At 40.5% G+C, this 72,089-nt stretch overlaps 2 protein-coding genes across 2 annotated transcripts; both read left to right on the top strand.

Moving 5' to 3' along the window:
• Positions 1–24,862: 24,862 nt before the first annotated feature.
• Positions 24,863–25,660, top strand: LOC134944033 (cyclin-dependent kinase 5 activator 1-like). Its single transcript, XM_063932573.1, has one exon. It carries the CDS (start codon positions 24,863–24,865, stop codon positions 25,658–25,660), a length of 798 nt encoding a protein of 265 aa, XP_063788643.1.
• Positions 25,661–54,551: 28,891 nt separating this feature from the next.
• On the top strand, positions 54,552–55,349 carry LOC134944032 (cyclin-dependent kinase 5 activator 1-like). Its single transcript, XM_063932572.1, has one exon. The coding sequence runs from the start codon at positions 54,552–54,554 to the stop codon at positions 55,347–55,349; it is 798 nt and encodes a 265-aa protein (XP_063788642.1).
• Positions 55,350–72,089: the final 16,740 nt, after the last annotated feature.

Raw genomic sequence — 72,089 nt, 5'->3', positions numbered from 1 at the left:
ATAAAGTAGCTCAAATTCAGGCTTGGGAACCTAAGGCAAAAGAAACCCCATTTCAGGCTTGGGAACCTAAGGCAAAAGAAACCCAATTTTAGGCTTGGGAACCTAAGGCAAAGAAACCCAATTTCAGGCTTGGTAACCTAAGGCAAAGAAACCCACCCGTGGCTGTTATTGCATGGCTATCGGGCGTGGCCCCTTGGCGATGGGGTTACCAGTTCTTTAAGAATTGGTAGTGGCACAGCCACCATGGACCAACGCAATATTCATTTTTTGTTAAGTTAGAACAGTCTAAATGCGCAGTCAGACTTGCCATGACAGGCATTTTTGACAACTTTCAGTTTAATTTGCAAAAAGAGGATTTTTGGTCACTTACCATTGAATCATTTTCTCTGAAGCAGGCTGTGGGACGCTGGACCATGGGATTGCAAGATGAGCTGGAGTTTGGCACTCAAACTACTGTCATTGTAATTCTAAGCTCCTCCCCCTGCAACCCCACAATACTAGCACTTCTTTTAAAAGAGTACGGTAAGGATTAGCAGTAACCCGGTGAAACTGTTACAACAAACCATTAGGGAAATGAGTCAAGAACCTGCGCGTGAGGGAGGGAACACATTGTCCCACAGCCAGGGAAGAAATTAGATAGTTTTTCTGTCTGTAAATAGCAGAGGGAAGAAGAACTGGTGAATTATGGAAAGTGTACAAAAGTTTAGGGAGTAGCACCATCTTAGATACATATAAATTATTGGCAGATAAGAAGATATTGGCCCATCTAATCTGCCCTTAGATAGATATGAAATAAAGAGATAAATACATAAATATCAGAAATACTGTATGTGAGATAGCAGAGGTGTAGCTAGGCGCCAAGGTGGCCGGAGCAAGGGCATGTTTTGGTGCCACCCTCCCCTATACTGAATTGGAGGCCTAGCCAACACGTGGTGGCATGTTACATTTGAAAAGAAACACTATTTAAAAATCCTAAATAGGTGACATGGGTGGTTGTAGACCTTGTGGAGCTCATGGTAATCTGATAATCTCCAAATATCTCAATTAAAATAATGCCCCAAATGTGACCCCCCCACAGACCCAAACCCTCCCTAAACTCTCACTGAAAATACTGCATCAAAATTGCCCCACCCCCACCCCCACATACACTATTCCATAGTCCCCAATGCCTTAACCCTAGAACTGATATCCAGACCTGATAATCCCACTATGCTTCAATGAAAATAATGTCCCAGAATTTCCTGAGAGGCAGAGAGAGGTGCTGCAAGTGCAACATCAATGTAGAGAGAAGTGCTGCAGCAGCCGGGGCAGAGAGATGGCACAGCAGCCTGGGCAGGACAGAAGTAACCCTGCTGCACAGCTACAAGCAGACAGTGAGACATATAAAGAGGGTGGGCAGAGCTCCGGCATGTGCCGGCTGTCAGTGTCTCCTGCTGTCGCCTCTGGCCTGCCCTGTTCCCTACCTAGTCTCCGAGTCAGTGTGTGCCCCCTGCTTCTCCTGTTCTGTGGCTGCCAGTACAGTGGCCCGTGGGAAGGGTGTGTGGGTGGGTGACAGCGCGCCCTCTAACTATTCCGTGCCCAGAGCTCGCGCTCCGCTGGAGACACCCTCGGTACACCCCTGCTTGCGAGCAGGGCCTTCCTGCCTCTATGACTGTTATTACCCAGTTTTGTTTTATCTCTGTTGTTTCCAAATATAAAGCGCAACAGAATTTGCTGCGCTATCGAAGAAACTGTTACTAAAAGAATAATAAATTGGAGATAGGGGATGTAGAGATGAGCGGGTTCGGTTTCTCTGAATCCGAACCCGCCAGAACTTCATGGTTTTTTTCACGGGTCCGAGCAGACTCGGATCTTCCCGCCTTGCTCGGTTAACCCGAGCGCGCCCGAACGTCATCATGACGCTGTCGGATTCTCGCGAGACTCGGATTCTATATAAGGAGCCGCGCGTCGCCGCCATTTTCACACGTGCATTGAGATTGATAGGGAGAGGACGTGGCTGGCGTCCTCTCCATTTAGATTATAAGAGACTGAGAGAGATTTACTGGAGCTGACTAGGAGGAGTACTGTTACTGTAGAAGTGTAGAGACTGAGTGGAGAGAGTTTACTAGTGAGGACAGTGCAGTTTACTTTATAATCCGTTCTCTGCCTGAAAAAAGCGATACACAGCACACAGTGACTCAGTCACATACCATATCTGTGTGCACTGCTCAGGCTCAGGCCAGTGTGCTGCATCATCTATTATCTATATATAATATTATATATATCTGTCTGACTGCTCAGCTCACACAGCTTATAATTGTGGGGGAGACTGGGGAGCACTACTGCAGTGCCAGTTATAGGTTATAGCAGGAGCCAGGAGTACATAATATATTATATAGTGAGTGACCACCAGACACACAGTGCAGTTTATTTAATATATCCGTTCTCTGCCTGAAAAAAGCGATACACACAGTGACTCAGTCAGTCACATACCATATCTGTGTGCACTGCTCAGGCTCAGGCCAGTGTGCTGCATCATCTATTATCTATATATAATATTATATATATCTGTCTGACTGCTCAGCTCACACAGCTTATAATTGTGGGGGAGACTGGGGAGCACTACTGCAGTGCCAGTTATAGGTTATAGCAGGAGCCAGGAGTACATAATATATTATATAGTGAGTGACCACCAGACACACAGTGCAGTTTATTTAATATATCCGTTCTCTGCCTGAAAAAAGCGATACACACAGTGACTCAGTCAGTCACATACCATATCTGTGTGCACTGTGCAGTGCACTGCTCAGGCTCAGGCCAGTGTGCTGCATCATCTATATATATTATATATCTGTCTGACTGCTCAGCTCACACAGCTTATAATTGTGGGGGAGACTGGGGAGCACTACTGCAGTGCCAGTTATAGGTTATAGCAGGAGCCAGGAGTACATATTATATTAAAATTAAACAGTGCACACTTTTGCTGCAGGAGTGCCACTGCCAGTGTGACTGACCAGTGACCTGACCACACTGACCACCAGTATAGTTAGTAGTATACTTATATTGTGATTGCCTGAAAAAGTTAAACACTCGTCGTGTGACTTCACTTGTGTGTTTTTTTTTTTTTATTCTATAAAAATAAAACTCATTCTGCTGACAGACAGTGTCCAGCAGGTCCGTCATTATATAATATATAATATATACCTGTCCGGCTGCAGTAGTGATATATATATATTTTTTATATCATTTATCATCCAGTCGCAGCAGACACAGTACGGTAGTTCACGGCTGTGGCTACCTCTGTGTCTCTGCACTCGGCAGGCAGTCCGTCCATAATTGTAATACCACCTAACCGTGGATTTTTTTCATTCTTCTTTATACATACATAGTTACATAGACATCTTCTCTTTATCAACCAGTCTATATTAGCTGCAGACACAGTACAGTACGGTAGTTCACGGCTGTGGCTACCTCTGTGTCTGCACTCGGCAGGCAGTCCGTCCATAATTGTATACCACCTAACCGTGGTTTTTTTTCATTCTTCTTTATACATACATAGTTACATAGACATCTTCTCTTTATCAACCAGTCTATATTAGCTGCAGACACAGTACAGTACGGTAGTTCACGGCTGTGGCTACCTCTGTGTCTGCACTCGGCAGGCAGTCCGTCCATAATTGTATACCACCTAACCGTGGATTTTTTTCAGTCTTCTTTATACATACATAGTTACATAGACATCTTCTCTTTATCAACCAGTCTATATTAGCTGCAGACACAGTACAGTACGGTAGTTCACGGCTGTGGCTACCTCTGTGTCTGCAGTCGGCAGGCAGTCCATAATTGTATACTAGTATCCATCTCCATTGTTTACCTGAGGTGCCTTTTAGTTGTGCCTATTAAAATATGGAGAACAAAAATGTTGAGGTTCCAAAATTAGGGAAAGATCAAGATCCACTTCCACCTCGTGCTGAAGCTGCTGCCACTAGTCATGGCCGAGACGATGAAATGCCAGCAACGTCGTCTGCCAAGGCCGATGCCCAATGTCATAGTACAGAGCATGTCAAATCCAAAACACCAAATATCAGAAAAAAAAGGACTCCAAAACCTAAAATAAAATTGTCGGAGGAGAAGCGTAAACTTGCCAATATGCCATTTACCACACGGAGTGGCAAGGAACGGCTGAGGCCCTGGCCTATGTTCATGGCTAGTGGTTCAGCTTCACATGAGGATGGAAGCACTCAGCCTCTCGCTAGAAAAATGAAAAGACTCAAGCTGGCAAAAGCAGCACAGCAAAGAACTGTGCATTCTTCGAAATCCCAAATCCACAAGGAGAGTCCAATTGTGTCGGTTGCGATGCCTGACCTTCCCAACACTGGACGTGAAGAGCATGCGCCTTCCACCATTTGCACGCCCCCTGCAAGTGCTGGAAGGAGCACCCGCAGTCCAGTTCCTGATAGTCAGATTGAAGATGTCAGTGTTGAAGTACACCAGGATGAGGAGGATATGGGTGTTGCTGGCGCTGGGGAGGAAATTGACCAGGAGGATTCTGATGGTGAGGTGGTTTGTTTAAGTCAGGCACCCGGGGAGACACCTGTTGTCCGTGGGAGGAATATGGCCGTTGACATGCCAGGTGAAAATACCAAAAAAATCAGCTCTTCGGTGTGGAGGTATTTCACCAGAAATGCGGACAACAGGTGTCAAGCCGTGTGTTCCCTTTGTCAAGCTGTAATAAGTAGGGGTAAGGACGTTAACCACCTCGGAACATCCTCCCTTATACGTCACCTGCAGCGCATTCATAATAAGTCAGTGACAAGTTCAAAAACTTTGGGTGACAGCGGAAGCAGTCCACTGACCAGTAAATCCCTTCCTCTTGTAACCAAGCTCACGCAAACCACCCCACCAACTCCCTCAGTGTCAATTTCCTCCTTCCCCAGGAATGCCAATAGTCCTGCAGGCCATGTCACTGGCAATTCTGACGAGTCCTCTCCTGCCTGGGATTCCTCCGATGCATCCTTGCGTGTAACGCCTACTGCTGCTGGCGCTGCTGTTGTTGCCGCTGGGAGTCGATGGTCATCCCAGAGGGGAAGTCGTAAGCCCACTTGTACTACTTCCAGTAAGCAATTGACTGTTCAACAGTCCTTTGCGAGGAAGATGAAATATCACAGCAGTCATCCTACTGCAAAGCGGATAACTGAGGCCTTGACAACTATGTTGGTGTTAGACGTGCGTCCGGTATCCGCCGTTAGTTCACAGGGAACTAGACAATTTATTGAGGCAGTGTGCCCCCGTTACCAAATACCATCTAGGTTCCACTTCTCTAGGCAGGCGATACCGAGAATGTACACGGACGTCAGAAAAAGACTCACCAGTGTCCTAAAAAATGCAGTTGTACCCAATGTCCACTTAACCACGGACATGTGGACAAGTGGAGCAGGGCAGGGTCAGGACTATATGACTGTGACAGCCCACTGGGTAGATGTATGGACTCCCGCCGCAAGAACAGCAGCGGCGGCACCAGTAGCAGCATCTCGCAAACGCCAACTCTTTCCTAGGCAGGCTACGCTTTGTATCACCGCTTTCCAGAATACGCACACAGCTGAAAACCTCTTACGGCAACTGAGGAAGATCATCGCGGAATGGCTTACCCCAATTGGACTCTCCTGTGGATTTGTGGCATCGGACAACGCCAGCAATATTGTGTGTGCATTAAATATGGGCAAATTCCAGCACGTCCCATGTTTTGCACATACCTTGAATTTGGTGGTGCAGAATTTTTTAAAAAACGACAGGGGCGTGCAAGAGATGCTGTCGGTGGCCAGAAGAATTGCGGGACACTTTCGGCGTACAGGCACCACGTACAGAAGACTGGAGCACCACCAAAAACTACTGAACCTGCCCTGCCATCATCTGAAGCAAGAAGTGGTAACGAGGTGGAATTCAACCCTCTATATGCTTCAGAGGTTGGAGGAGCAGCAAAAGGCCATTCAAGCCTATACAATTGAGCACGATATAGTAGGTGGAATGCACCTGTCTCAAGCGCAGTGGAGAATGATTTCAACGTTGTGCAAGGTTCTGATGCCCTTTGAACTTGCCACACGTGAAGTCAGTTCAGACACTGCCAGCCTGAGTCAGGTCATTCCCCTCATCAGGCTTTTGCAGAAGAAGCTGGAGACATTGAAGGAGGAGCTAACACGGAGCGATTCCGCTAGGCATGTGGGACTTGTGGATGGAGCCCTTAATTCGCTTAACAAGGATTCACGGGTGGTCAATCTGTTGAAATCAGAGCACTACATTTTGGCCACCGTGCTCGATCCTAGATTTAAAGCCTACCTTGGATCTCTCTTTCCGGCAGACACAAGTCTGCTGGGGTTGAAAGACCTGCTGGTGAGAAAATTGTCAAGTCAAGCGGAACGCGACCTGTCAACATCTCCTCCTTCACATTCTCCCGCAACTGGGGGTGCGAGGAAAAGGCTCAGAATTCCGAGCCCACCCGCTGGCGGTGATGCAGGGCAGTCTGGAGCGACTGCTGATGCTGACATCTGGTCCGGACTGAAGGACCTGACAACGATTACGGACATGTCGTCTACTGTCACTGCATATGATTCTCTCAACATTGATAGAATGGTGGAGGATTATATGAGTGACCGCATCCAAGTAGGCACGTCACACAGTCCGTACTTATACTGGCAGGAAAAAGAGGCAATTTGGAGGCCCTTGCACAAACTGGCTTTATTCTACCTAAGTTGCCCTCCCACAAGTGTGTACTCCGAAAGAGTGTTTAGTGCCGCCGCTCACCTTGTCAGCAATCGGCGTACGAGGTTACATCCAGAAAATGTGGAGAAGATGATGTTCATTAAAATGAATTATAATCAATTCCTCCGCGGAGACATTGACCAGCAGCAATTGCCTCCACAAAGTACACAGGGAGCTGAGATGGTGGATTCCAGTGGGGACGAATTGATAATCTGTGAGGAGGGGGATGTACACGGTGATATATCGGAGGGTGATGATGAGGTGGACATCTTGCCTCTGTAGAGCCAGTTTGTGCAAGGAGAGATTAATTGCTTCTTTTTTGGGGGGGTCCAAACCAACCCGTCATATCAGTCACAGTCGTGTGGCAGACCCTGTCACTGAAATGATGGGTTGGTTAAAGTGTGCATGTCCTGTTTTGTTTATACAACATAAGGGTGGGTGGGAGGGCCCAAGGACAATTCCATCTTGCACCTCTTTTTTCTTTTCTTTTTCTTTGCATCATGTGCTGATTGGGGAGGGTTTTTTGGAAGGGACATCTTGCGTGACACTGCAGTGCCACTCCTAAATGGGCCCGGTGTTTGTGTCGGCCACTAGGGTCGCTAATCTTACTCACACAGTCAGCTACCTCATTGCGCCTCTTTTTTTCTTTGCGTCATGTGCTGTTTGGGGAGGGTTTTTTGGAAGGGCCATCCTGCGTGACACTGCAGTGCCACTCCTAGATGGGCCCGGTGTTTGTGTCGGCCACTAGGGTCGCTAATCTTACTCACACAGCTACCTCATTGCGCCTCTTTTTTTCTTTGCGTCATGTGCTGTTTGGGGAGGGTTTTTTGGAAGGGACATCCTGCGTGACACTGCAGTGCCACTCCTAGATGGGCCCGGTGTTTGTGTCGGCCACTAGGGTCGCTAATCTTACTCACACAGCTACCTCATTGCGCCTCTTTTTTTCTTTGCGTCATGTGCTGTTTGGGGAGGGTTTTTTGGAAGGGCCATCCTGCGTGACACTGCAGTGCCACTCCTAGATGGGCCCGGTGTTTGTGTCGGCCACTAGGGTCGCTAATCTTACTCACACAGCTACCTCATTGCGCCTCTTTTTTTCTTTGCGTCATGTGCTGTTTGGGGAGGGTTTTTTGGAAGGGACATCCTGCGTGACACTGCAGTGCCACTCCTAGATGGGCCCGGTGTTTGTGTCGGCCACTAGGGTCGCTTATCTTACTCACACAGCGACCTCGGTGCAAATTTTAGGACTAAAAATAATATTGTGAGGTGTGAGGTATTCAGAATAGACTGAAAATGAGTGTAAATTATGGTTTTTGAGGTTAATAATACTTTGGGATCAAAATGACCCCCAAATTCTATGATTTAAGCTGTTTTTTAGTGTTTTTTGAAAAAAACACCCGAATCCAAAACACACCCGAATCCGACAAAAAAAATTCGGTGAGGTTTTGCCAAAACGCGTTCGAACCCAAAACACGGCCGCGGAACCGAACCCAAAACCAAAACACAAAACCCGAAAAATTTCAGGCGCTCATCTCTAAGGGGATGTGGTCGGCGTCCCGGCGGCCTGTATTCTGGCGGCTGTGTGACAGACACCGGAACACAGACTGCCGGAATGTCGAAGGTGAGTATCAGAGTATATGCACTAAGGGGGGTTGTTAGCCGTAGCCGCCACCTCCCCACATGTTAGCCCTAGATGGCACCCCCCAAGGGTTATGGTAGGGGGCAGGAGAGGGGTAAAATACTTACCCGTGTACAGTGTCGCGATGCTGCAGTCGGTGTTGTAACTGTTGGCATGCTGACAGCCGGTATTTTATACCCAACCCGTAGATAGATATGAGATAGACAGGACATATATAGATACACGGTAGGGAGATAGATATGAGATAGATATGACCTATACAGATATAAGGTAGGGAGATAGATATGAGATAGATATGACCTATATAGATATAAGGTAGGGAGATAGATATGAGATAGATATGACCTGTACAGATATAAGGTAGGGAGATAGATATGAGATAGATATGACCTATACAGATATAAGGTAGGGAGATAGATAATAGATAGATATAACCTATATAGATATAAGGTAGAAAGATAGATATGAGATAGATATGACCTGTACAGATATAAGGTAGGGAGATAGATATGAGATAGATATGACCTATTTAGATATAAGGTAGGGAGATAGATATGAGATAGATATGACCTATATAGATATAAGATAGGGAGATAGATATGAGATAGATATGACCTATACAGATATAAGGTAGGTAGATAGATATGAGATAGATATGACCTATACAGATATAAGGTAGGGAGATAGATATGAGATAGATATGACCTATACAGATATAAGGTAGGGAGATAGATATGACCTATACAGCTATAAGGTAGAAAGATAGATATGACCTATATAGATATAAGGTAGGGAGATAGATATGAGATAGATATGACCTATATAGATATAGTGTACGGAGATAGATATGAGATAGATATGACCTATATAGATATAAGGTAGGGAGATAGATATGAGATAGATATGACCTATACAGATATAAGGTAGGGAGATAGATATGACCTATACAGCTATAAGGTAGAAAGATAGATATGACATATATAGATATAAGGTAGGGAGATAGATATGAGATAGATATGACCTATTTAGATATAAGGTAGGGAGATAGATATGAGATAGATATGACCTATATAGATATAAGGTAGGGAGATAGATATGAGATAGATATGACCTATACAGATATAACGTAGGGTGATAGATATGAGATAGATATGACCTATACAGATATAAGGTAGGGAGATAGATATGAGATAGATATGACCTATATAGATATAAGGTAGGGAGATAGATATGAGATAGGTATGACCTATACATATATAAGGTAGGGAGATAGATATGACCTATACAGATATAAGGTAGGGAGATAGATATGAGATAGATATGACCTATATAGATATAAGGTAGGGAGATAGATATGAGATAGATATGACCTATACAGATATAAGGTAGGGAGATAGATATGACCTATACAGATATAAGGTAGGGAGATAGATATGAGATAGATATGACCTATATAGATATAAGGTAGAGAGATAGATATGAGATAGATATGACCTATACAGATATAAGGTAGGGAGATAGATATGACCTATACAGATATAAAGTAGGGAGATAGATATGAGATAGATATGACCTATATAGATATAAGGTAGGGAGATAGATATGAGATAGATATGACCTATACAGATATAAGGTAGGGAGATAGATATGACCTATACAGATATAAGGTAGGGAGATAGATATGACCTATACAGATATAAGGTAGAAAGATAGATATGACCTATATAGATATAAGGTAGGGAGATAGATATGAGATAGATATGACCTATATAGATATAATGTACGGAGAAAGATATGAGATATATATGATCTATATAGATATAAGGTAGGGAGATAGATATGACCTATACAGATATAACGTAGGGAGATAGATATGAGAAAGATATGACATATACAGATATAACGTAGGGAGATAGATATGAGATAGATATGACCTATATAGATATAAGGTAGGGAGATAGATATGAGATAGATATGAGCTATACAGATATAAGGTAGGGAGATAGATATGAGATATATATGACCTATTCAGATATAAGGTAGGGAGATAGATATGACCTATATAGATATAAGGTAAGAAGATAGATATAACCTATAGAGATATAAGGTAGAGAGATAGATATGACCTATATAGATATAAGGTAGGGAGATAGATATGAGATAGATATGACCTATATAGATATAAGGTAGAGAGATAGATATGAGATAGATATGACCTATATAGATATAAGGTAGAAAGATAGATATGAGATAGATATGACCTGTACAGATATAAGGTAGGGAGATAGATATGAGATAGATATGACCTATTTAGATATAAGGTAGGGATATAGATATGAGATAGATATGACCTATATAGATATAAGGTAGGGAGATAGATATGACCTATACAGATATAAGGTAGGGAGATAGATATGACCTATACAGATATAAGGTAGGGAGATAGATATGACCTATACAGATATAAGGTAGGGAGATAGATATGACCTATATAGATATAAGGTAGGGAGATAGATATGAGATAGATATGACCTATATAGATATAATGTACGGAGATAGATATGAGATATATATGACCTATATAGATATAAGGTAGGGAGATAGATATGAGATAGATATGACCTATACAGATATAACGTAGGGAGATAGATATGAGATAGATATGACCTATACAGATATAAGGTAGGGAGATAGATATGAGAAAGATATGACCTATATAGATATAAGGTAGGGAGATAGATATGAGATAGATATGACCTATACAGATATAAGGTAGGGAGATAGATATGACCTATACAGATATAAGGTAGGGAGATAGATATGAGATAGATATGACCTATACAGATATAAGGTAGGGAGATAGATATGAGATAGATATGACCTATTTAGATATAAGGTAGGGAGATAGATATGAGATAGATATGACCTATATAGATATAAGGTAGGGAGATAGATATGAGATAGATATGACCTATAAAGATATAAGGTAGGGAGATAGATATGACCTATACAGATATAAGGTAGGGAGATAGATATGACCTATACAGATATAAGGTAGAAAGATAGATATGACCTATATAGATATAAGGTAGCGAGATAGATATGAGATAGATATGACCTATATAGATATAATGTACGGAGATAGATATGAGATATATATGATCTATATAGATATATGGTAGGAAGATAGATATGACCTATACAGATATAACGTAGGGAGATAGATATGAGATAGATATGACCTATACAGATATAAGGTAGGGAGATAGATATGACCTATATAGATATAAGGTAGGGAGATAGATATGAGATAGATATGACCTATACAGATATAAGGTAGGGAGATAGATATGACCTATACAGATATAAGGTAGGGAGATAGATATGACCTATACAGATATAAGGTAGAAAGATAGATATGACCTATATAGATATAAGGTAGGGAGATAGATATGAGATAGATATGACCTATATAGATATAATGTACGGAGAAAGATATGAGATATATATGATCTATATAGATATAAGGTAGGGAGATAGATATGACCTATACAGATATAACGTAGGGAGATAGATATGAGAAAGATATGACATATACAGATATAAGGTAGGGAGATAGATATGAGATAGATATGACCTATATAGATATAAGGTAGGGAGATAGATATGAGATAGATATGAGCTATACAGATATAAGGTAGGGAGATAGATATGAGATATATATGACCTATTCAGATATAAGGTAGGGAGATAGATATGACCTATATAGATATAAGGTAAGAAGATAGATATAACCTATAGAGATATAAGGTAGAGAGATAGATATGACCTATATAGATATAAGGTAGGGAGATAGATATGAGATAGATATGACCTATATAGATATAAGGTAGAGAGATAGATATGAGATAGATATGACCTATATAGATATAAGGTAGAAAGATAGATATGAGATAGATATGACCTGTACAGATATAAGGTAGGGAGATAGATATGAGATAGATATGACCTATTTAGATATAAGGTAGGGATATAGATATGAGATAGATATGACCTATATAGATATAAGGTAGGGAGATAGATATGACCTATACAGATATAAGGTAGGGAGATAGATATGACCTATACAGATATAAGGTAGGGAGATAGATATGACCTATACAGATATAAGGTAGGGAGATAGATATGACCTATATAGATATAAGGTAGGGAGATAGATATGAGATAGATATGACCTATATAGATATAATGTACGGAGATAGATATGAGATATATATGACCTATATAGATATAAGGTAGGGAGATAGATATGAGATAGATATGACCTATACAGATATAACGTAGGGAGATAGATATGAGATAGATATGACCTATACAGATATAAGGTAGGGAGATAGATATGAGAAAGATATGACCTATATAGATATAAGGTAGGGAGATAGATATGAGATAGATATGACCTATACAGATATAAGGTAGGGAGATAGATATGACCTATACAGATATAAGGTAGGGAGATAGATATGAGATGGATATGACCTATATAGATATAAGGTAGGGAGATAGATATGAGATAGATATGACCTATACAGATATAAGGTAGGGAGATAGATATGAGATAGATATGACCTATTTAGATATAAGGTAGGGAGATAGATATGAGATAGATATGACCTATATAGATATAAGGTAGGGAGATAGATATGAGATAGATATGACCTATAAAGATATAAGGTAGGGAGATAGATATGACCTATACAGATATAAGGTAGGGAGATAGATATGACCTATACAGATATAAGGTAGAAAGATAGATATGACCTATATAGATATAAGGTAGCGAGATAGATATGAGATAGATATGACCTATATAGATATAATGTACGGAGATAGATATGAGATATATATGATCTATATAGATATATGGTAGGAAGATAGATATGACCTATACAGATATAACGTAGGGAGATAGATATGAGATAGATATGACCTATACAGATATAAGGTAGGGAGATAGATATGACCTATATAGATATAAGGTAGGGAGATAGATATGAGATAGATATGACCTATACAGATATAAGGTAGGGAGATAGATATGACCTATACAGATATAAGGTAGGGAGATAGATATGACCTATATAGATATAAGGTAAGAAGATAGATATAACCTATACAGATATAAGGTAGAGAGATAGATATGACCTATATAGATATAAGGTAGGGAGATAGATATGAGATAGATATGACCTATATAGATATAAGGTAGAGAGATAGATATTAGATAGATATGACCTATATAGATATAAGGTAGAAAGATAGATATGAGATAGATATGACCTGTACAGATATAAGGTAGGGAGATAGATATGAGATAGATATGACCTATTTAGATATAAGGTAGGGATATAGATATGAGATAGATATGACCTATATAGATATAAGGTAGGGAGATAGATATGACCTATACAGATATAAGGTAGGGAGATAGATATGACCTATACAGATATAAGGTAGGGAGATAGATATGACCTATACAGATATAAGGTAGGGAGATAGATATGACCTATATAGATATAAGGTAGGGAGCTAGATATGAGATAGATATGACCTATATAGATATAATGTACGGAGATAGATATGAGATATATATGACCTATATAGATATAAGGTAGGGAGATAGATATGAGATAGATATGACCTATACAGACATAACGTAGGGAGATAGATATGAGATAGATATGACCTATAGAGATATAAGGTAGGGAGATAGATATGAGATAGATATGACCTATATAGATATAAGGTAGGGAGATAGATATGAGATAGATATGACCTATACAGATATAAGGTAGGGATATAGATATGACCTATACAGATATAAGGTAGGGAGATAGATATGAGATAGATATGACCTATATAGATATAAGGTAGGGAGATAGATATGAGATAGATATGACCTATACAGATATAAGGTAGGGAGATAGATATGACCTATACAGATATAAGGTAGGGAGATAGATATGAGATAGATATGACCTATAAAGATATAAGGTAGGGAGATAGATATGACCTATACAGATATAAGGTAGGGAGATAGATATGACCTATACAGATATAAGGTAGAAAGATAGATATGACCTATATAGATATAAGGTAGGGAGATAGATATGAGATAGATATGACCTATATAGATATAATGTACGGAGATAGATATGAGATATATATGATCTATATAGATATATGGTAGGGAGATAGATATGACCTATACAGATATAACGTAGGGAGATAGATATGAGATAGATATGACCTATACAGATATAAGGTAGGGAGATAGATATGACCTATATAGATATAAGGTAGGGAGATAGATATGAGATAGATATGACCTATACAGATATAAGGTAGGGAGATAGATATGACCTATACAGATATAAGGTAGGGAGATAGATATGACCTATATAGATATAAGGTAGGGAGATAGATATGAGATAGATATGACCTATATAGATATAAGGTAGGGAGATAGATATGAGATAGATATGACCTATATAGATATAAGGTAGGGAGATAGATATGAGATAGATATGACCTATATAGATATAAGGTAGGGAGATAGATATGAGATAGATATGACCTATATAGATATAAGGTACGGAGATAGATATGGGGTGACAGTGTAAGTGTGTAATGTGTCTTGCAGCCATGCTTTAGGAAACAGCAGACTGCAACATAGTCAGCCACTGTACTGTGTGTCGCATTAGAAGGATACAAGCCTGTGATCCACTGTGCACTTACCTACAGGGTCAGTTTTACCAATACTACATTATATAAGAAAATAAACTACATAACAAGGATAGGCACAAGATTATGAAGAAAATACATCAGGTGCTGATTCTAAGCATCCATCGCATGTATCCACCAAATGTCCAATATTCAGCCATACACCCTCAGTTTCTGTTACATTATTACTAGAGATGAGCGGGTTCGGTTTCTTTGAATCCGAACCCGCACGAACTTCACTTTTTTTTTCACGGGTCCGAGCGACTCGGATCTTCCCGCCTTGCTCGGTTAACCCGAGCGCGCCCGAACGTCATCATGACGCTGTCGGATTCTCGCGAGACTCGGATTCTATATAAGGAGCCGCGCGTCGCCGCCATTTTCACACGTGCATTGAGATTGATAGGGAGAGGACGTGGCTGGCGTCCTCTCCATTAGAATAGATTAGAAGAGAGAGAGAGAGAGAGAGATTGTGCAGACAGAGTTTACCACAGTGACCAGTGCAGTTGTTGTTAAGTTAACTTTTATTTAATATATCCGTTCTCTGCTATATCCGTTCTCTGCCTGAAAAAAACGATACACAGCAGTCACACAGTGTGACTCAGTCTGTGTGCACTCAGCTCAGCCCAGTGTGCTGCACATCAATGTATAAAAGCTTATAATAATTGTGGGGGAGACTGGGGAGCACTGCAGGTTGTTATAGCAGGAGCCAGGAGTACATAATATTATATTAATTTAAAATTAAACAGTGCACACTTTTGCTGCAGGAGTGCCACTGCCAGTGTGACTAGTGGTGACCAGTGCCTGACCACCAGTATAGTAGTATATTGTTGTATACTATCTCTTTATCAACCAGTCTATATTAGCAGCAGACACAGTACAGTGCGGTAGTTCACGGCTGTGGCTACCTCTGTGTCGGCAGTCGGCACTCGGCAGGCAGTCCGTCCATCCATAATTGTATAATTATATACCACCTAACCGTGGTATTTTTTTTTCTTTCTTTATACCGTCGTCATAGTCATACTAGTTGTTACGAGTATACTACTATCTCTTTATCAACCAGTGTACAGTGCGGTAGTTCACGGCTGTGGCTACCTCTGTGTCGGAACTCGGCAGGCAGTCCGTCCATCCATAATTGTATTATTATAATATATACCACCTAACCGTGGTTTTTTTTTTCATTCTTTATACCGTCATAGTGTCATACTAGTTGTTACGAGTATACTACTATCTCTTTATCAACCAGTGTACAGTGCGGTAGTTCACGGCTGTGGCTACCTCTGTGTCGGCAGTCGGCAGGCAGTCCGTCCATCCATAATTGTATTATAATATATACCACCTAACCGTGGTTTTTTTTTCATTCTTTATACCGTCATAGTCAGTCATACTAGTTGTTACGAGTATACTACTATCTCTTTATCAACCAGTGTACAGTGCGGTAGTTCACGGCTGTGGCTACCTCTGTGTCGGCACTCGGCAGGCAGTCCGTCCATCCATAATTGTATTATAATATATACCACCTAACCGTGGTTTTTTTTTCATTCTTTATACCGTCATAGTGTCATACTAGTTGTTACGAGTATACTACTATCTCTTTATCAACCAGTGTACAGTGCGGTAGTTCACGGCTGTGGCTACCTCTGTGTCGGCAGTCGGCAGGCAGTCCGTCCATCCATAATTGTATTATAATATATACCACCTAACCGTGGTTTTTTTTTCATTCTTTATACCGTCATAGTGTCATACTAGTTGTTACGAGTATACTACTATCTCTTTATCAACCAGTGTACAGTGCGGTAGTTCACGGCTGTGGCTACCTCTGTGTCGGCAGTCGGCAGGCAGTCCGTCCATCCATAATTGCATTATAATATATACCACCTAACCGTGGTTTTTTTTTCATTCTTTATACCGTCATAGTCAGTCATACTAGTTGTTACGAGTATACTACTATCTCTTTATCAACCAGTGTACAGTGCGGTAGTTCACGGCTGTGGCTACCTCTGTGTCGGAACTCGGCAGGCAGTCCGTCCATCCATAATTGTATTACAATATATACCACCTAACCGTGTTTTTTTTTTCATTCTTTATACCGTCATAGTCAGTCATACTAGTTGTTACGAGTATACTACTATCTCTTTATCAACCAGTGTACAGTGCGGTAGTTCACGGCTGTGGCTACCTCTGTGTCGGAACTCGGCAGGCAGTCCGTCCATCCATAATTGTATTATTATAATATATACCACCTAACCGTGGTTTTTTTTTCATTCTTTATACCGTCATAGTGTCATACTAGTTGTTACGAGTATACTACTATCTCTTTATCAACCAGTGTACAGTGCGGTAGTTCACGGCTGTGGCTACCTCTGTGTCGGCAGTCGGCAGGCAGTCCTTCCATCCATAATTGTATTATAATATATACCACCTAACCGTGGTTTTTTTTTCATTCTTTATACCGTCATAGTCAGTCATACTAGTTGTTACGAGTATACTACTATCTCTTTATCAACCAGTGTACAGTGCGGTAGTTCACGGCTGTGGCTACCTCTGTGTCGGCACTCGGCAGGCAGTCCGTCCATCCATAATTGTATTATAATATATACCACCTAACCGTGGTTTTTTTTTCATTCTTTATACCGTCATAGTCAGTCATACTAGTTGTTACGAGTATACTACTATCTCTTTATCAACCAGTGTACAGTGCGGTAGTTCACGGCTGTGGCTACCTCTGTGTCGGAACTCGGCAGGCAGTCCGTCCATCCATAATTGTATTACAATATATACCACCTAACCGTGGTTTTTTTTTCATTCTTTATACCGTCATAGTCAGTCATACTAGTTGTTACGAGTATACTACTATCTCTTTATCAACCAGTGTACAGTGCGGTAGTTCACGGCTGTGGCTACCTCTGTGTCGGAACTCGGCAGGCAGTCCGTCCATCCATAATTGTATTATTATAATATATACCACCTAACCGTGTTTTTTTTTTCATTCTTTATACCGTCATAGTGTCATACTAGTTGTTACGAGTATACTACTATCTCTTTATCAACCAGTGTACAGTGCGGTAGTTCACGGCTGTGGCTACCTCTGTGTCGGCAGTCGGCAGGCAGTCCGTCCATCCATAATTGTATTATAATATATACCACCTAACCGTGGTTTTTTTTTCATTCTTTATACCGTCATAGTCAGTCATACTAGTTGTTACGAGTATACTACTATCTCTTTATCAACCAGTGTACAGTGCGGTAGTTCACGGCTGTGGCTACCTCTGTGTCGGCACTCGGCAGGCAGTCCGTCCATCCATAATTGTATTATAATATATACCACCTAACCGTGGTTTTTTTTCCATTCTTTATACCGTCATAGTGTCATACTAGTTGTTACGAGTATACTACTATCTCTTTATCAACCAGTGTACAGTGCGGTAGTTCACGGCTGTGGCTACCTCTGTGTCGGCACTCGGCAGGCAGTCCGTCCATCCATAATTGTATTATAATATATACCACCTAACCGTGGTTTTTTTTTCATTCTTTATACCGTCATAGTCAGTCATACTAGTTGTTACGAGTATACTACTATCTCTTTATCAACCAGTGTACAGTGCGGTAGTTCACGGCTGTGGCTACCTCTGTGTCGGCAGTCGGCAGGCAGTCCGTCCATCCATAATTGTATTATAATATATACCACCTAACCGTGGTTTTTTTTTCATTCTTTATACCGTCATAGTCAGTCATACTAGTTGTTACGAGTATACTACTATCTCTTTATCAACCAGTGTACAGTGCGGTAGTTCACGGCTGTGGCTACCTCTGTGTCGGCACTCGGCAGGCAGTCCGTCCATCCATAATTGTATTACAATATATACCACCTAACCGTGGTTTTTTTATACCACCTAACCGTGGCAGTCCGTCCATAATTGTATACTAGTATCCAATCCATCCATCTCCATTGTTTACCTGAGGTGCCTTTTAGTTCTGCCTATAAAATATGGAGAACAAAAAAGTTGAGGTTCCAAAATTAGGGAAAGATCAAGATCCACTTCCACCTCGTGCTGAAGCTGCTGCCACTAGTCATGGCCGAGACGATGAAATGCCAGCAACGTCGTCTGCCAAGGCCGATGCCCAATGTCATAGTACAGAGCATGTCAAATCCAAAACACCAAATATCAGAAAAAAAAGGACTCCAAAACCTAAAATAAAATTGTCGGAGGAGAAGCGTAAACTTGCCAATATGCCATTTACCACACGGAGTGGCAAGGAACGGCTGAGGCCCTGGCCTATGTTCATGGCTAGTGGTTCAGCTTCACATGAGGATGGAAGCACTCAGCCTCTCGCTAGAAAAATGAAACGACTCAAGCTGGCAAAAGCACAGCAAAGAACTGTGCGTTCTTCGAAATCCCAAATCCACAAGGAGAGTCCAATTGTGTCGGTTGCGATGCCTGACCTTCCCAACACTGGATGTGAAGAGCATGCGCCTTCCACCATTTGCACGCCCCCTGCAAGTGCTGGAAGGAGCACCCGCAGTCCAGTTCCTGATAGTGAGATTGAAGATGTCAGTGTTGAAGTCCACCAGGATGCGGAGGATATGGGTGTTGCTGGCGCTGGGGAGGAAATTGACCAGGAGGATTCTGATGGTGAGGTGGTTTGTTTAAGTCAGGCACCCGGGGAGACACCTGTTGTCCGTGGGAGGAATATGGCCGTTGACATGCCAGGTGAAAATACCAAAAAAATCAGCTCTTCGGTGTGGAGGTATTTCACCAGAAATGCGGACAACAGGTGTCAAGCCGTGTGTTCCCTTTGTCAAGCTGTAATAAGTAGGGGTAAGGACGTTAACCACCTCGGAACATCCTCCCTTATACGTCACCTGCAGCGCATTCATAATAAGTCAGTGACAAGTTCAAAAACTTTGGGTGACAGCGGAAGCACTCCACTGACCAGTAAATCCCTTCCTCTTGTAACCAAGCTCACGCAAACCACCCCACCAACTCCCTCAGTGTCAATTTCCTCCTTCCCCAGGAATGCCAATAGTCCTGCAGGCCATGTCACTGGCAATTCTGACGATTCCTCTCCTGCCTGGGATTCCTCCGATGCATCCTTGCGTGTAACGCCTACTGCTGCTGGCGCTGCTGTTGTTGCTGCTGGGAGTCGATGGTCATCCCAGAGGGGAAGTCGTAAGACCACTTTTACTACTTCCACCAAGCAATTGACTGTCCAACAGTCATTTGCGAGGAAGATTAAATATCACAGCAGTCATCCTACTGCAAAGCGGATAACTGAGGCCTTGACATCCTGGGTGGTGAGAAACGTGGTTCCGGTATCCATCATTACTGCAGAGCCAACTAGAGACTTGTTGGAGGTACTGTGTCCCCGGTACCAAATACCATCTAGGTTCCATTTCTCTAGGGTTGCGATACCGAAAATGTACACAGACCTCAGAAAAAGAGTCACCAGTGTCCTAAAAAATGCAGCTGTACCCAATGTCCACTTAACCACGGACATGTGGACAAGTGGAGCAGGGCAGGGTCAGGACTATATGACTGTGACAGCCCACTGGGTAGATGTATGGACTCCCGCCGCAAGAACAGCAGCGGCGGCACCAGTAGCAGCATCTCGCAAACGCCAACTCGTTCCTAGGCAGGCTACGCTTTGTATCACCGGTTTCCAGAATACGCACACAGCCGAAAACCTCTTACGGCAACTGAGGAAGATCATTGCGGAATGGCTTACCCCAATTGGACTCTCCTGTGGATTTGTGGCATCGGACAACGCCAGCAATATTGTGCGTGCATTACATCTGGGCAAATTCCAGCACGTCCCATGTTTTGCACATACCTTGAATTTGGTGGTGCAGAATTTTTTAAAAAACGACAGGGGCGTGCAAGAGATGCTGGCGGTGGCCAGAAAAATTGCGGGACACTTTCGGCGTACAGGCAGCACGTACAGAAGACTGGAGCACCACCAAAAACGCCTGAACCTGCCCTGCCATCATCTGAAGCAGGAGGTGGTAACGAGGTGGAATTCAACCCTCTATATGCTTCAGAGGTTGGAGGAGCAGCAAAAGGCCATTCAAGCCTATACAACTGACCACGATATAGGAGGTGGAATGCACCTGTCTCAAGCGCAGTGGAGAATGATTTCAACGTTGTGCAAGGTTCTGCAACCTTTTGAACTTGCCACACGTGAAGTCAGTTCAGACACTGCCAGCCTGAGTCAGGTCATTCCCCTCATCAGGCTTTTGCAGAAGAAGCTGGAGACATTGAAGGAGGAGCTAAGACAGAGCGATTCCGCTAGGCATGTGGGACTTGTGGATGGAGCCCTTAATTCGCTTAACAAGGATTCACGGGTGGTCAATCTGTTGAAATCAGAGCACTACATTTTGGCCACCGTGCTCGATCCTAGATTTAAAACCTACCTTGGATCTCTCTTTCCGGCGCACACAAGTCTGCTGGGTTTCAAAGACCTGCTGGTGAGAAAATTGTCAAGTCAAGCGGAACGCGACCTGTCAACATCTCCTCCTTCACATTCTCCCGCAACTGGGGGTGCGAGGAAAAGGCTCAGAATTCCGAGCCCACCCGCTGGCGGTGATGCAGGGCAGTCTGGAGCGACTGCTGATGCTGACATCTGGTCCGGACTGAAGGACCTGACAACCATTACGGACATGTCGTCTACTGTCACTGCATATGATTCTATCACCATTGATAGAATGGTGGAGGATTATATGAGTGACCGCATCCAAGTAGGCACGTCACACAGTCCGTACTTATACTGGCAGGAAAAAGAGGCAATTTGGAGGCCCTTGCACAAACTGGCTTTATTCTACCTAAGTTGCCCTCCCACAAGTGTGTACTCCGAAAGAGTGTTTAGTGCCGCCGCTCACCTTGTCAGCAATCGGCGTACGAGGTTACATCCAGAAAATGTGGAGAAGATGATGTTCATTAAAATGAATTATAATCAATTCCTCCGCGGAGACATTGACCAGCAGCAATTGCCTCCACAAAGTACACAGGGAGCTGAGATGGTGGATTCCAGTGGGGACGAATTGATAATCTGTGAGGAGGGGGATGTACAACACGGTGATATATCGGAGGATGATGATGAGGTGGACATCTTGCCTCTGTAGAGCCAGTTTGTGCAAGGAGAGATTAATTGCTTCTTTTTTGGTGGGGGTCCAAACCAACCCGTCATTTCAGTCACAGTCGTGTGGCAGACCCTGTCACTGAAATGATGGGTTGGTTAAAGTGTGCATGTCCTGTTTTGTTTATACAACATAAGGGTGGGTGGGAAGGGCCCAAGGACAATTCCATCTTGCACCTCTTTTTTCTTTTATTTTTCTTTGCGTCATGTGCTGTTTGGGGAGGGTTTTTTGGAAGGGACATCCTGCGTGACACTGCAGTGCCACTCCTAGATGGGCCCGGTGTTTGTGTCGGCCACTAGGGTCGCTTATCTTTCTCACACAGTCAGCTACCTCATTGCGCCTCTTTTTTTCTTTGCGTCATGTGCTGTTTGGGGAGGGTTTTTTGGAAGGGACATCCTGCGTGACACTGCAGTGCCACTCCTAGATGGGCCAGGTGTTTGTGTCGGCCACTAGGGTCGCTAATCTTACTCACACAGCTACCTCATTGCGCCTCTTTTTTTCTTTGCGTCATGTGCTGTTTGGGGAGGGTTTTTTGGAAGGGACATCCTGCGTGACACTGCAGTGCCACTCCTAGATGGGCCCGGTGTTTGTGTCGGCCACTAGGGTCGCTTATCTTTCTCACACAGTCAGCTACCTCATTGCGCCTCTTTTTTTCTTTGCGTCATGTGCTGTTTGGGGAGGGTTTTTTGGAAGGGACATCCTGCGTGACACTGCAGTGCCACTCCTAGATGGGCCAGGTGTTTGTGTCGGCCACTAGGGTCGCTAATCTTACTCACACAGCTACCTCATTGCGCCTCTTTTTTTCTTTGCGTCATGTGCTGTTTGGGGAGGGTTTTTTGGAAGGGACATCCTGCGTGAAACTGCAGTGCCACTCCTAGATGGGCCCGGTGTTTGTGTCGGCCACTAGGGTCGCTAATCTTGTCATGTGCTGTTTGTGGAGGGTTTTTTGGAAGGGACATCCTGCATGACACTGCAGTGCCACTCCTAGATGGGCCCGGTGTTTGTGTCGGCCACTAGGGTCGCTTATCTTTCTCACACAGTCAGCTACCTCATTGCGCCTCTTTTTTTCTTTGCGTCATGTGCTGTTTGGGGAGGGTTTTTTGGAAGGGACATCCTGCGTGACACTGCAGTGCCACTCCTAGATGGGCCCGGTGTTTGTGTCGGCCACTAGGGTCGCTTATCTTTCTCACACAGTCAGCTACCTCATTGCGCCTCTTTTTTTCTTTGCGTCATGTGCTGTTTGGGGAGGGTTTTTTGGAAGGGACATCCTGCGTGACACTGCAGTGCCACTCCTAGATGGGCCCGGTGTTTGTGTCGGCCACTAGGGTCGCTTATCTTTCTCACACAGTCATCTACCTCATTGCGCCTCTTTTTTTCTTTGCGTCATGTGCTGTTTGGGGAGGGTTTTTTTGGGAGGGACATCCTGCGTGACACTGCAGTGCCACTCCTAGATGGGCCCGGTGTTTGTGTCGGCCACTAGGGTCGCTAATCTTACTCACACAGCTACCTCATTGCGCCTCTTTTTTTCTTTGCGTCATGTGCTGTTTGGGGAGGGTTTTTTGGAAGGGACATCCTGCGTGACACTGCAGTGCCACTCCTAGATGGGCCAGGTGTTTGTGTCGGCCACTAGGGTCGCTGAGCTTAGTCATCCAGCGACCTCGGTGCAAATTTTAGGACTAAAAATAATATTGTGAGGTGTAAGGTGTTCAGAATAGACTGAAAATGAGTGTTAATTATGGTTATTGAGGTTAATAATACTATGGGATCAAAATGACCCCCAAATTCAATGTTTTAAGCTGTTTTTTAGGGTTTTTTGAAAAAACCACCCGAATCCAAAACACACCCGAATCCGACAAAAAAAATTCGGTGAGGTTTTGCCAAAACGCGGTCGAACCCAAAACACGTCCGCGGAACCGAACCCAAAACCAAAACACAAAACCCGAAAAATTTCAGGCGCTCATCTCTAATTATTACTTCAGTGCCAGCTGACATAGCCAGTGACCCGCTATTATCTCAGCGTTACATTCACAGACATGAAAGCATCTGACGTTATCTCATATTAAAAAGGAAGAATAATTTTTCTTAAAACACAGAAAGAGTAGGAGAAGCGTTATGGATCCATTGCTGAAGGGAAATAATTTTGTATTTGTTTTATTTTCAACCAATTATCTCTCGGATTATTCAAAATATCTTATTATTTATTTATTTTACATATATTCCCTCCCTTACAGGGCTGTAATGAGGGGATAATACCTTCTACATTTTCACCAATTTTCAGCACTTGTTGAATAGCCTACATGTAGCTCATTTACATATAAAGGCACAAAAGTCACCAGCTCATTTGCATAAACAACGCATCACAATCACCAGCTCAGTTGCATCACAGTGATGTCACAATGCCACAGTAAGCAGGGAAAACCTCTGATTACGACCTGCTGGACTCAATTACTGCCCAGTGTTGAACCGGGCAGCATCAGTCACGTGCTGGAAACAGACCGTAGCTATTGGATAACTTTCTACAATCAGACTCACCACAGATTACAGACACCGGATTTGCTGGCATTCCTTGAATAAGAATGTGGAACTGTATGCCATTTCCGTGCTGCCGCAAGTCGAGGCGGCCTGATGAGGACTCAAGTGGGAACCATCGCACTGAGAACAGCGAGACTGCAAGACCTGCCGAGAGACGTTCGCTCATCGCGCGCTTTAGGAGATTCATGTCTAAGAGGAGGCAAGGCAAAATGGGTGGAACCAACATTACCCACCTCATCACTGAGAGCAGGAAGGATTCCATGCTATCCTGTGTGGATCTCCCAGCCTTAATACAGGCCTCACATGATGCTCCTGACAAGGAACCTGGTAGAGACCAGGAAGTGCGCTCACCTGCAAAATCCAATATGGTGCAGGCATCGACCAGCGACTTGTTCAGCTGTCTAATGGAGTTCCTCTGCCGCAGGTGTAAAGAATTCGTGGAGTTATCACCAACATATATTGCTCTATGGATAACCGCTGTTGACAACTTCCTCGATCAATACTGGCGGAATGTCAGTTTCATCACTCCGACCAATCTAGCGTTTCTCTACATGCTCTGCCGAGAGGTCATGTCATCCGAGCTGCTCAGCGAGTGGGAGCTAATCGCAAGTCTATCAACATGTCTGTATGTATCCTATGCATACGTGGGCAGTGAGCTCTCCTACCCACTGATGCCGTTCCCTGTTGAATGCTCGAAGGAAGCCTTTTGGAGTCGTTGCCTCTATGTTATCAACCTAATGAGTGCAAAGATGCTTCGCTTCCATGCTGACCCCCAGTATTTTGCCCAGGTCTTTGAGGATCTTAAAGCTGAGGGTGGACAGAAGGATATTACATCAGCTTAAAATCATACTGGACAGGCCCCGTTACCAAAACCGGCGGTGCGGCCTCAAAAGTGGATCAGCCTCCCATCAGAGGTGGTAGAGGCTAACAGTAAACAGTAATTGTGGTGAGCATTGATGAAAATTCTGCAGCTCTGGCTTGAGAACCATAAAGTAGCTCAAATTCAGGCTTGGGAACCTAAGGCAAAAGAAACCCAATTTTAGGCTTGGGAACCTAAGGCAAAAGAAACCAAATTTCAGGCTTGGGAACCTAAGGCAAAGAAACCCAATTTCAGGCTTGGGAACCTAAGGCAAAGAAACCCACCCGTGGCTGTTATTGCATGGCTATTGGGCGTGGCCCCTTGGCGATGGGGTTACCAGTTCTTTAAGAATTGGTAGTGGCACAGCCACCATGGACCAACGCAATATTCATTTTTTGTTAAGTTAGAACAGTCTAAATGCGCAGTCAGACTTGCCATGACAGACATTTTTGACAACTTTCAGCTTAATTTGCAAAAAGAGGATTTTTTGGTCACTTACCATTGAATCATTTTCTCTGAAGCAGGCTGTGGGACGCTGGACCATGGGATTGCAAGATGAGCTGGAGTTTGGCACTCAAACTACTGTCATTGTAATTCTAAGCTCCTCCCCCTGCAACCCCACAATACTAGCACTTCTTTTAAAAGAGTACGGTAAGGATTAGCAGTAACCCGGTGAAACTGTTACAACAAACCATTAGGGAAATGAGTCAAGAACCTGCGCGTGAGGGAGGGAACACATTGTCCCACAGCCAGGGAAGAAATTAGATAGTTTTTCTGTCTGTAAATAGCAGAGGGGAGAAGAACTGGTGAATTATGGAAAGTGTACAAAAGTTTAGGGAGTAGCACCATCTTAGATACATATAAATTATTGGCAGATAAGAAGATCTTGGCCCATCTAATCTGCCCTTAGATAGATATGAAATAAAGAGATAAATACATAAATATCAGAAATACTGTATGTGAGATAGCAGAGGTGTAGCTAGGCGCCAAGGTGGCCGGAGCAAAGGCATGTTTTGGTGCCACCCTCCCCTATACTGAATTGGAGGCCTAGCCAACACGTGGTGGCATGTTACCTTTGAAAAGAAACACTATTTAAAAATCCTAAATTGGTGACATGGGTGGTTGTAGACCTTGTGGAGCTCATGGTAATCTGATAATCTCCAAATATCTCAATTAAAATAATGTCCCAAATGTGACCCCCCCACAGACCCAAACCCTCCCTAAACTCTCAATGAAAATACTGCATCAAAATTGCCCCACCCCCACCCCCACATACACTATTCCATAGTCCCCAATGCCTTAACCCTAGAACTGATATCCAGACCTGATAATCCCACTATGCTTCAATGAAAATAATGTCCCAGAATTTCCTGAGAGGCAGAGAGAGGTGCTGCAACATCAATGTAGAGAGAAGTGCTGCAGCAGCCGGGGCAGAGAGATGGCACAGCAGCCTGGGCAGGACAGAAGTAACCCTGCTGCACAGCTACAAGCAGACAGTGAGACATATAAAGAGGGTGGGCAGAGCTCCGGCATGTGCCGGCTGTCAGTGTCTCCTGCTGTCGCCTCTGGCCTGCCCTGTTCCCTACCTAGTCTCCGAGTCAGTGTGTGCCCCCTGCTTCTCCTGTTCTGTGGCTGCCAGTACAGTGGCCCGTGGGAAGGGTGTGTGGGTGGGTGACAGCGTGCCATCTAACTATTCCACGCTCCACTGGAGCCACCCTCGGTACACCCCTGCTTGCGAGCAGGGCCTTCCTGCCTCTATGACTGTTATTACCCAGTTTTGTTTTATCTCTGTTGTTTCCAAATATAAAGCGCAACAGAATTTGCTGCGCTATCGAAGAAACTGTTACTAAAAGAATAATAAATTGGAGATAGGGGATGTGGTCGGCGTCCCGGCGGCCTGTATTCTGTCGGTTGTGTGACAGACATCAAAACACAGACTGCCGGAATGTCGAAGGAGAGTATCAGGGTATATGCACTAAGGGGGGATGTTAGCCGTAGCCGCCACCTCCCCACAGGTTAGCCCTAGATGGCACCCCCCAAGGGTTATGGTAGGGGGCAGGAGAGGGGTAAAATACTTACCCGTGTACAGTGTCGGGATGCTGCAGTCGGTGTTGTAACTGTTGGCATGCTGACAGCCGGTATTTCATACCCAACCCGTAGATAGATATGAGATAGACAGGACATATATAGATACACGGTAGGGAGATAGATATGAGATAGATATGACCTATATAGATATAAGGTAGGGAGATAGATATGAGATAGATATGACCTATACAGATATAATGTAGGGAGATAGATATGAGATAGATATGACCTATACAGATATAAGGTAGGGAGATAGATATGAGATAGATATGACCTATATAGATATAAGCTAGGGAGATAGATATGAGATAGATATGACCTATACAGATATAAGGTAGGGAGATAGATAATAGATAGATATAACCTATATAGATATAAGGTAGAAAGATAGATATGAGATAGATATGACCTGTACAGATATAAGGTAGGGAGATAGATATGAGATAGATATGACCTATACAGATATAAGGTAGGGAGATAGATAATAGATAGATATAACCTATATAGATATAAGGTAGAAAGATAGATATGAGATAGATGTGACCTGTACAGATATAAGGTAGGGAGATAGATATGAGATAGATATGACCTATACAGATATAAGGTAGGGAGATAGATATGACCTATACAGCTATAAGGTAGAAAGATAGATATGACCTATACAGATATAAGGTAGGGAGATAGATATGAGATAGATATGACCTATATAGATATAAGGTAGGGAGATAGATATGAGATAGATATGACCTATACAGATATAAGGTAGGGAGATAGATATGAGATAGATATGACCTATAAAGATATAAGGTAGGGAGATAGATATGACCTATACAGCTATAAGGTAGAAAGATAGATATGACCTATATAGATATAAGGTAGGGAGATAGATATGAGATAGATATGACCTATATAGATATAGTGTACGGAGATAGATATGAGATAGATATGACCTATATATATATAAGGTAGGGAGATAGATATGAGATAGTAATGACCTATACAGATATAACGTAGGGAGATAGATATGAGATAGATATGACCTATACAGATATAACGTAGGGAGATAGATATGAGATTGATATGACCTATACAGATATAAGATAGGGAGATAGATATGACCTATACAGCTATAAGGTAGATAGATAGATATGACATATATAGATATAAGGTAGGGAGATAGATATGAGATAGATATGACCTATTTAGATATAAGATAGGGAGATAGATATGAGATAGATATGACCTATATAGATATAAGGTAGGGAGATAGATATGAGATAGATATGACCTATACAGATATAAGGTAGGGAGATAGATATGAGATAGATATGACCTATACAGATATAAGGTAGGGAGATAGATATGAGATAGATATGACCTATACAGCTATAAGGTAGAAAGATAGATATGACCTATATAGATATAAGGTAGGGCGATAGATATGAGATAGATATGACCTATATAGATATAATGTACGGAGATAGATATGACCTATATAGATATAAGGTAGGGAGATAGATATGAGATAGATATGACCTATACAGATATAATGTAGGGAGATAGATATGTGATAGATATGACCTATACAGATATAAGGTAGAGAGATAGAAATGAGCGGATATCCCCTATACAGATATAAGGTAGGGAGGTAGATATGACCTATACAGATATAAGGTAGGGAGATAGATATGAGATAGATATGACCTATATAGATATAAGGTAGGGAGATAGATATGAGATAGATATGACCTATACAGATATAAGGTAGGAAGATAGATATGACCTATATAGATATAAGGTAGAAAGATAGATATGAGATAGATATGACCTGTACAGATATAAGGTAGGGAGATAGATATGAGATAGATATGACCTATTTAGATATAAGGTAGGGAGATAGATATGAGATAGATATGACCTATATAGATATAAGGTAGGGAGATAGATATGAGATAGATATGACCTATACAGATATAAGGTAGGGAGATAGATATGAGATAGATATGACCTATACAGATATAAGGTAGGGAGATAGATATGAGATAGATATGACCTATACAGATATAAGGTAGAAAGATAGATATGACCTATATAGATATAAGGTAGGGAGATAGATATGAGATAGATATGACCTATATAGATATAGTGTACGGAGATAGATATGAGATAGATATGACCTATATATATATAAGGTAGGGAGATAGATATGAGATAGTAATGACCTATACAGATATAACGTAGGGAGATAGATATGAGATAGATATGACCTATACAGATATAACGTAGGGAGATAGATATGAGATTGATATGACCTATACAGATATAAGATAGGGAGATAGATATGACCTATACAGCTATAAGGTAGATAGATAGATATGACATATATAGATATAAGGTAGGGAGATAGATATGAGATAGATATGACCTATACAGATATAAGGTAGGGAGATAGATATGAGATAGATATGACCTATACAGATATAAGGTAGGGAGATAGATATGAGATAGATATGACCTGTACAGATATAAGGTAGGGAGATAGATATGAGATAGATATGACCTATACAGATATAAGGTAGGGAGATAGATAATAGATAGATATAACCTATATAGATATAAGGTAGAAAGATAGATATGAGATAGATATGACCTGTACAGATATAAGGTAGGGAGATAGATATGAGATAGTAATGACCTATACAGATATAACGTAGGGAGATAGATATGAGATAGATATGACCTATACAGATATAACGTAGGGAGATAGATATGAGATTGATATGACCTATACAGATATAAGATAGGGAGATAGATATGACCTATACAGCTATAAGGTAGATAGATAGATATGACATATATAGATATAAGGTAGGGAGATAGATATGAGATAGATATGACCTATACAGATATAAGGTAGGGAGATAGATATGAGATAGATATGACCTATACAGATATAAGGTAGGGAGATAGATATGAGATAGATATGACCTGTACAGATATAAGGTAGGGAGATAGATATGAGATAGATATGACCTATACAGATATAAGGTAGGGAGATAGATAATAGATAGATATAACCTATATAGATATAAGGTAGAAAGATAGATATGAGATAGATATGACCTGTACAGATATAAGGTAGGGAGATAGATATGAGATAGATATGACCTATACAGATATAAGGTAGGGAGATAGATAATAGATAGATATAACCTATATAGATATAAGGTAGAAAGATAGATATGAGATAGATGTGACCTGTACAGATATAAGGTAGGGAGATAAATATGACCTATTTAGATATAAGGTAGGGAGATAGATATGAGATAGATATGACCTATATAGATATAAGGTAGGGAGATAGATATGAGATAGATATGACCTATACAGATATAAGGTAGGGAGATAGATATGAGATAGATATGACCTATAAAGATATAAGGTAGGGAGATAGATATGACCTATACAGCTATAAGGTAGAAAGATAGATATGACCTATATAGATATAAGGTAGGGAGATAGATATGAGATAGATATGACCTATATAGATATAGTGTACGGAGATAGATATGAGATAGATATGACCTATATATATATAAGGTAGGGAGATAGATATGAGATAGTAATGACCTATACAGATATAATGTAGGGAGATAGATATGAGATAGATATGACCTATACAGATATAATGTAGGGAGATAGATATGAGATAGATATGACCTATACAGATATAAGGTAGGGAGATAGATATGAGATAGATATGACCTATATAGATATAAGGTAGGGAGATAGATATGAGATAGATATGACCTATACAGATATAATGTAGGGAGATAGATATGAGATAGATATGACCTATACAGATATAAGGTAGGGAGATAGAAATGAGATAGATATGACCTATACAGATATAATGTAGGGAGATAGATATGAGATAGATATGACCTATACAGATATAAGGTAGGGAGATAGATATGAGATAGATATGACCTATATAGATATAAGGTAGGGAGATAGATATGACCTATATAAATATAAGGTAAGGAGATAGATATGACCTATACAGATATAAGGTAGGAAGATAGATATGAGATAGATATGACCTATATAGATATAAGGTAGGGAGATAGATATGAGATAGATATGACCTATATAGATATAAGGTAGGGAGATAGATATGAGATAGATATGACCTATATAGATATAAGGTAGGGAGATAGATATGAGATAGATATGACCTGTACAGATATAAGGTAGGGAGATAGATATGAGATAGATATGACCTATACAGATATAAGGTAGGGAGATAGATAATAGATAGATATAACCTATATAGATATAAGGTAGAAAGATAGATATGAGATAGATATGACCTGTACAGATATAAGGTAGGGAGATAGATATGAGATAGATATGACCTATTTAGATATAAGGTAGGGAGATAGATATGAGATAGATATGACCTATACAGATATAAGGTACGGAGATAGATATGAGATAGATATGACCTATACAGATATAATGTAGGGAGATAGATATGACCTATACAGCTATAAGGTAGAAAGATAGATATGACCTATATAGATATAAGGTAGGGAGATAGATATGAGATAGATATGATCTATATAGATATAATGTACGGAGATAGATATGAGATATATATGACCTATATAGATATAAGGTAGGGAGATAGATATGAGATAGATATGACCTATACAGATATAACGTAGGGAGATAGATATGAGATAGATATGACCTATACAGATATAAGGTAGGGAGATAGATATGAGATAGATATGACCTATATAGATATAAGGTAGGGAGATAGATATGAGATTGATATGACCTATACAGATATAAGGTAGGGAGATAGATATGACCTATACAGATATAAGGTAGGGAGATAGATATGAGATAGATATGACCTATATAGATATAAGGTAGGGAGATAGATATGAGATAGATATGACCTATATAGATATAAGGTAGGGAGATAGATATGACCTATATAGATATAAGGTAGGGAGATAGATATGAGATAGATATGACCTATATAGATATAAGGTAGGGAGATAGATATGGGGTGACAGTGTAAGTGTGTGATGCGTCCTGCAGCCATGCTTTAGGAAACAGCAGACTGCAACATAGTCAGCCACTGAACTGTGTGTCGCATTAGAAGGATACAAGCCTGTGATCTACTGTGCACTTACCTACAGGGTCAGTTTTACCAATACTACATTATATAAGAAAAGAAACTACATAACAAGGATAGGCACAAGATTATTAAGAAAATACATCAGGTGCTGATTCTAAGCATCCATCGCATGTATCCACCAAATGTCCAATATTCAGCCATACACCCTCAGTTTCTGTTACATTATCTAGAGATGAGCGGGTTCGGTTTCTTTGAATCCGAACCCGCACGAACTTCACTTTTTTTTTCACGGGTCCGAGCGACTCGGATCTTCCCGCCTTGCTCGGTTAACCCGAGCGCGCCCGAACGTCATCATGACGCTGTCGGATTCTCGCGAGACTCGGATTCTATATAAGGAGCCGCGCGTCGCCGCCATTTTCACACGTGCATTGAGATTGATAGGGAGAGGACGTGGCTGGCGTCCTCTCCATTTAGATTAGATTTAGAAGAGAGAGAGAGAGAGATTGCTGTGATACTGTAGATTAGAAGAGAGTGCAGACAGAGTTTAGTGACTGACGACCACAGTGACCAGTGACCACCAGAGACAGTGCAGTTGTTTGTTTTATTTAATATATCCGTTCTCTGCCTGAAAAAAACGATACACAGTCACACAGTGACTCAGTCTGTGTGCACTGCTCAGCCCAGTGTGCTGCACATCAATGTATTGTATATAAAGCTTATAATTGTGGGGGAGACTGGGGAGCACTGCAGGTTGTTATAGCAGGAGCCAGGAGTACATGATAAATAATATTATATTAAAATTAAATAGTGCACACTTTTGCTGCAGGAGTGCCACTGCCAGTGTGACTAGTGGTGACCAGTGCCTGACCACCAGTATATTAGTAGTATTGTATACTATCTCTTTATCAACCAGTCTATATTAGCAGCAGACACAGTACAGTGCGGTAGTTCACGGCTGTGGCTACCTCTGTGTCGGCACTCGGCAGGCAGTCCGTCCATCCATAATTGTATTATAATATATACCACCTAACCGTGGTTTTTTTTTCATTCTTTATACCGTCGTCATACTAGTTGTTACGAGTATACTACTATCTCTTTATCAACCAGTGTACAGTGCGGTAGTTCACGGCTGTGGCTACCTCTGTGTCGGCACTCGGCAGGCAGTCCGTCCAACCATAATTGTATTATATACCACCTAACCGTGGTTTTTTTTTCATTCTTTATACCGTCGTCATACTAGTTGTTACGAGTATACTACTATCTCTTTATCAACCAGTGTACAGTGCGGTAGTTCACGGCTGTGGCTACCTCTGTGTCGGCACTCGGCAGGCAGTCCGTCCATCCATAATTGTATTATAATATATACCACCTAACCGTGGTTTTTTTTTCATTCTTTATACCGTCGTCATACTAGTTGTTACGAGTATACTACTATCTCTTTATCAACCAGTGTACAGTGCGGTAGTTCACGGCTGTGGCTACCTCTGTGTCGGCACTCGGCAGGCAGTCCGTCCAACCATAATTGTATTATAATATATACCACCTAACCGTGGTTTTTTTTTCATTCTTTATACCGTCGTCATACTAGTTGTTACGAGTATACTACTATCTCTTTATCAACCAGTGTACAGTGCGGTAGTTCACGGCTGTGGCTACCTCTGTGTCGGCACTCGGCAGGCAGTCCGTCCAACCATAATTGTATTATATACCACCTAACCGTGGTTTTTTTTTCATTCTTTATACCGTCGTCATACTAGTTGTTACGAGTATACTACTATCTCTTTATCAACCAGTGTACAGTGCGGTAGTTCACGGCTGTGGCTACCTCTGTGTCGGCACTCGGCAGGCAGTCCGTCCAACCATAATTGTATTATATACCACCTAACCGTGGTTTTTTTTTCATTCTTTATACCGTCGTCATACTAGTTGTTACGAGTATACTACTATCTCTTTATCAACCAGTGTACAGTGCGGTAGTTCACGGCTGTGGCTACCTCTGTGTCGGCACTCGGCAGGCAGTCCGTCCATCCATAATTGTATTATAATATATACCACCTAACCGTGGTTTTTTTTTCATTCTTTATACCGTCGTCATACTAGTTGTTACGAGTATACTACTATCTCTTTATCAACCAGTGTACAGTGCGGTAGTTCACGGCTGTGGCTACCTCTGTGTCGGCACTCGGCAGGCAGTCCGTCCAACCATAATTGTATTATAATATATACCACCTAACCGTGGTTTTTTTTTCATTCTTTATACCGTCGTCATACTAGTTGTTACGAGTATACTACTATCTCTTTATCAACCAGTGTACAGTGCGGTAGTTCACGGCTGTGGCTACCTCTGTGTCGGCACTCGGCAGGCAGTCCGTCCATCCATAATTGTATTATATACCACCTAACCGTGGTTTTTTTATACCACCTAACCGTGGCAGTCCGTCCATAATTGTATACTAGTATCCAATCCATCCATCTCCATTGTTTACCTGAGGTGCCTTTTAGTTCTGCCTATAAAATATGGAGAACAAAAAAGTTGAGGTTCCAAAATTAGGGAAAGATCAAGATCCACTTCCACCTCGTGCTGAAGCTGCTGCCACTAGTCATGGCCGAGACGATGAAATGCCAGCAACGTCGTCTGCCAAGGCCGATGCCCAATGTCATAGTACAGAGCATGTCAAATCCAAAACACCAAATATCAGAAAAAAAAGGACTCCAAAACCTAAAATAAAATTGTCGGAGGAGAAGCGTAAACTTGCCAATATGCCATTTACCACACGGAGTGGCAAGGAACGGCTGAGGCCCTGGCCTATGTTCATGGCTAGTGGTTCAGCTTCACATGAGGATGGAAGCACTCAGCCTCTCGCTAGAAAACTGAAAAGACTCAAGCTGGCAAAAGCACCGCAAAGAACTGTGCGTTCTTTGAAATCCCAAATCCACAAGGAGAGTCCAATTGTGTCGGTTGCGATGCCTGACCTTCCCAACACTGGACGTGAAGAGCATGCGCCTTCCACCATTTGCACGCCCCCTGCAAGTGCTGGAAGGAGCACCCGCAGTCCAGTTCCTGATAGTCAGATTGAAGATGTCAGTGTTGAAGTACACCAGGATGAGGAGGATATGGGTGTTGCTGGCGCTGGGGAGGAAATTGACCAGGAGGATTCTGATGGTGAGGTGGTTTGTTTAAGTCAGGCACCCGGGGAGACACCTGTTGTCCGTGGGAGGAATATGGCCGTTGACATGCCAGGTGAAAATACCAAAAAAATCAGCTCTTCGGTGTGGAGGTATTTCACCAGAAATGCGGACAACAGGTGTCAAGCCGTGTGTTCCCTTTGTCAAGCTGTAATAAGTAGGGGTAAGGACGTTAACCACCTCGGAACATCCTCCCTTATACGTCACCTGCAGCGCATTCATAATAAGTCAGTGACAAGTTCAAAAACTTTGGGTGACAGCGGAAGCAGTCCACTGACCAGTAAATCCCTTCCTCTTGTAACCAAGCTCACGCAAACCACCCCACCAACTCCCTCAGTGTCAATTTCCTCCTTCCCCAGGAATGCCAATAGTCCTGCAGGCCATGTCACTGGCAATTCTGACGAGTCCTCTCCTGCCTGGGATTCCTCCGATGCATCCTTGCGTGTAACGCCTACTGCTGCTGGCGCTGCTGTTGTTGCCGCTGGGAGTCGATGGTCATCCCAGAGGGGAAGTCGTAAGCCCACTTGTACTACTTCCAGTAAGCAATTGACTGTTCAACAGTCCTTTGCGAGGAAGATGAAATATCACAGCAGTCATCCTACTGCAAAGCGGATAACTGAGGCCTTGACAACTATGTTGGTGTTAGACGTGCGTCCGGTATCCGCCGTTAGTTCACAGGGAACTAGACAATTTATTGAGGCAGTGTGCCCCCGTTACCAAATACCATCTAGGTTCCACTTCTCTAGGCAGGCGATACCGAGAATGTACACGGACGTCAGAAAAAGACTCACCAGTGTCCTAAAAAATGCAGTTGTACCCAATGTCCACTTAACCACGGACATGTGGACAAGTGGAGCAGGGCAGGGTCAGGACTATATGACTGTGACAGCCCACTGGGTAGATGTATGGACTCCCGCCGCAAGAACAGCAGCGGCGGCACCAGTAGCAGCATCTCGCAAACGCCAACTCTTTCCTAGGCAGGCTACGCTTTGTATCACCGCTTTCCAGAATACGCACACAGCTGAAAACCTCTTACGGCAACTGAGGAAGATCATCGCGGAATGGCTTACCCCAATTGGACTCTCCTGTGGATTTGTGGCATCGGACAACGCCAGCAATATTGTGTGTGCATTAAATATGGGCAAATTCCAGCACGTCCCATGTTTTGCACATACCTTGAATTTGGTGGTGCAGAATTTTTTAAAAAATGACAGGGGCGTGCAAGAGATGCTGTCGGTGGCCAGAAGAATTGCGGGACACTTTCGGCATACAGGCACCACGTACAGAAGACTGGAGCACCACCAAAAACTACTGAACCTGCCCTGCCATCATCTGAAGCAAGAAGTGGTAACGAGGTGGAATTCAACCCTCTATATGCTTCAGAGGTTGGAGGAGCAGCAAAAGGCCATTCAAGCCTATACAATTGAGCACGATATAGTAGGTGGAATGCACCTGTCTCAAGCGTAGTGGAGAATGATTTCAACGTTGTGCAAGGTTCTGATGCCCTTTGAACTTGCCACACGTGAAGTCAGTTCAGACACTGCCAGCCTGAGTCAGGTCATTCCCCTCATCAGGCTTTTGCAGAAGAAGCTGGAGACATTGAAGGAGGAGCTAACACGGAGCGATTCCGCTAGGCATGTGGGACTTGTGGATGGAGCCCTTAATTCGCTTAACAAGGATTCACGGGTGGTCAATCTGTTGAAATCAGAGCACTACATTTTGGCCACCGTGCTCGATCCTAGATTTAAAGCCTACCTTGGATCTCTCTTTCCGGCAGACACAAGTCTGCTGGGGTTGAAAGACCTGCTGGTGACAAAATTGTCAAGTCAAGCGGAACGCGACCTGTCAACATCTCCTCCTTCACATTCTCCCGCAACTGGGGGTGCGAGGAAAAGGCTCAGAATTCCGAGCCCACCCGCTGGCGGTGATGCAGGGCAGTCTGGAGCGACTGCTGATGCTGACATCTGGTCCGGACTGAAGGACCTGACAACGATTACGGACATGTCGTCTACTGTCACTGCATATGATTCTCTCAACATTGATAGAATGGTGGAGGATTATATGAGTGACCGCATCCAAGTAGGCACGTCACACAGTCCGTACTTATACTGGCAGGAAAAAGAGGCAATTTGGAGGCCCTTGCACAAACTGGCTTTATTCTACCTAAGTTGCCCTCCCACAAGTGTGTACTCCGAAAGAGTGTTTAGTGCCGCCGCTCACCTTGTCAGCAATCGGCGTACGAGGTTACATCCAGAAAATGTGGAGAAGATGATGTTCATTAAAATGAATTATAATCAATTCCTCCGCGGAGACATTGACCAGCAGCAATTGCCTCCACAAAGTACACAGGGAGCTGAGATGGTGGATTCCAGTGGGGACGAATTGATAATCTGTGAGGAGGGGGATGTACACGGTGATATATCGGAGGGTGATGATGAGGTGGACATCTTGCCTCTGTAGAGCCAGTTTGTGCAAGGAGAGATTAATTGCTTCTTTTTGGGGGGGGTCCAAACCAACCCGTCATATCAGTCACAGTCGTGTGGCAGACCCTGTCACTGAAATGATGGGTTGGTTAAAGTGTGCATGTCCTGTTTTGTTTATACAACATAAGGGTGGGTGGGAGGGCCCAAGGACAATTCCATCTTGCACCTCTTTTTTCTTTTCTTTTTCTTTGCATCATGTGCTGATTGGGGAGGGTTTTTTGGAAGGGACATCCTGCGTGACACTGCAGTGCCACTCCTAAATGGGCCCGGTGTTTGTGTCGGCCACTAGGGTCGCTAATCTTACTCACACAGTCAGCTACCTCATTGCGCCTCTTTTTTTCTTTGCGTCATGTGCTGTTTGGGGAGGGTTTTTTGGAAGGGCCATCCTGCGTGACACTGCAGTGCCACTCCTAGATGGGCCCGGTGTTTGTGTCGGCCACTAGGGTCGCTAATCTTACTCACACAGCTACCTCATTGCGCCTCTTTTTTTCTTTGCGTCATGTGCTGTTTGGGGAGGGTTTTTTGGAAGGGACATCCTGCGTGACACTGCAGTGCCACTCCTAGATGGGCCCGGTGTTTGTGTCGGCCACTAGGGTCGCTAATCTTACTCACACAGCTACCTCATTGCGCCTCTTTTTTTCTTTGCGTCATGTGCTGTTTGGGGAGGGTTTTTTGGAAGGGCCATCCTGCGTGACACTGCAGTGCCACTCCTAGATGGGCCCGGTGTTTGTGTCGGCCACTAGGGTCGCTAATCTTACTCACACAGCTACCTCATTGCGCCTCTTTTTTTCTTTGCGTCATGTGCTGTTTGGGGAGGGTTTTTTGGAAGGGACATCCTGCGTGACACTGCAGTGCCACTCCTAGATGGGCCCGGTGTTTGTGTCGGCCACTAGGGTCGCTTATCTTACTCACACAGCGACCTCGGTGCAAATTTTAGGACTAAAAATAATATTGTGAGGTGTGAGGTATTCAGAATAGACTGAAAATGAGTGTAAATTATGGTTTTTGAGGTTAATAATACTTTGGGATCAAAATGACCCCCAAATTCTATGATTTAAGCTGTTTTTTAGTGTTTTTTGAAAAAAACACCCGAATCCAAAACACACCCGAATCCGACAAAAAAAATTCGGTGAGGTTTTGCCAAAACGCGTTCGAACCCAAAACACGGCCGCGGAACCGAACCCAAAACCAAAACACAAAACCCGAAAAATTTCAGGCGCTCATCTCTAAGGGGATGTGGTCGGCGTCCCGGCGGCCTGTATTCTGGCGGCTGTGTGACAGACACCGGAACACAGACTGCCGGAATGTCGAAGGTGAGTATCAGAGTATATGCACTAAGGGGGGTTGTTAGCCGTAGCCGCCACCTCCCCACATGTTAGCCCTAGATGGCACCCCCCAAGGGTTATGGTAGGGGGCAGGAGAGGGGTAAAATACTTACCCGTGTACAGTGTCGCGATGCTGCAGTCGGTGTTGTAACTGTTGGCATGCTGACAGCCGGTATTTTATACCCAACCCGTAGATAGATATGAGATAGACAGGACATATATAGATACACGGTAGGGAGATAGATATGAGATAGATATGACCTATATAGATATAAGGTAGGGAGATAGATATGAGATAGATATGACCTATACAGATATAATGTAGGGAGATAGATATGAGATAGATATGACCTATACAGATATAAGGTAGGGAGATAGATATGAGATAGATATGACCTATATAGATATAAGGTAGGGAGATAGATATGAGATAGATATGACCTGTACAGATATAAGGTAGGGAGATAGATATGAGATAGATATGACCTATACAGATATAAGGTAGGGAGATAGATAATAGATAGATATAACCTATATAGATATAAGGTAGAAAGATAGATATGAGATAGATATGACCTATACAGATATAAGATAGGGAGATAGATATGAGATAGATATGACCTATACAGATATAAGGTAGGTAGATAGATATGAGATAGATATGACCTATACAGATATAAGGTAGGGAGATAGATATGACCTATACAGCTATAAGGTAGAAAGATAGATATGACCTATATAGATATAAGGTAGGGAGATAGATATGAGATAGATATGACCTATATAGATATAGTGTACGGAGATAGATATGAGATAGATATGACCTATATAGATATAAGGTAGGGAGATAGATATGAGATAGATATGACCTATACAGATATAATGTAGGGAGATAGATATGAGATAGATATGACCTATACAGATATAAGGTAGGGAGATAGATATGACCTATACAGCTATAAGGTAGAAAGATAGATATGACATATATAGATATAAGGTAGGGAGATAGATATGAGATAGATATGACCTATTTAGATATAAGGTAGGGAGATAGATATGAGATAGATATGACCTATATAGATATAAGGTAGGGAGATAGATATGAGATAGATATGACCTATACAGATATAACGTAGGGTGATAGATATGAGATAGATATGACCTATACAGATATAAGGTAGGGAGATAGATATGAGATAGATATGACCTATATAGATATAAGGTAGGGAGATAGATATGAGATAGGTATGACCTATACATATATAAGGTAGGGAGATAGATATGACCTATACAGATATAAGGTAGGGAGATAGATATGAGATAGATATGACCTATATAGATATAAGGTAGGGAGATAGATATGAGATAGATATGACCTATACAGATATAAGGTAGGGAGATAGATATGACCTATACAGATATAAGGTAGGGAGATAGATATGAGATAGATATGACCTATATAGATATAAGGTAGAGAGATAGATATGAGATAGATATGACCTATACAGATATAAGGTAGGGAGATAGATATGACCTATACAGATATAAAGTAGGGAGATAGATATGAGATAGATATGACCTATATAGATATAAGGTAGGGAGATAGATATGAGATAGATATGACCTATACAGATATAAGGTAGGGAGATAGATATGACCTATACAGATATAAGGTAGGGAGATAGATATGACCTATACAGATATAAGGTAGAAAGATAGATATGACCTATATAGATATAAGGTAGGGAGATAGATATGAGATAGATATGACCTATATAGATATAATGTACGGAGAAAGATATGAGATATATATGATCTATATAGATATAAGGTAGGGAGATAGATATGACCTATACAGATATAACGTAGGGAGATAGATATGAGAAAGATATGACATATACAGATATAAGGTAGGGAGATAGATATGAGATAGATATGACCTATATAGATATAAGGTAGGGAGATAGATATGAGATAGATATGAGCTATACAGATATAAGGTAGGGAGATAGATATGAGATATATATGACCTATTCAGATATAAGGTAGGGAGATAGATATGACCTATATAGATATAAGGTAAGAAGATAGATATAACCTATAGAGATATAAGGTAGAGAGATAGATATGACCTATATAGATATAAGGTAGGGAGATAGATATGAGATAGATATGACCTATATAGATATAAGGTAGAGAGATAGATATGAGATAGATATGACCTATATAGATATAAGGTAGAAAGATAGATATGAGATAGATATGACCTGTACAGATATAAGGTAGGGAGATAGATATGAGATAGATATGACCTATTTAGATATAAGGTAGGGATATAGATATGAGATAGATATGACCTATATAGATATAAGGTAGGGAGATAGATATGACCTATACAGATATAAGGTAGGGAGATAGATATGACCTATACAGATATAAGGTAGGGAGATAGATATGACCTATACAGATATAAGGAAGGGAGATAGATATGACCTATATAGATATAAGGTAGGGAGATAGATATGAGATAGATATGACCTATATAGATATAATGTACGGAGATAGATATGAGATATATATGACCTATATAGATATAAGGTAGGGAGATAGATATGAGATAGATATGACCTATACAGATATAACGTAGGGAGATAGATATGAGATAGATATGACCTATACAGATATAAGGTAGGGAGATAGATATGAGAAAGATATGACCTATATAGATATAAGGTAGGGAGATAGATATGAGATAGATATGACCTATACAGATATAAGGTAGGGAGATAGATATGACCTATACAGATATAAGGTAGGGAGATAGATATGAGATGGATATGACCTATATAGATATAAGGTAGGGAGATAGATATGAGATAGATATGACCTATACAGATATAAGGTAGGGAGATAGATATGAGATAGATATGACCTATATAGATATAAGGTAGGGAGATAGATATGAGATAGATATGACCTATAAAGATATAAGGTAGGGAGATAGATATGACCTATACAGATATAAGGTAGGGAGATAGATATGACCTATACAGATATAAGGTAGAAAGATAGATATGACCTATATAGATATAAGGTAGCGAGATAGATATGAGATAGATATGACCTATATAGATATAATGTACGGAGATAGATATGAGATATATATGATCTATATAGATATATGGTAGGAAGATAGATATGACCTATACAGATATAACGTAGGGAGATAGATATGAGATAGATATGACCTATACAGATATAAGGTAGGGAGATAGATATGACCTATATAGATATAAGGTAGGGAGATAGATATGAGATAGATATGACCTATACAGATATAAGGTAGGGAGATAGATATGACCTATACAGATATAAGGTAGGGAGATATATATGACCTATATAGATATAAGGTAAGAAGATAGATATAACCTATACAGATATAAGGTAGAGAGATAGATATGACCTATATAGATATAAGGTAGGGAGATAGATATGAGATAGATATGACCTATATAGATATAAGGTAGAGAGATAGATATTAGATAGATATGACCTATATAGATATAAGGTAGAAAGATAGATATGAGATAGATATGACCTGTACAGATATAAGGTAGGGAGATAGATATGAGATAGATATGACCTATTTAGATATAAGGTAGGGATATAGATATGAGATAGATATGACCTATATAGATATAAGGTAGGGAGATAGATATGACCTATACAGATATAAGGTAGGGAGATAGATATGACCTATACAGATATAAGGTAGGGAGATAGATATGACCTATACAGATATAAGGTAGGGAGATAGATATGACCTATATAGATATAAGGTAGGGAGCTAGATATGAGATAGATATGACCTATATAGATATAATGTACGGAGATAGATATGAGATATATATGACCTATATAGATATAAGGTAGGGAGATAGATATGAGATAGATATGACCTATACAGACATAACGTAGGGAGATAGATATGAGATAGATATGACCTATAGAGATATAAGGTAGGGAGATAGATATGAGATAGATATGACCTATATAGATATAAGGTAGGGAGATAGATATGAGATAGATATGACCTATACAGATATAAGGTAGGGATATAGATATGACCTATACAGATATAAGGTAGGGAGATAGATATGAGATAGATATGACCTATATAGATATAAGGTAGGGAGATAGATATGAGATAGATATGACCTATACAGATATAAGGTAGGGAGATAGATATGACCTATACAGATATAAGGTAGGGAGATAGATATGAGATAGATATGACCTATAAAGATATAAGGTAGGGAGATAGATATGACCTATACAGATATAAGGTAGGGAGATAGATATGACCTATACAGATATAAGGTAGAAAGATAGATATGACCTATATAGATATAAGGTAGGGAGATAGATATGAGATAGATATGACCTATATAGATATAATGTACGGAGATAGATATGAGATATATATGATCTATATAGATATATGGTAGGGAGATAGATATGACCTATACAGATATAACGTAGGGAGATAGATATGAGATAGATATGACCTATACAGATATAAGGTAGGGAGATAGATATGACCTATATAGATATAAGGTAGGGAGATAGATATGAGATAGATATGACCTATACAGATATAAGGTAGGGAGATAGATATGACCTATACAGATATAAGGTAGGGAGATAGATATGACCTATATAGATATAAGGTAGGGAGATAGATATGAGATAGATATGACCTATATAGATATAAGGTAGGGAGATAGATATGAGATAGATATGACCTATATAGATATAAGGTAGGGAGATAGATATGAGATAGGTATGACCTATACATATATAAGGTAGGGAGATAGATATGACCTATACAGATATAAGGTAGGGAGATAGATATGAGATAGATATGACCTATATAGATATAAGGTAGGGAGATAGATATGAGATAGATATGACCTATACAGATATAAGGTAGGGAGATAGATATGACCTATACAGATATAAGGTAGGGAGATAGATATGAGATAGATATGACCTATATAGATATAAGGTAGGGAGATAGATATGAGATAGGTATGACCTATACATATATAAGGTAGGGAGATAGATATGACCTATACAGATATAAGGTAGGGAGATAGATATGAGATAGATATGACCTATATAGATATAAGGTAGGGAGATAGATATGAGATAGATATGACCTATACAGATATAAGGTAGGGAGATAGATATGACCTATACAGATATAAGGTAGGGAGATAGATATGAGATAGATATGACCTATATAGATATAAGGTAGGGAGATAGATATGAGATAGATATGACCTATATAGATATAAGGTAGGGAGATAGATATGAGATAGATATGACCTATACAGATATAAGGTAGGGAGAGAGATATGACCTATACAGATATAAGGTAGGGAGATAGATATGAGATAGATATGACCTGTACAGATATAAGGTAGGGAGATAGATATGAGATAGATATGACCTATATAGATATAAGGTAGGGAGATAGATATGAGATAGATATGACCTATATAGATATAAGGTACGGAGATAGATATGGGGTGACAGTGTAAGTGTGTAATGTGTCTTGCAGCCATGCTTTAGGAAACAGCAGACTGCAACATAGTCAGCCACTGTACTGTGTGTCGCATTAGAAGGATACAAGCCTGTGATCCACTGTGCACTTACCTACAGGGTCAGTTTTACCAATACTACATTATATAAGAAAATAAACTACATAACAAGGATAGGCACAAGATTATGAAGAAAATACATCAGGTGCTGATTCTAAGCATCCATCGCATGTATCCACCAAATGTCCAATATTCAGCCATACACCCTCAGTTTCTGTTACATTATTACTAGAGATGAGCGGGTTCGGTTTCTTTGAATCCGAACCCGCACGAACTTCACTTTTTTTTTCACGGGTCCGAGCGACTCGGATCTTCCCGCCTTGCTCGGTTAACCCGAGCGCGCCCGAACGTCATCATGACGCTGTCGGATTCTCGCGAGACTCGGATTCTATATAAGGAGCCGCGCGTCGCCGCCATTTTCACACGTGCATTGAGATTGATAGGGAGAGGACGTGGCTGGCGTCCTCTCCATTAGAATAGATTAGAAGAGAGAGAGAGAGAGAGAGATTGTGCAGACAGAGTTTACCACAGTGACCAGTGCAGTTGTTGTTAAGTTAACTTTTATTTAATATATCCGTTCTCTGCTATATCCGTTCTCTGCCTGAAAAAAACGATACACAGCAGTCACACAGTGTGACTCAGTCTGTGTGCACTCAGCTCAGCCCAGTGTGCTGCACATCAATGTATAAAAGCTTATAATAATTGTGGGGGAGACTGGGGAGCACTGCAGGTTGTTATAGCAGGAGCCAGGAGTACATAATATTATATTAATTTAAAATTAAACAGTGCACACTTTTGCTGCAGGAGTGCCACTGCCAGTGTGACTAGTGGTGACCAGTGCCTGACCACCAGTATAGTAGTATATTGTTGTATACTATCTCTTTATCAACCAGTCTATATTAGCAGCAGACACAGTACAGTGCGGTAGTTCACGGCTGTGGCTACCTCTGTGTCGGCAGTCGGCACTCGGCAGGCAGTCCGTCCATCCATAATTGTATAATTATATACCACCTAACCGTGGTATTTTTTTTTCTTTCTTTATACCGTCGTCATAGTCATACTAGTTGTTACGAGTATACTACTATCTCTTTATCAACCAGTGTACAGTGCGGTAGTTCACGGCTGTGGCTACCTCTGTGTCGGAACTCGGCAGGCAGTCCGTCCATCCATAATTGTATTATTATAATATATACCACCTAACCGTGGTTTTTTTTTCATTCTTTATACCGTCATAGTGTCATACTAGTTGTTACGAGTATACTACTATCTCTTTATCAACCAGTGTACAGTGCGGTAGTTCACGGCTGTGGCTACCTCTGTGTCGGCAGTCGGCAGGCAGTCCGTCCATCCATAATTGTATTATAATATATACCACCTAACCGTGGTTTTTTTTTCATTCTTTATACCGTCATAGTCAGTCATACTAGTTGTTACGAGTATACTACTATCTCTTTATCAACCAGTGTACAGTGCGGTAGTTCACGGCTGTGGCTACCTCTGTGTCGGCACTCGGCAGGCAGTCCGTCCATCCATAATTGTATTATAATATATACCACCTAACCGTGGTTTTTTTTTCATTCTTTATACCGTCATAGTGTCATACTAGTTGTTACGAGTATACTACTATCTCTTTATCAACCAGTGTACAGTGCGGTAGTTCACGGCTGTGGCTACCTCTGTGTCGGCAGTCGGCAGGCAGTCCGTCCATCCATAATTGTATTATAATATATACCACCTAACCGTGGTTTTTTTTTCATTCTTTATACCGTCATAGTGTCATACTAGTTGTTACGAGTATACTACTATCTCTTTATCAACCAGTGTACAGTGCGGTAGTTCACGGCTGTGGCTACCTCTGTGTCGGCAGTCGGCAGGCAGTCCGTCCATCCATAATTGTATTATAATATATACCACCTAACCGTGGTTTTTTTTTCATTCTTTATACCGTCATAGTCAGTCATACTAGTTGTTACGAGTATACTACTATCTCTTTATCAACCAGTGTACAGTGCGGTAGTTCACGGCTGTGGCTACCTCTGTGTCGGAACTCGGCAGGCAGTCCGTCCATCCATAATTGTATTACAATATATACCACCTAACCGTGGTTTTTTTTTCATTCTTTATACCGTCATAGTCAGTCATACTAGTTGTTACGAGTATACTACTATCTCTTTATCAACCAGTGTACAGTGCGGTAGTTCACGGCTGTGGCTACCTCTGTGTCGGAACTCGGCAGGCAGTCCGTCCATCCATAATTGTATTATTATAATATATACCACCTAACCGTGGTTTTTTTTTCATTCTTTATACCGTCATAGTGTCATACTAGTTGTTACGAGTATACTACTATCTCTTTATCAACCAGTGTACAGTGCGGTAGTTCACGGCTGTGGCTACCTCTGTGTCGGCAGTCGGCAGGCAGTCCTTCCATCCATAATTGTATTATAATATATACCACCTAACCGTGGTTTTTTTTTCATTCTTTATACCGTCATAGTCAGTCATACTAGTTGTTACGAGTATACTACTATCTCTTTATCAACCAGTGTACAGTGCGGTAGTTCACGGCTGTGGCTACCTCTGTGTCGGCACTCGGCAGGCAGTCCGTCCATCCATAATTGTATTATAATATATACCACCTAACCGTGGTTTTTTTTTCATTCTTTATACCGTCATAGTCAGTCATACTAGTTGTTACGAGTATACTACTATCTCTTTATCAACCAGTGTACAGTGCGGTAGTTCACGGCTGTGGCTACCTCTGTGTCGGAACTCGGCAGGCAGTCCGTCCATCCATAATTGTATTACAATATATACCACCTAACCGTGGTTTTTTTTTCATTCTTTATACCGTCATAGTCAGTCATACTAGTTGTTACGAGTATACTACTATCTCTTTATCAACCAGTGTACAGTGCGGTAGTTCACGGCTGTGGCTACCTCTGTGTCGGAACTCGGCAGGCAGTCCGTCCATCCATAATTGTATTATTATAATATATACCACCTAACCGTGGTTTTTTTTTCATTCTTTATACCGTCATAGTGTCATACTAGTTGTTACGAGTATACTACTATCTCTTTATCAACCAGTGTACAGTGCGGTAGTTCACGGCTGTGGCTACCTCTGTGTCGGCAGTCGGCAGGCAGTCCGTCCATCCATAATTGTATTATAATATATACCACCTAACCGTGGTTTTTTTTTCATTCTTTATACCGTCATAGTCAGTCATACTAGTTGTTACGAGTATACTACTATCTCTTTATCAACCAGTGTACAGTGCGGTAGTTCACGGCTGTGGCTACCTCTGTGTCGGCACTCGGCAGGCAGTCCGTCCATCCATAATTGTATTATAATATATACCACCTAACCGTGGTTTTTTTTTCATTCTTTATACCGTCGTCATACTAGTTGTTACGAGTATACTACTATCTCTTTATCAACCAGTGTACAGTGCGGTAGTTCACGGCTGTGGCTACCTCTGTGTCGGCACTCGGCAGGCAGTCCGTCCAACCATAATTGTATTATAATATATACCACCTAACCGTGGTTTTTTTTTCATTCTTTATACCGTCGTCATACTAGTTGTTACGAGTATACTACTATCTCTTTATCAACCAGTGTACAGTGCGGTAGTTCACGGCTGTGGCTACCTCTGTGTCGGCACTCGGCAGGCAGTCCGTCCATCCATAATTGTATTATATACCACCTAACCGTGGTTTTTTTATACCACCTAACCGTGGCAGTCCGTCCATAATTGTATACTAGTATCCAATCCATCCATCTCCATTGTTTACCTGAGGTGCCTTTTAGTTCTGCCTATAAAATATGGAGAACAAAAAAGTTGAGGTTCCAAAATTAGGGAAAGATCAAGATCCACTTCCACCTCGTGCTGAAGCTGCTGCCACTAGTCATGGCCGAGACGATGAAATGCCAGCAACGTCGTCTGCCAAGGCCGATGCCCAATGTCATAGTACAGAGCATGTCAAATCCAAAACACCAAATATCAGAAAAAAAAGGACTCCAAAACCTAAAATAAAATTGTCGGAGGAGAAGCGTAAACTTGCCAATATGCCATTTACCACACGGAGTGGCAAGGAACGGCTGAGGCCCTGGCCTATGTTCATGGCTAGTGGTTCAGCTTCACATGAGGATGGAAGCACTCAGCCTCTCGCTAGAAAACTGAAAAGACTCAAGCTGGCAAAAGCACCGCAAAGAACTGTGCGTTCTTTGAAATCCCAAATCCACAAGGAGAGTCCAATTGTGTCGGTTGCGATGCCTGACCTTCCCAACACTGGACGTGAAGAGCATGCGCCTTCCACCATTTGCACGCCCCCTGCAAGTGCTGGAAGGAGCACCCGCAGTCCAGTTCCTGATAGTCAGATTGAAGATGTCAGTGTTGAAGTACACCAGGATGAGGAGGATATGGGTGTTGCTGGCGCTGGGGAGGAAATTGACCAGGAGGATTCTGATGGTGAGGTGGTTTGTTTAAGTCAGGCACCCGGGGAGACACCTGTTGTCCGTGGGAGGAATATGGCCGTTGACATGCCAGGTGAAAATACCAAAAAAATCAGCTCTTCGGTGTGGAGGTATTTCACCAGAAATGCGGACAACAGGTGTCAAGCCGTGTGTTCCCTTTGTCAAGCTGTAATAAGTAGGGGTAAGGACGTTAACCACCTCGGAACATCCTCCCTTATACGTCACCTGCAGCGCATTCATAATAAGTCAGTGACAAGTTCAAAAACTTTGGGTGACAGCGGAAGCAGTCCACTGACCAGTAAATCCCTTCCTCTTGTAACCAAGCTCACGCAAACCACCCCACCAACTCCCTCAGTGTCAATTTCCTCCTTCCCCAGGAATGCCAATAGTCCTGCAGGCCATGTCACTGGCAAGTCTGACGAGTCCTCTCCTGCCTGGGATTCCTCCGATGCATCCTTGCGTGTAACGCCTACTGCTGCTGGCGCTGCTGTTGTTGCCACTGGGAGTCGATGGTCATCCCAGAGGGGAAGTCGTAAGCCCACTTGTACTACTTCCAGTAAGCAATTGACTGTTCAACAGTCCTTTGCGAGGAAGATGAAATATCACAGCAGTCATCCTACTGCAAAGCGGATAACTGAGGCCTTGACAACTATGTTGGTGTTAGACGTGCGTCCGGTATCCGCCGTTAGTTCACAGGGAACTAGACAATTTATTGAGGCAGTGTGCCCCCGTTACCAAATACCATCTAGGTTCCACTTCTCTAGGCAGGCGATACCGAGAATGTACACGGACGTCAGAAAAAGACTCACCAGTCTCCTAAAAAATGCAGTTGTACCCAATGTCCACTTAACCACGGACATGTGGACAAGTGGAGCAGGGCAGGGTCAGGACTATATGACTGTGACAGCCCACTGGGTAGATGTATGGACTCCCGCCGCAAGAACAGCAGCGGCGGCACCAGTAGCAGCATCTCGCAAACGCCAACTCTTTCCTAGGCAGGCTACGCTTTGTATCACCGCTTTCCAGAATACGCACACAGCTGAAAACCTCTTACGGCAACTGAGGAAGATCATCGCGGAATGGCTTACCCCAATTGGACTCTCCTGTGGATTTGTGGCATCGGACAACGCCAGCAATATTGTGTGTGCATTAAATATGGGCAAATTCCAGCACGTCCCATGTTTTGCACATACCTTGAATTTGGTGGTGCAGAATTTTTTTAAAAACGACAGGGGCGTGCAAGAGATGCTGTCGGTGGCCAGAAAAATTGCGGGACACTTTCGGCGTACAGGCACCACGTACAGAAGACTGGAGCACCACCAAAAACTACTGAACCTGCCCTGCCATCATCTGAAGCAAGAAGTGGTAACGAGGTGGAATTCAACCCTCTATATGCTTCAGAGGTTGGAGGAGCAGCAAAAGGCCATTCAAGCCTATACAATTGAGCACGATATAGGAGATGGAATGCACCTGCCTCAAGTGCAGTGGAGAATGATTTCAACGTTGTGCAAGGTTCTGATGCCCTTTGAACTTGCCACACGTGAAGTCAGTTCAGACACTGCCAGCCTGAGTCAGGTCATTCCCCTCATCAGGCTTTTGCAGAAGAAGCTGGAGGCATTGAAGAAGGAGCTAAAAGGGAGCGATTCCGCTAGGCATGTGGGACTTGTGGATGCAGCCCTTAATTCGCTTAACAAGGATTCACGGGTGGTCAATCTGTTGAAATCAGAGCACTACATTTTGGCCACCGTGCTCGATCCTAGATTTAAAGCCTACCTTGGATCTCTCTTTCCGGCAGACACAGGTCTGCTGGGGTTGAAAGACCTGCTGGTGACAAAATTGTCAAGTCAAGCGGAACGCGACCTGTCAACATCTCCTCCTTCACATTCTCCCGCAACTGGGGGTGCGAGGAAAAGGCTCAGAATTCCGAGCCCACCCGCTGGCGGTGATGCAGGGCAGTCTGGAGCGACTGCTGATGCTGACATCTGGTCCGGACTGAAGGACCTGACAACGATTACGGACATGTCGTCTACTGTCACTGCATATGATTCTCTCAACATTGATAGAATGGTGGAGGATTATATGAGTGACCGCATCCAAGTAGGCACGTCACACAGTCCGTACTTATACTGGCAGGAAAAAGAGGCAATTTGGAGGCCCTTGCACAAACTGGCTTTATTCTACCTAAGTTGCCCTCCCACAAGTGTGTACTCCGAAAGAGTGTTTAGTGCCGCCGCTCACCTTGTCAGCAATCGGCGTACGAGGTTACATCCAGAAAATGTGGAGAAGATGATGTTCATTAAAATGAATTATAATCAATTCCTCCGCGGAGACATTGACCAGCAGCAATTGCCTCCACAAAGTACACAGGGAGCTGAGATGGTGGATTCCAGTGGGGACGAATTGATAATCTGTGAGGAGGGGGATGTACACGGTGATATATCGGAGGGTGAAGATGAGGTGGACATCTTGCCTCTGTAGAGCCAGTTTGTGCAAGGAGAGATTAATTGCTTCTTTTTTGGGGGGGGTCCAAACCAACCCGTCATATCAGTCACAGTCGTGTGGCAGACCCTGTCACTGAAATGATGGGTTGGTTAAAGTGTGCATGTCCTGTTTTGTTTATACAACATAAGGGTGGGTGGGAGGGCCCAAGGATAATTCCATCTTGCACCTCTTTTTTCTTTTCTTTTTCTTTGCATCATGTGCTGATTGGGGAGGGTTTTTTGGAAGGGACATCCTGCGTGACACTGCAGTGCCACTCCTAGATGGGCCCGGTGTTTGTGTCGGCCACTAGGGTCGCTAATCTTACTCACACAGCTACCTCATTGCGCCTCTTTTTTTCTTTGCGTCATGTGCTGTTTGGGGAGGGTTTTTTGGAAGGGACATCCTGCGTGACACTGCAGTGCCACTCCTAGATGTGCCCGGTGTTTGTGTCGGCCACTAGGGTCGCTAATCTTACTCACACAGCTACCTCATTGCGCCTCTTTTTTTCTTTGCGTCATGTGCTGTTTGGGGAGGGTTTTTTGGAAGGGACATCCTGCGTGACACTGCAGTGCCACTCCTAGATGGGCCCGGTGTTTGTGTCGGCCACTAGGGTCGCTAATCTTACTCACACAGTCAGCTACCTCATTGCGCCTCTTTTTTTCTTTGCGTCATGTGCTGTTTGGGGAGGGTTTTTTGGAAGGGCCATCCTGCGTGACACTGCAGTGCCACTCCTAGATGGGCCCGGTGTTTGTGTCGGCCACTAGGGTCGCTAATCTTACTCACACAGCTACCTCATTGCGCCTCTTTTTTTCTTTGCGTCATGTGCTGTTTGGGGAGGGTTTTTTGGAAGGGCCATCCTGCGTGACACTGCAGTGCCACTCCTAGATGGGCCCGGTGTTTGTGTCGGCCACTAGGGTCGCTAATCTTACTCACACAGCTACCTCATTGCGCCTCTTTTTTTCTTTGCGTCATGTGCTGTTTGGGGAGGGTTTTTTGGAAGGGACATCCTGCGTGACACTGCAGTGCCACTCCTAGATGGGCCCTGTGTTTGTGTCGGCCACTAGGGTCGCTTATCTTACTCACACAGCGACCTCGGTGCAAATTTTAGGACTAAAAATAATATTGTGAGGTGTGAGGTATTCAGAATAGACTGAAAATGAGTGTAAATTATGGTTTTTGAGGTTAATAATACTTTGGGATCAAAATGACCCCCAAATTCTATGATTTAAGCTGTTTTTTAGTGTTTTTGGAAAAAAACACCCGAATCCAAAACACACCCGAATCCGACAAAAATAATTCGGTGAGGTTTTGCCAAAACGCGTTCGAACCCAAAACACGGCCGCGGAACCGAACCCAAAACCAAAACACAAAACCCGAAAAATTTCAGGCGCTCATCTCTAATTATTACTTCAGTGCCAGCTGACATAGCCAGTGACCCGCTATTATCGCAGCGTTACATTCACAGACATGAAAGCATCTGACGTTATCTCATATTAAAAGGAAGAATCATTTTTCTTAAAACACAGAAAGAGTAGGAGAAGCGTTATGGATCCATTGCTGAAGGGAAATAATTTTGTATTTGTTTTATTTTCAACTAATTATTTATCTCTCAGATTATTCAAAATATCTTATTATTTATTTATTTTACATATATTCCCTCCCTTACAGGGCTGTAATGAGGGGATAATACCTTCTACATTTTCACCAATTTTCAGCACTTGTTGAATTGCCTACATGTAGCTCATTTTCATATAAAGGCACAAAAGTCACCAGCTCATTTGCATGAACAACGCATCACAATCACCAGCTCAGTTGCATCACAGTGATGTCACAATGCCACAGTAAGCAGGGAAAACCTCTGATTACGACCTGCTGGACTCAATTGCTGCCCAGTGTTGAACCGGGCAGCATCAGTCACGTGCTGGAAACAGACCGTAGCTATTGGATAACGTTTTACAATCAGACTCACCACAGATTACAGACACCGGATTTGCTGGCATTCCTTGAATAAGAATGTGGAACTGTATGCCATTTCCGTGCTGCCGCAAGGCGAGGCGGCCTGATGAGGACTCAAGTGGGAACCATCGCACTGAGAACAGCGAGACTGCAAGACCTGCCGAGAGACGTTCGCTCATCGCGCGCTTTAGGAGATTCATGTCTAAGAGGAGGCAAGGCAAAATGGGTGGAACCAACATTACCCACCTCATCACTGAGAGCAGGAAGGATTCCATGCTATCCTGTGTGGATCTCCCAGCCTTAATACAGGCCTCACATGATGCTCCTGACAAGGAACCTGGTAGAGACCAGGAAGTGCGCTCACCTGCAAAATCCAATATGGTGCAGGCATCGACCAGCGACCTGTTCAGCTGTCTAATGGAGTTCCTCTGCCGCAGGTGTAAAGAATTCGTGGAGTTATCACCAACATATATTGCTCTATGGATAACCGCTGTTGACAACTTCCTCTATCAATACTGGCGGAATGTCAGTTTCATCACTCCGACCAATCTAGCGTTTCTCTACATGCTGTGCCGAGAGGTCATGTCATCCGAGCTGCTCAGCGAGTGGGAGCTAATCGCAAGTCTATCAACATGTCTGTATGTATCCTATGCATACGTGGGCAGTGAGCTCTCCTACCCACTGATGCCATTCCCTGTTGAATGCTCGAAGGAAGCCTTTTGGAGTCGTTGCCTCTATGTTATCAACCTAATGAGTGCAAAGATGCTTCGCTTCCATGCTGACCCCCAGTATTTTGCCCAGGTCTTTGAGGATCTTAAAGCTGAGGGTGGACAGAAGGATATTACATCAGCTTAAAATCATACTGGACAGGCCCCGTTACCAAAACCGGCGGTGCGGCCTCAAAAGTGGATCAGCCTCCCATCAGAGGTGGTAGAGGCTAACAGTAAACAGTAATTGTGGTGAGCATTGATGAAAATTCTGCAGCTCTGGCTTGAGAACCATAAAGTAGCTCAAATTCAGGCTTGGGAACCTAAGGCAAAAGAAACCCCATTTCAGGCTTGGGAACCTAAGGCAAAAGAAACCCAATTTTAGGCTTGGGAACCTAAGGCAAAGAAACCCAATTTCAGGCTTGGGAACCTAAGGCAAAGAAACCCACCCGTGGCTGTTATTGCATGGCTATCGGGCGTGGCCCCTTGGCGATGGGGTTACCAGTTCTTTAAGAATTGGTAGCGGCACAGCCACCATGGACCAACGCAATATTCATTTTTTGTTAAGTTAGAACAGTCTAAATGCGCAGTCAGACTTGCCATGACAGACATTTTTGACAACTTTCAGCTTAATTTGCAAAAAGAGGATTTTTGGTCACTTACCATTGAATAATTTTCTCTGAAGCAGGCTGGACCATGGGATTGCAAGATGAGCTGGAGTTTGGCACTCAAACTACTGTCATTGTAATTCTAAGCTCCTCCCCCTGCAACCCCACAATACTAGCACTTCTTTTAAAAGAGTACGGTAAGGATTAGCAGTAACCCGGTGAAACTGTTACAACAAACCATTAGGGAAATGAGTCAAGAACCTGCGCGTGAGGGAGGGAACACATTGTCCCACAGCCAGGGAAGAAATTAGATAGATTTTCTGTCTGTAAATAGCAGAGGGGAGAAGAACTGGTGAATTATGGAAAGTGAAAAGAAAAATTGCAGTAGAGATCAGTTTCATTGGGTGCACTCCATCCCTTTTACCAATAGTTTGTAATTTAATAATTCCATACATTCATTATTGGATGTTTATCCTTCAACAAGAAAAAAACAATATCCACGTGGAATATTCCTAGCTTGTGTTCCACATGTGATATTATTATGGTCTTATTAGGCCATACTAAAGCGAAATATTTAAAACTGATAGAAATAGAAAAACGTGAAGAAAGAAAAAATCTTTATTAGACAGATTTCTGTCTTGTGTAAAAATAAAACAAAAATTTGATTTAAAACCAAATTGTGTGCCGCCTGTTTTATGCTTCTATACTCTCAATATACTCTTATGATGAGTACAATGTGTAGCCTGTATTACTCGTATATACACCTGCTATAGATAGTAGTATAATCCCATCTTTATTCTGAATTGCTGTGTGTCATATATATTGACACCTATACCAGTGTAATGTTCTACTTATTATATATCTGGACCTTATGTATTGGTCCCAAAAAATTAACAAATTAGTGTAGGGAAAAAAACCGTCCGTTTCATATTAAATCATAGCCTTTGTGCTTATAGCGTATTCAATCACCCTCTTGCTCTGGTCACTCTTGTATTGTCAGTGTACTGTTGCCAAGTATGCATAAAGTGGCAACAACAGTTTAGTAACAATTTTGATGTTAATACTGTGTCAATTCTACATCATCTGCAACAAATGTTGCCATGTGGATAGTGTTTCATAGTTCTTAGTACTCTGTCCCTGTTAATGTGCTTGAGACATTCATGCAGGCTTGACACATGCCGATTTATTAATTATGCCTCAATTCTCATGTTCCAGTTGCTCTTTATATATATAAAATTCCTTGTGGATGATGTACCTTCAGAATTCTAATTATTAAAGGAACTGTTGTTAACCCCTTATATACATAATCTATATAAGTATTTACAGGAATCAGAGATTTTTCATTCACACGTATTTGTATGGATATTCCACACCCTCCCTATCATAGGGATTATTGTTGTTATTCTGATCTGTTACTGACATACACAAACCCTGATGGCATTTACAGGGATCTAAAGTTTGAAATTTAGATGTGTGCCTATATTGGCACTCCACACACCATTTATTCCAAAAACTGCAGTTTTGTTGCTAGTACATACACATGATGTTAAAGCACACACAAGTACACAAGAGTCTGTAAGTAATCTCTATGCATATGCTGATGATAATTTGTGTACCTATACACCACGTTTCTGATATAATATATACAAGAGTCACATGACCTGCATAAATTCCAGTGTCTGTGTACTGCAAAACGGATTATACTAATCCTGTTTGCGGTAACTTGCTCTTGTCATACACAGTCTATTCATTCTGAGTGGTGAATGTACATGAGACGGATCTTTACACATGCACGTCTCATAGACACACAGCTATGTTTCCAATAATACGGTCTCCTTTCTACCTTCTATAGTTTATTCTTAATATAAAGTTGGTGATTTAGGCTAAACATTAATGAGCATCGGCGACGCACAGCTAACCTATGCGCATTTCGCTCTTTGTTAGAGCTTCCTCTGGGCTCTAGCGTGCGGCGCCCGCCTCATGCCGGTGTTTTAAACGCTGCAGGGACCAATCGTTTTCCCTTCCCTTCGTACATGTTACTTTCATTGGCGGGCGGGAGATTTTCAAACCTCCCGTCCGTTACTCCTTTCTGAAGCATCAGAGAATAATCTTCTCGGCTTACTCTACTCGTGACAGCTGTGTCCAATAATGCCATCCTTCAGTATTATATTACACTCGAACTGCCCAGATACCCCGTAATGTGTATAGTGAGAATTTTTATGTACCACTGACTGCCGAATTTATGCCAAATACACGTTCTCACTTGTTCCTATTATCCAGATGGGTCACAATAGGGAGGAAACAGCAAATAATTATGTAATCCTAATTAATATCCAAATAGGGGATTATGGAATGTACAGATCTTTCTTTATAGACAGAACTCCTATTAAATTACCAGTCATGTCTTAAATGTACATGTATTATTATCAAGAATAATTTTTCATAGTAATTTTCAGAGAATACGTGCCCTGATTTAAATTATGGATCTATATTCAAAATAAATAAGATACAATAAATTAGACAGAAATCCTTATATTTGTGCCATGTGTCTTATGTTTTTAATATATTAAAAAAAAAGGGGTTGTCTTCAATTAATATAACCGTATTAGTGTGTGTCTATATTCCTCTTCCATCCTAAATTATTTCCATCCAACATGTGCTCATAAATGTGTTTACCGTGCTTACTAATAAGTGTTTGTCTCCCTATTGTGGATATGTCACAATAATATACATAATACATAATACAATAATAACACCGGCATGAGGCGGGCGCCGCACGCTAGAGCCCAGAGGAAGCTCTAACAAAGAGCGAAATGCGCATAGGTTAGCTGTGCGTCGCCGATGCTCATTAATGTTTAGCCTAAATCACCAACTTTATATTAAGAATAAACTATAGAAGGTAGAAAGGAGACCGTATTATTGGAAACATAGCTGTGTGTCTATGAGACGTGCATGTGTAAAGATCCGTCTCATGTACATTCACCACTCAGAATGAATAGACTGTGTATGACAAGAGCAAGTTACCGCAAACAGGATTAGTATAATCCGTTTTGCAGTACACAGACACTGGAATTTATGCAGGTCATGTGACTCTTGTATATATTATATCAGAAACGTGGTGTATAGGTACACAAATTATCATCAGCATATGCATAGAGATTACTTACAGACTCTTGTGTACTTGTGTGTGCTTTAACATCATGTGTATGTACTAGCAACAAAACTGCAGTTTTTGGAATAAATGGTGTGTGGAGTGCCAATATAGGCACACATCTAAATTTCAAACTTTAGATCCCTGTAAATGCCATCAGGGTTTGTGTATGTCAGTAACAGATCAGAATAACAACAATAATCCCTATGATAGGGAGGGTGTGGAATATCCATACAAATACGTGTGAATGAAAAATCTCTGATTCCTGTAAATACTTATATAGATTATGTATATAAGGGGTTAACAACAGTTCCTTTAATAATTAGAATTCTGAAGGTACATCATCCACAAGGAATTTTATATATATAAAGAGCAACTGGAACATGAGAATTGAGGCATAATTAATAAATCGGCATGTGTCAAGCCTGCATGAATGTCTCAAGCACATTAACAGGGACAGAGTACTAAGAACTATGAAACACTATCCACATGGCAACATTTGTTGCAGATGATGTAGAATTGACACAGTATTAACATCAAAATTGTTACTAAACTGTTGTTGCCACTTTATGCATACTTGGCAACAGTACACTGACAATACAAGAGTGACCAGAGCAAGAGGGTGATTGAATACGCTATAAGCACAAAGGCTATGATTTAATATGAAACGGACGGTTTTTTTCCCTACACTAATTTGTTAATTTTTTGGGACCAATACATAAGGTCCAGATATATAATAAGTAGAACATTACACTGGTATAGGTGTCAATATATATGACACACAGCAATTCAGAATAAAGATGGGATTATACTACTATCTATAGCAGGTGTATATACGAGTAATACAGGCTACACATTGTACTCATCATAAGAGTATATTGAGAGTATAGAAGCATAAAACAGGCGGCACACAATTTGGTTTTAAATCAAATTTTTGTTTTATTTTTACACAAGACAGAAATCTGTCTAATAAAGATTTTTTCTTTCTTCACGTTTTTCTATTTCTATCAGTTTTAAATATTTCGCTTTAGTATGGCCTAATAAGACCATAATAATATCACATGTGGAACACAAGCTAGGAATATTCCACGTGGATATTGTTTTTTTCTTGTTGAAGGATAAACATCCAATAATGAATGTATGGAATTATTAAATTACAAACTATTGGTAAAAGGGATGGAGTGCACCCAATGAAACTGATCTCTACTGCAATTTTCCTTTTCATATCTACTTTTAGATCAGTGGGTAGCACCAATATTCGTATATATTGGGTATTAGACACATAAATGAGTGAATATACAATCCCTAACATTAAAACTTATATTTATTGTAGATCCAGGTGCGGGATTTTCTCTTGCAGAATTATGGAAAGTGTAAAAAAGTTTAGGGAGTAGCACCATCTTAGATACATATAAATTATTGGCAGATAAGAAGATCTTGGCCCATCTAATCTGCCCTTAGATAGATATGAAATAAAGAGATAAATACATAAATATCAGATATACTGTATGTGAGATAGCAGAGGTGTAGCTAGGCGCCAAGGTGGCCGGAGCAAGGGCATGTTTTGGTGCCACCCTCCCCTATACTGAATTGGAGGCCTAGCCAACACGTGGTGGCATGTTACATTTGAAAAGAAACACTATTTAAAAATCCTAAATTGGTGACATGGGTGGTTGTAGACCTTGTGGAGCTCATGGTAATCTGATAATCTCCAAATATCTCAAATAAAATAATGCCCCAAATGTGACCCCCCACAGACCCAAACCCTCCCTAAACTCTCAATGAAAATACTGCATCAAAATTGCCCCACCCCCACATACACTATTCCATAGTCCCCAATGCCTTAACCCTAGAACTGATATCCAGACCTGATAATCCCACTATGCTTCAATGAAAATAATGTCCCAGAATTTCCTGAGAGGCAGAGAGAGGTGCTGCAACATCAATGTAGAGAGAAGTGCTGCAGCAGCCGGGGCAGAGAGATGGCACAGCAGCCTGGGCAGGACAGAAGTAACCCTGCTGCACAGCTACAAGCAGACAGTGAGACATATAAAGAGGGTGGGCAGAGCTCCGGCATGTGCCGGCTGTCAGTGTCTCCTGCTGTCACCTCTGGCCTGCCCTGTTCCCTACCTAGTCTCCGAGTCAGTGTGTGCCCCCTGCTTCTCCTGTTCTGTGGCTGCCAGTACAGTGGCCTGTGGGAAGGGTGTGTGGGTGGGTGGCAGCGTGCTGTCTAACTATTCCGTGCCCAGAGCTCGCGCTCCACTGGAGCCACCCTCGGTACACCCCTGCTTGCGAGCAGGGCCTTCCTGCCTCTATGACTGTTATTACCCAGTTTTGTTTTATCTCTGTTGTTTCCAAGTATAAAGCGCAACAGAATTTGCTGCGCTATCGAAGAAACTGTTACTAAAAGAATAATAAATTGGAGATAGGGGATGTGGTCGGCGTCCCGGCAGCCTGTATTCTGGCGGCTGTGTGACAGACACCAAAACACAGACTGCCGGAATGTCGAAGGTGAGTATCAGGGTATATGCATTAGGGGGGGTTGTTAGCCATAGCCGCCACCTCCCCACAGGTTATCCCTAGATGGCACCCCCCAAGGGTTATGGTAGGGGGCAGGAGAGGGGTAAAATACTTAACGTGTACAGTGTCGGGATGCTGCAGTCGGTGTTGTAACTGTTGGCATGCTGACAGCCGGTATTTCATACCCAACCCGTAGATAGATATGAGATAGACAGGACATATATAGATACACGGTAGGGAGATAGATATGAGATAGATATGACCTATATAGATATAAGGTAGGGAGATAGATATGAGATAGATATGACCTATACAGATATAATGTAGGGAGATAGATATGAGATAGATATGACCTATACAGATATAAGGTAGGGAGATAGATATGAGATAGATATGACCTATATAGATATAAGGTAGGGAGATAGATATGAGATAGATATGACCTATACAGATATAAGGTAGGGAGATAGATATGAGATAGATATGACCTATATAGATATAAGGTAGGGAGATAGATATGAGATAGATATGACCTATACAGATATAAGGTAGGGAGATAGATAATAGATAGATATAACCTATATAGATATAAGGTAGAAAGATAGATATGAGATAGATATGACCTGTACAGATATAAGGTAGGGAGATAGATATGAGATAGATATGACCTGTACAGATATAAGGTAGGGAGATAGATATGAGATAGATATGACCTATTTAGATATAAGGTAGGGAGATAGATATGAGATAGGTATGACCTATATAGATATAAGGTAGGGAGATAGATATGAGATAGATATGACCTATACAGATATAAGGTAGGGAGATAGATATGAGATAGATATGACCTATACAGATATAAGGTAGGGAGATAGATATGACCTATACAGCTATAAGGTAGAAAGATAGATATGACCTATATAGATATAAGGTAGGGAGATAGATATGAGATAGATATGACCTATATAGATATAGTGTACGGAGATAGATATGAGATATATATGACCTATATAGATATAAGGTAGGGAGATAGATATGAGATAGATATAACCTATACAGATATAACATAGGGAGATAGATATGAGATAGATATGACCTATACAGATATAAGGTAGGGAGATAGATATGAGATAGATATGATCTATATAGATATAAGGTAGAGAGATAGATATGAGATTGATATGACCTATACAGATATAAGGTAGGGAGATAGATATGACCTATACAGATATAAGGTAGGGAGATAGAAATGAGATAGACATTACATGTACAGATATAAGGTAGGGAGATAGATATGAGATAGATATGACCTATTTAGATATAAGGTAGGGAGATAGATATGAGATAGATATGACCTATATAGATATAAGGTAGGGAGATAGATATGAGATAGATATGACCTATACAGATATAAGGTAGGGAGATAGATATGAGATAGATATGACCTATACAGATATAAGGTAGGGAGATAGATATGACCAATACAGCTATAAGGTAGAAAGATAGATATGACCTATATAGATATAAGGTAGGGAGATAGATATGACCTATATAGATATAATGTACGGAGATAGATATGAGATAGATATGACCTAAATAGATATAAGGTAGGGAGATAGATATGAGATAGATATGACCTATACAGATATAATGTAGGGAGATAGATATGAGATAGATATGACCTATACAGATATAAGGTAGGGAGATAGATATGAGATAGATATGACCTATACAGATATAAGGTAGAGAGATAGATATGAGCGGATATCCCCTATACAGATATAAGGTAGGGAGATAGATATGACCTATACAGATATAAGGTAGGGAGATAGATATGAGATAGATATGGCCTATATAGATATAAGGTAGGGAGAAAGATATGAGATAGATATGACCTATACAGATATAAGGTAGGGAGATAGATATGACCTATATAGATATAAGGTAGAAAGATAGATATGAGATAGATATGACCTGTACAGATATAAGGTAGGGAGATAGATATGAGATAGATATGACCTATTTAGATATAAGGTAGGGAGATAGATATGAGATAGATATGACCTATATAGATATAAAGTAGGGAGATAGATATGAGATAGATATGACCTATACAGATATAAGGTAGGGAGATAGATATGAGATAGATATGATCTATATAGATATAAGGTAGGGAGATAGATATGAGATTGATATGACCTATACAGATATAAGGTAGGGAGATAGATATGACCTATACAGATATAAGGTAGGGAGATAGATATGACCTATATAGATATAAGGTAGAAAGATAGATATGAGATAGATATGACCTGTACAGATATAAGGTAGGGAGATAGATATGAGATAGATATTACCTATTTAGATATAAGGTAGGGAGATAGATATGAGATAGATATGACCTATATAGATATAAAGTAGGGAGATAGATATGACCTATATAGATATAAGGTAGAAAGATAGATATGAGATAGATATGACCTATACAGATATAAGGTAGGGAGATAGAGATGACCTATATAGATATAAGGTAGAAAGATAGATATGAGATAGATATGACCTGTACAGATATAAGGTAGGGAGATAGATATGAGATAGATATGACCTATTTAGATATAAAGTAGGGAGATAGATATGAGATAGATATGACCTATACAGATATAAGGTAGGGAGATAGATATGAGATAGATATGATCTATATAGATATAAGGTAGGGAGATAGAAATGAGATTGATATGACCTATACAGATATAAGGTAGGGAGATAGATATGACCTATACAGATATAAGGTAGGGAGATAGATATGAGATAGATATGACATGTACAGATATAAGGTAGAGAGATAGATGTGAGATAGATATGACCTATTTAGATATAAGGTAGGGAGATAGATATGAGATAGATATGATCTATATAGATATAAGGTAGCGAGATAGATATGAGATATATATGACCTATACAGATATAAGGTAGGGAGATAGATATGAGATAGATATGACCTATACAGATATAAGGTAGGGAGATAGATATGACCTATACAGCTATAAGGTAGAAAGATAGATATGACCTATACAGATATAAGGTAGGGAGATAGATATGAGATAGATATGACCTATACAGATATAAGGTAGGGAGATAGATATGACCTTTAAAGCTATAAGGTAGAAAGATAGATATGACCTATATAGATATAAGGTAGGGAGATAGATATGAGATAGATATGACCTATATAGATATAATGTACGGAGATAGATATGAGAAATATATGACCTATATAGATATAAGGTAGGGAGATAGATATGAGATAGATATGACCTATACAGATATAAGGTAGGGAGATAGATATGAGATAGATATGACCTATACAGATATAAGGTAGGGAGATAGATATGACCTATACAGCTATAAGGTAGAAAGATAGATATGACCTATATAGATATAAGGTAAGGAGATAGATATGAGATAGATATGACCTATATAGATATAATGTACGGAGATAGATATGAGATAGATATGACCTATATAGATATAAGGTAGGGAGATAGATATGAGATAGATATGACCTATATAGATATAAGGTAGGGAGATAGATATGAGATAGATATGACCTATACAGATATAAGGTAGGGAGATAGATATGAGATAGATATGACCTATACAGATATAAGGTAGGGAGATAGATATGACCTTTAAAGCTATAAGGTAGAAAGATAGATATGACCTATATAGATATAAGGTAGGGAGATAGATATGAGATAGATATGACCTATATAGATATAATGTACGGAGATAGATATGAGATATATATGACCTATATAGATATAAGGTAGGGAGATAGATATGAGATAGATATGACCTATACAGATATAAGGTAGGGAGATAGATATGACCTATACAGCTATAAGGTAGAAAGATAGATATGACCTATATAGATATAAGGTAAGGAGATAGATATGAGATAGATATGACCTATATAGATATAATGTACGGAGATAGATATGAGATAGATATGACCTATATAGATATAAGGTAGGGAGATAGATATGAGATAGATATGACCTATACAGATATAAGGTAGGGAGATAGATATGAGATAGATATGACCTATACAGATATAAGGTAGAGAGATAGATATGAGCGGATATCCGCTATACAGATATAAGGTAGGGAGATAGATATGACCTATACAGATATAAGGTAGGGAGATAGATATGAGATAGATATGACCTATATAGATATAAGGTAGGGAGATAGATATTAGATAGATGTGACCTATACAGATATAAGGTAGGGAGATAGATATGAGATAGATATGACCTATATAGATATAAGGTAGAAAGAAAGATATGAGATAGATATGACCTGTATAGATATAAGGTAGGGAGATAGATATGAGATAGATATGACCTATTTAGATATAAGGTAGGGAGATAGATATGAGATAGATATGACCTATATAGATATAAGGTAGGGAGATAGATATGACCTATACAGCTATAAGGTAGAAAGATAGATATGACCTATATAGATATAAGGTAGGGAGATAGATATGAGATAGATATGACCTATATAGATATAATGTACGGAGATAGATATGAGATATATATGACCTATATAGATATAAGGTAGGGAGATAGATATGAGATAGATATGACCTATACAGATATAACGTAGGGAGATAGATATGAGATAGATATGACCTATACAGATATAAGGTAGGGAGATAGATATGAAATAGATATGACCTATATAGATATAAGGTAGGGAGATAGATATGAGATAGATATGACCTATATAGATATAAGGTAGGGAGATAGATATGAGATAGATATGACCTATACAGATATAAGGTAGGGAGATAGATATGACCTATACAGATATAAGGTAGGGAGATAGATATGAGATAGATAAGACCTGTACAGATATAAGGTAGGGAGATAGATATGAGATAGATATGACCTATTTAGATATAAGGTAGGGAGATAGATATGAGATAGATATGACCTATATAGATATAAGGTAGGGAGATAGATATGACCTATACAGATATAAGGTAGGGAGATAGATATGAGATATATATGACCTATACAGATATAAGGTAGGGATATAGATATGACCTATAAAGCTATAAGGTAGAAAGATAGATATGACCTATATAGATATAAGGTAGGGAGATAGATAAAAGATAGATATGACCTATATAGATATATTGTACGGAGATAGATATGAGATATATATGACCTATATAGATATAAGGTAAGGAGATAGATATGAGATAGATATGACCTATACAGATATAACGTATGGAGAGAGATATGAGATAGATATGACCTATACAGATATAAGGTAGGGAGATAGATATGAGATAGATATGACCTATATAGATATAAGGTAGGGATATAGATAAGAGATAGATATGACCTATACAGATATAAGGTAGGGAGATAGATATGACCTATACAGATATAAGGTAGGGAGATAGATATGAGATAGATATGACCTATATAGATATAAGGTAGGGAGATAGATATGAGATAGATATGACCTATATAGATATAAGGTAGGGAGATAGATATGACCTATATAGATATAAGGTAGGGAGATAGATATGAGATAGATATGACCTATACAGATATAAGGTAGGGAGATAGATATGACCTATACAGCTATAAGGTAGAAAGATAGATATGACCTATATAGATATAAGGTAGGGAGATAGATATGACCTATACAGCTATAAGGTAGAAAGATAGATATGACCTGTATAGATATAAGGTAGAAAGATAGATATGAGATAGATATGACCTGTACAGATATAAGGTAGGGAGATAGATATGAGATAGATATGACCTATTTAGATATAAGGTAGGGAGATAGATATGAGATAGATATGACCTATATAGATATAAGGTAGGGAGATAGATATGAGATAGATATGACCTATACAGATATAAGGTAGGGAGATAGATATGAGATAGATATGACCTATACAGATATAAGGTAGGGAGATAGATATGACCTTTAAAGCTATAAGGTAGAAAGATAGATATGACCTATATAGATATAAGGTAGGGAGATAGATATGAGATAGATATGACCTATATAGATATAATGTACGGAGATAGATATGAGATATATATGACCTATATAGATATAAGGTAGGGAGATAGATATGAGATAGATATGACCTATACAGATATAAGGTAGGGAGATAGATATGAGATAGATATGACCTATACAGATATAAGGTAGGGAGATAGATATGACCTATACAGCTATAAGGTAGAAAGATAGATATGACCTATATAGATATAAGGTAAGGAGATAGATATGAGATAGATATGACCTATATAGATATAATGTACGGAGATAGATATGAGATAGATATGACCTATATAGATATAAGGTAGGGAGATAGATATGAGATAGATATGACCTATACAGATATAATGTAGGGAGATAGATATGAGATAGATATGACCTATACAGATATAAGGTAGGGAGATAGATATGAGATAGATATGACCTATACAGATATAAGGTAGAGAGATAGATATGAGCGGATATCCGCTATACAGATATAAGGTAGGGAGATAGATATGACCTATACAGATATAAGGTAGGGAGATAGATATGAGATAGATATGACCTATATAGATATAAGGTAGGGAGATAGATATTAGATAGATATGACCTATACAGATATAAGGTAGGGAGATAGATATGAGATAGATATGACCTATATAGATATAAGGTAGAAAGAAAGATATGAGATAGATATGACCTGTATAGATATAAGGTAGGGAGATAGATATGAGATAGATATGACCTATTTAGATATAAGGTAGGGAGATAGATATGAGATAGATATGACCTATATAGATATAAGGTAGGGAGATAGATATGACCTATACAGCTATAAGGTAGAAAGATAGATATGACCTATATAGATATAAGGTAGGGAGATAGATATGAGATAGATATGACCTATATAGATATAATGTACGGAGATAGATATGAGATATATATGACCTATATAGATATAAGGTAGGGAGATAGATATGAGATAGATATGACCTATACAGATATAACGTAGGGAGATAGATATGAGATAGATATGACCTATACAGATATAAGGTAGGGAGATAGATATGAAATAGATATGACCTATATAGATATAAGGTAGGGAGATAGATATGAGATAGATATGACCTATATATATATATAAGGTAGGGAGATAGATATGAGATAGATATGACCTATACAGATATAAGGTAGGGAGATAGATATGACCTATACAGATATAAGGTAGGGAGATAGATATGACCTATACAGATATAAGGTAGGGAGATAGATATGAGATAGATAAGACCTGTACAGATATAAGGTAGGGAGATAGATATGAGATAGATATGACCTATTTAGTCATAAGGTAGGGAGATAGATATGAGATAGATATGACCTATATAGATATAAGGTAGGGAGATAGATATGACCTATACAGATATAAGGTAGGGAGATAGATATGAGATATATATGACCTATACAGATATAAGGTAGGGATATAGATATGACCTATACAGCTATAAGGTAGAAAGATAGATATGACCTATATAGATATAAGGTAGGGAGATAGATATGAGATAGATATGACCTATATAGATATATTGTACGGAGATAGATATGAGATATATATGACCTATATAGATATAAGGTAAGGAGATAGATATGAGATAGATATGACCTATACAGATATAACGTATGGAGAGAGATATGAGATAGATATGACCTATACAGATATAAGGTAGGGAGATAGATATGAGATAGATATGACCTATATAGATATAAGGTAGGGATATAGATATGAGATAGATATGACCTATACAGATATAAGGTAGGGAGATAGATATGACCTATACAGATATAAGGTAGGGAGATAGATATGAGATAGATATTACCTATATAGATATAAGGTAGGGAGATAGATATGAGATAGATATGACCTATATAGATATAAGGTAGGGAGATAGATATGACCTATATAGATATAAGGTAGGGAGATAGATATGAGATAGATATGACCTATACAGATATAAGGAGAGGGAGATAGATATGACCTATACAGCTATAAGGTAGAAAGATAGATATGACCTATATAGATATAAGGTAGGGAGATAGATATGACCTATACAGCTATAAGGTAGAAAGATAGATATGACCTGTATAGATATAAGGTAGAAAGATAGATATGAGATAGATATGACCTGTACAGATATAAGGTAGGGAGATAGATATGAGATAGATATGACCTATTTAGATATAAGGTAGGGAGATAGATATGAGATAGATATGACCTATATAGATATAAGGTAGGGAGATAGATATGAGATAGATATGACCTATACAGATATAAGGTAGGGAGATAGATATGAGATAGATATGACCTATACAGATATAAGGTAGGGAGATAGATATGACCTTTAAAGCTATAAGGTAGAAAGATAGATATGACCTATATAGATATAAGGTAGGGAGATAGATATGAGATAGATATGACCTATATAGATATAATGTACGGAGATAGATATGAGATATATATGACCTATATAGATATAAGGTAGGGAGATAGATATGACCTATACAGATATAACGTAGGGAGATAGATATGAGATAGATATGACCTATACAGATATAAGGTAGGGAGATAGATATGAGATAGATATGACCTATATAGATATAAGGTAGGGAGATAGATATGAGATAGATATGACCTATATAGATATAAGGTAGGGAGATAGATATGAGATAGATATGACCTATACAGATATAAGGTAGGGAGATAGATATGACCTATACAGATATAAGGTAGGGAGATAGATATGAGATAGATATGACCTGTACAGATATAAGGTAGGGAGATAGATATGAGATAGATATGACCTATTTAGATATAAGGTAGGGAGATAGATATGAGATAGATATGACCTATATAGATATAAGGTAGGGAGATAGATATGACCTATACAGATATAAGGTAGGGAGATAGATATGAGATAGATATGACCTATACAGATATAAGGTAGGGAGATAGATATGACCTATACAGCTATAAGGTAGAAAGATAGATATGACCTATATAGATATAAGGTAGGGAGATAGATATGAGATAGATATGACCTATATAGATATAATATACGGAGATAGATATGAGATATATATGACCTATATAGATATAAGGTAGGGAGATAGATATGAGATAGATATGACCTATACAGACATAACGTATGGAGATAGATATGAGATAGATATGACCTATACAGATATAAGGTAGGGAGATAGATATGAGATAGATATGACCTATATAGATATAAGGTAGGGAGATAGATATGAGATAGATATGACCTATACAGATATAAGGTAGGGAGATAGATATGACCTATACAGATATAAGGTAGGGAGATAGATATGAGATAGATATGACCAATATAGATATTAGGTAGGGAGATAGATATGAGATAGATATGACCTATATAGATATAAGGTAGGGAGATAGATATGACCTATACAGATATAAGGTAGGGAGATAGATATGAGATAGATATGACCAATAGAGATATAAGGTAGGGAGATAGATATGAGATAGATATGACCTATACAGATATAAGGTAGGGAGATAGATATGACCTATACAGCTATAAGGTAGAAAGATAGATATGACCTATATAGATATAAGGTAGGGAGATAGATATGAGATAGATATGACCTATATAGATATAATGTACGGAGATAGATATGAGATATATATGACCTATATAGATATAAGGTAGGGAGATAGATATGAGATAGATATGACCAATATAGATATAAGGTAGGGAGATAGATATGAGATAGATATGACCTATACAGATATAAGGTAGGGAGATAGATATGACCTATACAGCTATAAGGTAGAAAGATAGATATGACCTATATAGATATAAGGTAGGGAGATAGATATGAGATAGATATGACCTATATAGATATAATGTACGGAGATAGATATGAGATATATATGACCTATATAGATATAAGGTAGGGAGATAGATATGAGATAGATATGACCTATACAGTTATAACGTAGGGAGATAGATATGAGATAGATATGACCTATACAGATATAAGGTAGGGAGATAGATATGAGATAGATATGACCTATATAGATATAAGGTAGGGAGATAGATATGAGATAGATATGACCTATATAGATATAAGGTAGGGAGATAGATATGAGATAGATATGACCTATATAGATATAAGGTAGGGAGATAGATATGAGATAGATATGACCTATACAGATATAAGGTATGGAGATAGATATGACCTATACAGATATAAGGTAGGGAGATAGATATGAGATAGATATGACCTGTACAGATATAAGGTAGGGAGATAGATATGAGATAGATATGACCTATTTAGATATAAGGTAGGGAGATAGATATGAGATAGATATGACCTATATAGATATAAGGTAGGGAGATAGATATGAGATAGATATGACCTATACAGATATAAGGTAGGGAGATAGATATGACCTATACAGATATAGGGTAGGGAGATAGATATGACC

The sequence above is a fragment of the Pseudophryne corroboree genome, chromosome 7 (genome assembly GCF_028390025.1).
Source record: "Pseudophryne corroboree isolate aPseCor3 chromosome 7, aPseCor3.hap2, whole genome shotgun sequence".
NCBI lineage: Eukaryota > Metazoa > Chordata > Amphibia > Anura > Myobatrachidae > Pseudophryne > Pseudophryne corroboree.
The sequence above is the reverse complement of the archived record's forward strand: the minus strand, read 5'-3'. Positions and strand labels throughout refer to the sequence as shown.

Coding starts and splice junctions, on each gene's coding strand:
- LOC134944032 (XM_063932572.1), top strand. CDS start 54,552: ATGTGGAACTGTATGCCATTTCCGTGCTGCCGCAAGGCGAGGCGGCCT.
- LOC134944033 (XM_063932573.1), top strand. CDS start 24,863: ATGTGGAACTGTATGCCATTTCCGTGCTGCCGCAAGTCGAGGCGGCCT.